At 31.7% G+C, this 72,089-nt stretch overlaps 1 protein-coding gene and 1 long non-coding RNA gene across 5 annotated transcripts; both read left to right on the top strand.

Annotated features, from left to right (window-relative positions):
- The first annotated feature begins 34,227 nt into the window (after positions 1-34,227).
- Positions 34,228-38,018, top strand: LOC134723702 (uncharacterized). The gene is made up of 3 exons (XR_010108163.1): positions 34,228-34,307; positions 36,532-36,639; positions 37,463-38,018. It is a non-coding gene; the product is annotated as an uncharacterized LOC134723702 (long non-coding RNA).
- Positions 38,019-42,622: 4,604 nt separating this feature from the next.
- LOC134721738 (zinc finger protein ush-like) lies at positions 42,623-67,931 on the top strand. 4 transcript variants are annotated; one of them, XM_063584924.1, is made up of 6 exons: positions 42,623-43,156; positions 55,801-56,171; positions 57,692-57,812; positions 62,694-62,918; positions 63,374-63,523; positions 64,023-67,931. In XM_063584924.1, the coding sequence occupies exons 2-6, from the start codon at positions 55,833-55,835 to the stop codon at positions 66,881-66,883; spliced, it is 3,696 nt and encodes a 1,231-aa protein (XP_063440994.1). In that variant the 5' UTR covers positions 42,623-43,156; positions 55,801-55,832; the 3' UTR covers positions 66,884-67,931. The 4 variants fall into 4 exon arrangements, with proteins under 4 accessions (XP_063440994.1, XP_063440993.1, XP_063440996.1 ...); XM_063584923.1 differs by having other exon boundaries at positions 42,624-43,152; XM_063584926.1 differs by lacking the exons at positions 42,623-43,156; positions 55,801-56,171 and adding an exon at positions 57,037-57,339.
- The last annotated feature ends 4,158 nt before the right edge of the window (positions 67,932-72,089 follow it).

The following is a 72,089-nucleotide window of genomic DNA, read 5'->3' as shown; positions in this document are numbered from 1 at the left end:
CTAAGAGTACTCGCAGTTATCTGACAGCTAGTTCAAAGCCACTAACAACTAATAAAAAATCATGCCTCTAAGACTGACCTATCAATCCGTACACATCCAACATACAGATTCATCATGGTCAGTTGACTACTCCCAGCTACACCTTACAATCATTACATACACCAAATATAGTTGTTAACAGTATAAGAAAACAGACTGAACCACAAAAACTTAACTATAACCACTGAACCATGGAAATAAAGTCAAGGCCAGTTTGACATGTACCCTTTCAGTCCTTCCATACACCGAATAAACAAGACCTATTACTTACAGTATCTGAGATATGAACTTGACCACCAAAACTTAACCTTGTTCACGGATTCAGGAAATCAGATCAAGGTCAAGCGAAAACTGTTTGACAGGCATGGTGACCATCCAAGGTACGCACATACCAAATATATTTATCCTTTAACTCATAAAAAGAGAGAAATAAACATTTCAAAAAATCTATAAAAAAATTTAAATAGTCACTGAACCATGAAAAAAGGGTCAAGGACAATAAACATGTGACAGATGGATCTTCGTAACAAAGGACATCTACATACAAAGTATGAAGCATCCAGGCACGATCAAAAACCTAAAGCTTTAAGGAAGTTAAACTAAATTTTACATCGCTACCGCCGCCGGATCACTATCCCTATTTTCTGCGACAAAAGTTGAAAGTTCAACAAAAACTTCAACTGGTCTTTTTAAGAAAGTTTCAAATAAAGATCGGTTAATTTTAGTCCAAGTGTAAACGGGGGACTTATTATAATTTTATTTTGACTTTTGGTGTTGTTTAAATGACGCTTTTTCGTGGCGGTCAGTTTTTATTGATAGAAGAAGCCGGAGTGCCCGGTAAAGAACACCGACCTTCGATAGGATAACTGGCAATCCTAGTCAATTAAGAGTGGAGTCGAGTGCACCGCACGAGCCGGGTTCGAACTCACAACTCCAGTATTGAATGGCTAGTGATTACTGTAGCATTTACTTAGACCACTGGGTCACCGAGGCCCCCCTGTGTCTTAATATAAGAATGAACGTCGCATGGATCTTTCATCGATTTCTCATTTTTATGTCAATATATCGATGGTTATAGAGTTAAGTTGTTCCCAATACATATTGTACGCATAACTTCAGACCTTTTACGGTATAAAATGTTATTATTCTTACATACTTATTACATCTACGGTGCAATGCAATGCACATAAGAAAATTTAATATCTTCTGCATAATAAACAGTGCAAATTAACAAATTGAATGCTATCTCTTTTTTTTCATAATCCTATGGTTAAAGAATTACGTATGGATGGCCACCAAGCTGCAATAGATTTCATGGAGTTGTTAAAATCAGCTTTAAACGCACTGAACTGTAAAATTAATGCTATATATGATGATTAAGCTCGGAAATTTAATACTGTATTAAAAGTTTACCGCAGTGCGTTGCTTATTCTACAATTTGTAGCACTTCACGGATAATAATGCCATTTCCATGATGATTATAAACTAAACCTCTTAGTTTTACATTCTCTTGTAACCAGTTCCTATGCATTTGCACTATAAATAATATACAAAACAACAAAATCATGTCATATGCTGTTTGAGTACAATGTATCTGTCTAAACTAAATACTGAATCACAGTTTGTTAAGCATTCTACATTGTTCCTATTTTGAGAAGCACCATCATGCTTTCAATGTTGATATTATATAAATTGCATGGATGATACTTCGCAACAAATCAAATGTATAACGACCGGGGATCTTAAAATAGGAGTTTATCACGACAAACCTTTATAGACTTCCATATTATGTTTTGGTATGTCAAGCGCACAATGCAATCTTTATTAAGCATGAAAGAAGAAGTGGTATGATTGACAAATTAAAGAGACAACTCTTTAAAAGAGACCGAAATGACACAAAAATTAACACAACTATAGTTCACCGTATGGCTTTCCACAATGAGCAAAGCCCATACTGCATAGTCAGCTATAAAAGGCCTCGAAATGACAATGTAAAACACTTCAAACTAGAAAACTAACGGCCTCATGTATGTACAAAAATTGAACGAAAAACAAATAAGTAACACATAAATAAACAACAACTACTGAATTACAGGCTCCTGACTTGGGACAGACACAAACATACAGCATGTCGTGGTGTTAAACATATAAGCGGGATTCCGACCCTCCCCTAACCTGAGACAGTGGAATAACAGTACAACATAAAAACGAACTATAAAATTTAGTTACCGAAGGCTAAACTCATCAGATGAGCAAAAATACAAGTGGACGAGACGCTTACCCTTGTAAGAAGGCACTATTAGTGCTAAATTCAATACTGGATAAAAACAATTAAATATCAGTGTGACTGCCTTGTTGCTTAATGAAGGTCAATGAAAAGTAGTTCATACATATTTAGAACGAAAAAATCTTACCGTTATATCTGTATTCTTTCGCTTGATCAGAACACGTGGCAAAAAGAGTCTTTAATTTCTTAAAGACTTACAAAAACCTTAAAACAAGGTCTCCACATTTGTGTTCTTTTATATCTTGCTATATAGTATGGTTTCTGTACATTACCGAAGGCTATCCGTATTGATATGATTTCCTAAATGCGTCCGACCAAACAAAAGTAAAATTATTATGTTAATAAAATAAGGAAAAGTTGAAAAAAAAAAAAAAAAAAAAATCCAAAAACAAAATTCAAAACTGGTATGCATCATTAAAGGGAGTTAAACGATACCCAATTGACATGCAATCTCGAGATTTCGCGCCAGGGAAAAGGAAAAACCAAAACAAATACAAAAATACAAAAACTCAATATGGAAAACTAAATCAGTTGTTCCACGTACGTATCACCCGTCGTGTTGCTTATACAAGGACAAGCCTGATTATGACTCTTATATGGTAGGTCACGTTCGAGGAAAGGGATAAGATGATTGTAGAAACAATAGTTGGAACATATATGACGTCATCTGTATAAACCATATTACATAACAGTCAATCAACTCGTGATGGCGTCCGTAAAATTTACGAAGAAATGATTCACCACTTGGAATTTTTGGTTAAATAGCTTCCCTGTGAAAGGTATGTTAAAGAAATCATGATAGGAGATACAAAACCTGGAATATCGTTTTATCTGGGAGATAAATTCTCCTTTTACATGCACTGCTGGAATGTTGCTATATAGAAATTGTAATATCACTAATTTAGAAGCTAAAATCATCTTTTTTGCCGTTAAATTTTGTTTTCAATCGACCATCATTTTTATTTTCTATATATTTAAGTCAAGATATGAGGCAGACATGGCTGAAAATCTTAATCTTTATAAGACATAAACCATATTACAAAAATGTGTGTAATGTCCATCTTGATACTGGGCGTGCCTGATCTCAGGTGCTCCGGAAGGGTCAGCAAATATTGCTCCACATGTGGCACCTATCGAGTTGCTCATGTTATTACCAACCCGGTTAATAGTCTACAATTCGGTAGGTCAAATTTGTGGTGAAAGGGGACGTGGATTGATGTTACGACATACATGTAAGGAATACATGTAGTAGTCCTTTGTAAATTTATGTTGCTCGTATTTATTTTTCTTATATTTTCCTTTGTCACCACTCATAAAATCGTAATCCGATCTCCTTTTAAGAACTGTGTTTACTGTGCGTATTGCCATGTGTTTGTTTATTAAACTTGTATACAGGTAAAGGGGAGGAGGGTTGAGGTCTCATTAAAAAATATTAAACCCAATCAATTTGTTTTTTGCGTCTGTTATTAAGCAGATATTTTTGCCTTTGTTAATCTTATGTGTTTTAGTTTTTGTTTTTAATTTTGGTTAAATGATATGTTCCGAGTGTAGTGTGACGAACATTTTTTTCAGGACTAGTATAATATATTAATGTTTATGGGCAAGCAGAACCCCGGCTCCGGGTGCGGGATTTTAAAGGTGGCTTTGTCCCATTTCCAGGTCTTTGGGCGGTTGTTTGTCTCTTGAACAGATTTCAAATTTCAATTTTCAATTTTATATAGGTATTTGAGAATAGCAATATTTTAGCATTATGCAGGACTACAACGGATCCACAGTTAAGAAAGAGAAAACTGTCGATAGCTATCGTACTTTCAATGAAACATCATTTTCCTCAAAATTAATTCGACCTCTTGACTGATGCAATAACACAATATTTTCTCACTTTCCACTTTGGTCAGATTCTTTTAATCTTATGCATTTAGGGGACGACCATTTGATATTCTGGGGGGGGGGGGGGGGGGGGGGGGGGGCAGGAGGATTTTGAAAATAAATCACTCAGCCTTGATAATCACAAAAACAAATGGATTGTTCTGTGGTAGTTAGAAAATAAATTACCTGACTTCCAATGTATTGAAAATAAATAACTCAGCAGGTCTATAGCTTCTTGGGCTTTCAGCGGTTCTAAAAACCCTTAAAAAAAATTTGCCTCGCTCCGCTCGGCGAAAATATGTTTGACAAACCTTTTGACAGAGGCTAGGTACAACCAAAAAAAAATTACTGTAATGTATGTATGCAATACGTGTATATTGCGTGGGAATATAAAGATTAATTTTGTGAAGAAACTTATAAAACACTTAATCTAATTATACCAATTGTCTTTTATAATATACTTATAACTATGTATTTGTGTTTCGTTTGTCCTGTCTCGCCATGTATAATCTTGAAATGTTTTTATATATTGTCATCTTGTACACATGCAAGTATGTGTCTGAGGTTATGAATGAAATCTTGAATCTTAAAATTTCTGCAGGGGATAGTGATCTATTCAGTATTCTGATTAAATGGCACAAAATGATTTGACTATACATGTATTAATGGTTTACCTTTTTTTTAAATTGTTATTTGGACGAAGAGTTGTCTCATTGGCACTCACACTACATCTTCCCATATCTAATTATTCATAATTAACAAATAAATTGTATGTTTTTGAATCTATCATAAATTTAGTGGTGAAAATGAATAATCAGTCCCTTGTTTTAATGAAAATGAAAAATCTTGCTTCAATAGTACAGAAAATGAATAATCTGTCCTCTCAGTTTACAAAAATAAATAACCGATCAAAAAAAAATCCTCCTGCCCCCCCCCCCCCCCCCCCCCCCAGAATATCAAATTGTCCACCCCTTACTTTGCAAATGAATGTTTTTATTGAAAAATATTACTGTTTTTATTATTTATCATATTTTATTCCTTTTCTAATCTGTTGATTGTTTCTAACTTATCAACGAGTGGTTTGTTTAAGGTGGCTCGGGCCTATTCGAAGTTTCTATCAGAAGTGCCGTTTTTTTGTTATTTTATTTTCTTTAAAGGAAATGAATCAAATTGGTCGAAAAAATAGGGGGTCACGGACCACGTAAGCTCAAAATTTTACTTTTAAACAGGTATGTAAAAGGGACCATTTATCAATGAAATGATAGGTGTTGACATATTTTTATCGGAATATCAAAAAAAACCTTCTATGACAATTGGTCCAAAACTAGTGTATGAAAAGCTGGAATATAGCTTCAAAGAATTAGCCATAAAAAAACATAGGTCACCGATAAGGGAAAAAAATATTTTGCCTTGAAACCAAAGTTTTGGCGGGAAAATGGTGAAAATGGGTGAAATGTCATTTTGACCCTTTAACAAATATGGATTAGAACGAAAATAGTCTATTACTCACATTACTACAATGATTTAACATTTCTAATCAATCAAAATATTTAAAAAAATATATATATCGAGTTTACGACAAATACTTTTGTAATTCTTGCGTGAAATTATGCGCAGTCGAATAGTCCCGAGCCATCTTAATCTCTGTTCTTCATTGGTAAAAATTCGATTATGACGTCGAAATTTCTAGCTTTCCTCTGAATTTTCTATTGTGACGACATGCGACCATGCCTGATGATGTCACATAGAAAGAACACATTTTTTGCAGATCATTTGAAAAGAACGAATAGTTTTGCCTGCATATTGTTTAAAAAATCATTAAAGGAAAGAAAATGTCGTGTAGTACGATATATATTTACTCTCGACAGTTTAATTGTAATATATATGACGATCACCGAGCCTTGCGTTTTAAGTTTGAAATTTTAACTGCATGTCTCGAGTGGATCAATATCATATTACACTCGGTGCAGTGGAAGAATCTATATATCAAACAATGGTCTAGGGAAAGTAACTCCTGGCCGATTAAAATCTGTAAAATTTCAGGAAAATTACTAGAGTTACACTTCTTGCGTTGTCATCATTTTGCTTTATTGGTAAAATGGTTATTTTTTACATAGAGCCAAAAAAATATATATGATTAGTAGTAGTGGAAAAAATAATTGAATTTCTAAATTTCGTATAATATTTTATACATATAAATAAATGAACAACTATTAAGGTATATAATGTCTAAGTGACTTTGAAAAATATTAAAACTTCAGTATTAGATTGAGCACTAAATGCTTCATCTTGGTAAAGTTTTACGCCCAGAGAAAATGTTTTCACAGGTGAACGGTTCTATTATAATGAATGTACTTATTATCATCACATTCCTTCATTTCAATAACTTATAAAACAATAAAACCTGTTTAGGTTATTAAGTGTAATAATTTAAGATAGTATAGCTACTTTATGTGTACCTGCTTTACTTACACCTAGGAATCGAGGGTCGACTGAGAACTAAACTCTACGACAAGAAAAATGTTTTCACCTTCTCTGGGTTTGAACTTATTATCCTAATGAATTGAAGATATAATTTATATGCATTTAGCATCTACATATTAAGTTTAGATACAACGGTATACGTTCCAGTGCTTATCTTGAATTTCATTGGTTTTAAAGGTTGTAGCTAACAAATAAAAAAAAATAAAAAAAACGAAATAGTAAAGATGGTGTTATTTCTTCTAAAACTTTGTGGACAGCATGCCTTGGTGAGCCATTACAAAATATATGTGTTACAGACGGCCTTATATAAAATTAACTTCTATTGTATTACTAGCTACAATCTCGTCTTCCATTTTTCCAAGTCCGACTCATTCCCCGATTTGTTTAGAAAGTACATTGCACGTATGTTTCATTAGGATACGTTATTTTGCTTAGCTAGCAGAAATATTGTGTCCTTCTGAAATAGACATTCATTGCACAATGAAATGTAACATGCATGATAACAGGAGGTCCTTCAATAAAGTGCAAATGTAAATTAAAGAAAAATTGATAGAATTGTGTCTTCATGATTCTAGCTAAAAATGTAATTAAGAAATAATTCCTTCATGTCATGTTCTATGCTCATTTTAAAATGGGTAGGCATAATATTTGTCGATAGTTTACACTGAGCGTTAATTATTTCGATTCTAATAGGACAAATACAGTATTTTTATAGGCCGAAGCGTACGAAAATACAGTAAAACTGTTTGGCTTTTCCCGTGTCCTCCCCGAGAAGTCTGTGCATTACATTTCATATTTGATAAGTTTAAAAACTACGAGCAGGGTAAATATATGTTATATAAAAATATATAATAAAAGTTTATGATACTAGCTGCTATTTATATATATAAATGTATATATTTTAAAGGATAACGATGGAAATAACGTAATATACACAGTAAGTTCGTGCGCATGTGTCAAATATATTTTGCTCATTAGAACACGGCTTTGTTTACAAAGCGTCAGAAGGACGTCATATTATAATTATAAATATTGAATGCTTCTTTTTGTAATTTAAAAGGGTTGTAAAAAGGTTGACCATGCGTCCGCGCTTCATACAAAATGTATTTGGTCAATGCTTTCCAACCCTAGATGAATTCAAAAAAAGAAGCATTTGGTTTTTAAGTGATCTATGTGTAATCTGTTTTCAAGGTATATATATATTACCTATAATGTTAATATTTAAGAACTTTTTCTTGTAGTGTCGTGTTACATCTTTGAAGATAACATGTTCACACTCAGGTCACCAAAAATGTTAGGTTTTGATAGAACAAGATATAATATTCCTAATTTGTATATTCAGCAATGTTTTTAGATTTAAATGTTCATCCAATTAATCATACCACAGTAATTTTCCTTATTGTTACATCATATTTACATTTGTATCTAATAACCTGAAATTGTCAACATATTAATATATAATTTATCTTAAAAGATACAACCAGGTTTTGTGTAAAGTTTGTCAGAATCTTTTACAAGATTTTAAAGAGAAACCTTTATGTATATGATACCATAAATACTTAATGTACTAAGAACTATATTACATAATTTACTATCAGTGCATGTGTGCAGCAATACAAAATGTATAATATTGCTTTGACAATCATGAATAATTGATTTGTATATAACCTTCGATGTCTATACGAGCTATAACTGCATGGCGAGAATACATGAAGTATAGAATTAATATTCAAATGCGAATAGAGAACACAATATCGAAAAAAATTCTGGTATTCAAAAGCAGTGGTTCACCCAAATTAAGATAAACATGAATATGTGTCAATACGACAAGATATCTCGCTCGCACCATTACATCTCAATGTTCTGTGTACCATAAAAATTTGGTCCAAACACTTATTTGCACATTATTATTTTTTTAATTTCACTCATAATGAACATGTGTACGAAAGTTCGAATAAATGTTACCGCAAAAATTTATATATACCATGATTAATCCAAAACTGTAATCTGTAACGTGAGGTGAGGAAAAAACAAACAGAAGAACGAACGAACGAACGAACGGACGGAAGCATATTTTGGCTTTATAATGTTTTTGATATGAGCGACACTGGTGAGTCTTATGTAGACGAAACGCGCATGCTAAATTATAAGTCTGGTACCTTTGATAAATATTTGAGTTTTATCGTAGGTAAAGCATACACACTGACATGTTAAGAATAAAAAAAAACACGTCTTTCTTCAACGAGATGACTGCATCTGAAATGTCTTATATGTTAAACACATTACGTTAACTGCGTTCTAAAATCACTAAAATCTTGAAACATTTGATCTTTTTCTTTAAATTACGCATATTTTGTAAAGCTAAATTTCAAATTATTTGTCAAAGGATTGTTCTGTTGATAACTATTGCAACACCCGTGTTCCTATTGATGAGCAAATTCTTCCATATAACTTAAAACAAACTTATCCGGTACAAATAGGACTAATCAAATAAAGAAATACACGCTCATGTAAACGCATTTAATTTATGAAAAGATGTGATGGGAAAACGGTACTATTTATTCTGCCATAGGCGACAATGTTAACATTTTCTGAATTAACCACTTTTTATGATAAAAACCTGGATAAAACAGTTATATGTGGTGTTAGTACTTTATTATTCTGTTTTGAAAATAAAAGCCAAACAGTATCATGACCAACATCCAACGGAGCTTGTTTATGTTTTTCATGCCCACCGTAATTTTGCACAAAATTTGGAAGTCTTTTCAAATAATTCTCTAGAAAATATTTCAATAGGTTTCAAAATGTATAGTGTAAATATACACACTGCAGTTATTCATAGATAAATAAAATATATATATATATATATTTGGTTATAAAACATAATTATTCTTTAGCTTAATTTTTGTATACTCGCTTATAAATTTGATTTTTGAATGTAGAACTATTAGAATCTTCTATTGGATATAATGATTATATATGATGGAAATAAGAGCAGCTTTCTAACCATGGTTAATACCACTTCTGAAAGTGGAAGAACTAAGGGCAGTTATATGTCGACATTTTAAATTAATTTTTAATTAAAATGTTATTTATATATGAAAAAGCTACATCGAAAAGCCGAGAAATGCATTTCTAATTCTCAATAAGTAGTTTCACAATAGTATTGATACGTAGAAAAGAGCCCTTAGATACTATATACAAGAATTATCTTACAAGGTAAACGGGGCATCTGATTTAACGTCATCATTTGCATTGATCGTATATTCGTATTTATACAGAACAGTGCAATAGTTAACTGTAATAGGAAATATTAAAACAAGAAGGTTCCAAATCTGTATGCTGGTAATTTAAACTTGACCTTAAATAGCTTTTCTTTCAATCAAGACCCTTTTGGTCACAAAGCTTTTTTCATTTTGAGGTATTCTAAAGTTTACAATTGTGCAACTAGTAATTTGGCCTTTCCTGATAGAGGTATATATAGAGAAGGGCTTTGGAAGTACAAACTTTAAAAAGTCTTTTTCTATTTTTTAAATGATGATACCGTTATGTCATAACCCATTGATTCCGAAAAGCAAGATGCTTACCGAACTGGTATTAAACAATCACGTTCCAGAGACACGGGACAATCCTGAGACCGTTTCAAATGTCTGAACGCTTATGTTATAATTGGTAAAAATTATACTGAGTAGCAATTTTCTAACAAAAAATCAGCAGCTAGAGACAAGTACATACTCGGTTTTAAAATATGGTGCTTTTAAGCCGTTTATGTTATCTAAAAATAATAAAGTTACAACTTATTTTTAAATCATTCACAAAGATCATTTGGTGATATCTAATCACCTCGATGTTTTACTTCCGGTCATAAGATATTTAAACTAACACTTCATAATACAACTAATATAATATCCAGGCAAATTGAAAGTGGGTATTTATTATAGTGTCTTTTGGAATATTTGAATATGTTCTTTAAGTATACTGTTGGTGGTTTATTTTTCACTGATAAATCCTTTATTGGGTATTTGAGAAACAAATCAAAAGTTTGGACCATCTCAAGAAGTTGACACTTGATGGTTTAGGGTTTTTAAACTAATTTTCTTTTAATGCTGAATCCACGATCACAAGTTAAATGTCGATATTGCTATTTTTCAGCAATTTTTTTGTAATATTCATTTGTCAATGTAAATGTCGTTTTTATTACTGGGTGTTTTTTTTTCGATTTTCCGTTGGCATGAAAAGCTTCTCGCTGGTTCATTCCATTTAAACCGCATCTAGTCTTGACAAAGGTTAATCCACACGACGGGTGCCACATGTGGAGCAGGATCTGCTTACTCTTCCGGAGCACGTGAGATCATTCCTAGTTTTTGGTGGGGTTCGTGTTGTTTATTCTTTAGTTTTCTATGTTGTGTCATGTGTACTATTGTTTTTCTGTTTGTCTTTTTCATTTTTAGCCATGGCGTTGTCAGTTTGTTTTAGATTTAAGAGTTTGGCTGTCCCTTTGGTATCTTTCGTCACTCTATTAATCGCCTAATGATGCGCGTCTTTTTATTTTGTACTAGTGTTTTCTGTTTTCGTATGACGTTTTGTGTCACCTGTTTGAAATTTATGTATCTTGTTTATATTTGGAACCTAGTTACTAAATGTAGGTAAAAATTGTGTTTTCTTTCATTATTAATCCTTATGATGAAAAGTATTTCGGAAGCATGAGTTCGTAATGAGATTTTTTATATTGACTGTTTTTCTAATTGTTTTTAGATTCTATCATTTCATTGTGGAACATGTTTTCAGTACAACAGACAAAAGTTTATTATCGGAGTATTCGATTACATATTTTATCAACTATGACAAAAACTTTAGATATACAATATAAGTAGTCAGAATTTTTTTAATTTTTTTGAATTTATTTTTTTTAGATAATCGATTTCTTACAAAAAGAGGAGAAAATTTGGGAAAAAAATCTGGTTCCTGGTACATGTAATTGTGCACCATGCCAGAAATTGAAAAATGCGACAACCAGAGGAACCAAAACCTGACACTTTATTTGAATGAAGCAATGCTGTTCCGGTCGTGCATTTAGAAGCGCATTCGAAATCGACGATGTACAATGGACATACGAAAAATGTCAAGTTTCTGTCCATTTCAAGAAGTCAGGTGGTGGATGCCTTATTCTCTTTTCAAGACAAACATGTTGTTGTTACAACCCACTAAAGAACTTGGTATTCAGGGGAAAACTGGAAATCACACATATTCTGATGTTTCACTCTCAAATGAAGAGATTTCAGAGAATCCCAAGACCATCCTTCTCTACTTGAGAATTAATTGGAAAAGGACTTTCAACTTCAATACTAAACAACTTTCTTACCACCATACTTTCAATAATAAAAGATTGATTTCAGATTTATTTTGATAAGATATTTTCAATCAGTAGTGTCAATAGGATGTGGATTCATAAAATCTATTTAATCTGTTTTTCAATTACCATCATAAGTTTTGAATCAAAATCCTACTATGTGAAGAAACTCACTTATTCCTACGACAAATTCAAAGAATATGATGTCATCAATATGCTTGACTTTTTAATTGACTTCATATTTATTGAGTTTAGTGGCCTGACATTTCAGTAGACATTCGGTATTCCAATGGGTACTAATTGTACACAACTCAAAGTTGACACTTGTTATGTTATCGTGTGAAACGGATCTCCTGAAAAATTTTACAAACAAAAAGAATCCTACAAGGCACATTTTTGCCATTCCGATTTATTGACGATGTTCGTAATATCCCAAATAGTGCTTACATTTATAACAAAATCCAAGTGAACTTGAAGTTCATGACAAGATAAAAAGGTCAGCTTCATATCTTGATCTCTGCCTCGATATTAACACAGGTAGACGAACGCACACATTTATTACACACGCAATGGCGTGTCTGGCGTACGGAATTATAATCCTGGTGTCTTTAACTATTTACAGACCTGGCTCGATGCCACTACTGGTGCCGTTTCGTCCCCGAGGGTATCACCAGCCCAGTAGTCAACACTTCGGTGTAGACATGAATATCAATAATGTGGTCATTTTTATAAATTTCCTGTTTACCAATCTTGAATTTTTCGAAAAACTAAGGATTTTCTTATCTCAGGCATAGATTACCTTAGCCGTATTTGACACAACTTTTTGGAATTTTGGATCCTCAATGCTCTTCAACTTTGTACTTATTTGGCTTTATAAATATTTTGATATGAGCCTCACTGATGAGTCTTTTGTAGACGAAACGCGCGTCTGGCGTACTAAATTATAATCTTGGCATCTTGATAACTATTAATAAGCAAAGTCAACAGTAGTATACCGCTGTTCGAATATTTTAAATCGATTGAGAGAAAACTAATCTGGGTTACAAAAATAAAACCGATGGAGACACATGAACGCTTTAACTTTCGAACTGTCAGCTCCCCATTTTGCATCAGCTACATATCATCGACTCAATTGCAAATTGTTTACATTTGTCGGTTAATACGCTCGTGCAGGTTCTTGCTATACGAGACTCGTTAAAAGGGTAATGGTCCTTAAACAAAAACGGCTTCTCCGCAAAACGAATGCAATTGACACTACATCCGATTTATGTTCACCATAACGAATTGGTTGACGATACAATTTGTTGGTGTGTTACCTCACTAGCGATATGTTTTCGCGGTCTTAGATTTCTGCATACTTATAAATTCATCTGTTATTAATTTACACGAATATATTGTATTTCAATATATGAGAACAGAAATGAGTGTAGTTGTAATGCGGGTGTTGCACGTATTGCAAAAGGCGCTATTTGATTTCGGACTTTCTGTTTTGAGTGTTCAGCAGAGTTCAGTACTTTTGTTAATTTTACTTTTAACATTGTCGACACATCCCATTCAGCTCCTATTGCAGTGTATGTGAATCCCTCCGTTTTTGTTTGTTACTCTGATTTGTGTCTTTTCGTCGATTTACGAGATTCGTACATCAGTAAACAACTGATGTCTTAAATTCTAAGTTTGCGATTATTTTTTATTCTATTTTAATTCGGTTACGCAGCACCAGTATATAATTTTTTTTTTAGAAAAGACGTAAAATTCGATGTGAGGTAATTGTTCTGCTATTATGTAAGGACTATCTGAGTTATTTTGTTTTTTACCGAGGCAATAGATATGATAGGCGTATCTTCAAATATTTAAAGTGCATTTGATTTGTTGATGTTCAACTTGATTAAAAAAGATAACAATACTTTATCAACTTTAATCAAAACATAAATATGTTAATTCAATCAAAGACCTGTTTTCTCAATACATATTTATATAATATTTATCTAAATGCGACATTTATAGGCCAGTATCTTTCTTAAAAAATTGATGATTCAATGTACACCAAGTGCATCCTAAACACTATCTGAAATCAAATTCAAATTAGAATAAAAGATTATCAATCTTATCAAAATCTTGGAACTAAAGCCAGAAATTGTCCATATATTTAGTGCTATCATAAAGATACAAGGTAAATATCTCACTCGGAGATATACATGAAAGCCGCCATTGTTGATAAGGGGAGATAACTATCTCCATTGCGCCTCTTCCCGCTGTCTTCCGTGATTTGTCTTATCGGTAGTTTCGGTTTTAAAATGTTGAAATTTTTGATACATTTTACATCATCTTTACAAATCAGGCGTGTATGATTTCGATAAGAACATCGTATATATTTGATGTAATCAGCTGGTTCCAGATCAGATAAATAACAAGGAATTCGTTTTTTGCACATGTTCAAACAAGAAATATCTTATGATGAACGTATACATTATGTCTTGGAATACTTGTAAACTCAGGTGATTCTTATTGTAGTTATTAAAAAGATATCAATTTCAATGAAAATGAACTGGAACTTTTCGAAATGTGTGTTTCTTTCTCAGAGTTAGGAATTAACAAAAAAGCGTTTGCCTTTGATTTCTTAATTCTAAAAACAATATGTTAGTACATGTATATGTCTAGTTTATATTTAACACAAAGTTTTCTTGCTTGTGTAAAACAATTTTGATATTTGAAGATTTTACTTTTTCAATGTTTCATAAAACAATCTGTTATAATCTATAATTCGTCATCCAAATGCGTATTCATAATGTCTATAAACGGGGAATAACGCAGACATGACAAATGAAAAAGAATCATGTTTTTAACGTTAAATCATGACGTAAAATTTGGTATAAATAATTGCACTCGATCAGATCTGTCTAATTATTCGTCATTCGCTGACTATGCTTCGTTAGTTTAATTCTCAAATTTGTCATTTCAAAAAATATTGTTTATATATGATCAATGCTATGAAAAATGTTTATCTATAAAATACATGGAGGAAAACATGCTAAACATCGTGAAGGCTATATTTATTTATCTATTGGTTTACCTGCGTCTCGCCAGTAAAGGATTATAAGACGAGAAAGTACCTCTTATGCATAAGAAAGGGTCGGAGAAGTCGTTCCAAAACATATTTTTTTTATTTTCTTTATAGCCTTATAGAATGTTAATAATACTTTGCTTTTACTGTTAAATAGAAGAGATTCATCTAGATTTTTCTTTGCCTTTGTGCAAAAATGCAATAATTTTTGCACACTAGATAATCCGCGAGATTTCTATGTTCCCCTTGGTATATGGTTAAACTGTTATCGTTCCCTGTAGACGCTAGTATCGTATTGGAGTACCGATTAAAAAAAAGGGTGAATCAGCCAAGAAATTAGCACTACTGTGCTGACATAATTGTCATTGATATTGAGTATCATAATTATAAGTTAACTGTTTACAAAACTTAGAAATTCTAAGGCTGTTCTACTTCAGAAATAGATTATCTTAGCTGTATTTGTTAAAACTTTTAGGAATTTTTGGTCCTCAACGCTCTTCAAGTTCGAACTTTATTTCGCCTATTTAACAATTTATGATACGATTGTCACCGATGAGTCTAGTGTAGACTAAATGCGCGTCTGACGCAAAAATAAAATTTCAATCCTGGTATCTATGATGAGTTAATTATAAGTAAGTATAATTTAAACTATATTTTTTTTCTTTTCACCTGGGTTTAATACCGAACAATTGATGTTTGTTTCTACAAGTTTACATGATGCGTTAAAATCAAAGAAACTCACCAATTAACCTAGTAAATCAGCAACGAACAATTGATATAACAATACAAACATTGATGTTTCCATGTTTACTTGTCTTTTCTTCCATGAACAGCTTCATCTTACACAATGACTATAATCAAAGCTCGAGACAATTTGATATCCAAGAAAGTTTAATTTTGTGCACAAACAAAATTCATAAAAAATACATCGCAAGAACAATTCAAAAATGATAAAAGCAATGGTCAGTAGTACTTATGAAAAACAAACATAATAGACAGCAACCACGAACAACCACCTGATTACATGTTCTGTACTTGTGGCACTCAATTAAGGTACTGGCGGAACTTAAACATGATTTTGATCACTAAACTCTCTGTCCTTCATATCTAATTTTGCATATGAAGGTTTTTCAAACTATAATTTGGAAGTAATGACAATGCACCTAAGTAATGTAATAATTTGTTAGAACATGTAAATGATTGGACGCATGTTATTTATAACGTGTGGGTTTTTTTTCTTTTACAGATGTATTAAAATAGGACAAGAAAAGCAAAGTTAAAACTGAGGAAACACATCAACTATGAAAAGAAAACAACGGAACACCAGAAACACTTACAACAACAAAAGCAAACGCCAACATTCATAGAAACGGACTGCAGATAACAACTGCCATATTCCTGACTTGGTAGGGGACTTTACAGAAAAATTGTGAAATAAGCTGGTTCATTTGGCTCTCAAAACCTCCTGCTTATATGGCTATGTTAAAACTAAATCTAAAATGAATGTCAACAATACCTGACAGAACTTCAGTACAAACTGACGCAAAAAAAGTCGACACAGAGATACATAAAAAAGTACAAAGTGTAAAATGTAGATGGACAACTCTCATTAATTTCCGACAGTACACATGGACACTACAAATGAAATAAAAATCTTCGCGTCACATGAAAGAATAACCGTCACAAAAAACGTTTTTAATATCACAGAAATTGATTAAGATAAAATAGATTTTTTTTATATATACATTACAAATCCGTCTGGTAAGTGTAGTGAGGCGTAATCATTGTTGTTGTATTGTCTCAATTCTAAAATAAAACTGATTATATTCAGTAGCTCTGGGGTTGAAGTCATAATACTTTGCTCAGTGCTCGGAGCACAACACTCATGCTCGAAACATGAAATTCAGCATTCTGATTGGTTGATTTTGGAGTATGAGTATAAAACACTGACTCAAAAGTTTAATGACTTCAAGCCCTGGTCTGTAATAATTTACTAATACAGCAACATGTACTTACCGATACAGGTTAATATAGTTTTGCCATAACAATTTAACAGACTAGTTTAGATCATTCTTAAAACGATATTTCAAAAGATTCAAATAAAATTATAATGATCAACAATTGTATTGATAAATACTTTGTGTTTGAATTACATCAATCTATAAATACTTAGGTCTCGCGATTTATAACAGCATATCAATATAAGATGGGGGTGGAGCAGGAAATGCAGAAACACGTTTGTGCTTTCAGTGAAATGAGATACTCCCGGCAAAATTTATTTTATAGTAACTGTAGCAAAAGGTTGTTGTTCCTCGGTTTTATTCTAACAGATGTATTGTTTTCCATGGCGGGTGAAGAGTGTAAAGCAAATAAGCTCATCATAGATATCTGGATTAAAATTGCATATTTTCGCTAGACGCCAGACGAGCGTTTTGTCAACAAAAGACTCAGTGACGCTCGAATAAAAAAATGTTAAAAAGACCAAAAAGGAAAATCATGTTATCCTTTTAGTTTGTGTTAGATTTTCATTTGTTTTGTGAATCGATTTATAAGATTTTACCATCGGTGACTTACTGTTATTTTTTTGTTCAATTAATTTTTGATTTTCACGATGTCAGTGAATGAGTATGAAATGGACGTCATTGTCTCCAAATTTATAGGACATAAGTAAACTCTTCCATATGTCTGCTTTGATATTACCACTCAGAGTTCCAATGTCCCAGCATAAAACAATTTTGTTCTGTCACAGGGCAATAAAATGAAATTAAAATTATATCTTCTTGGATTTTTTAAAATATTTTATAAAAAAAAGACTTGAGAGCAAACGCAATGCAACCGCTGAAATTATTTTAATTCTAAGAGGCATGATTCTGTCCGAAACATTTTTGATTTAATCCCTTGATAAAAATCTGTAATAAATCGTAGATCACTTAACATACATCTCACCTTATAACTGATATTCCAAAGGGGTATAATTTTCTTTGTTTTTAAATTATTGGCACTGATCCGAGACATTGCTGATATTAACCTATGATGAAAGATTCATTAAAATTTGACAAGAATTTTAAACATGAAGTGTCCATATAATTATCATTGCAAAGGGACATAACCCTTCCTAAGAGATTTGATTTGCACTGATTTTCCTTTATAGAAATTAATAAACATTACAGAGTCTAAGTGCACCTTTGTTGACCACAACATGGAAAAATTATGTGTGGCTTCAACAAAAATTTATCGTGACGTGTTTTTATTTCCTATTATTCATAAAAATGCGATATACGTACGAAAAGACAGTTTTGACTAAAGTTTCCAATATTTTTTTGTTACTAAAAAATATATCTGACGTTTATCAGCCCATCATATCACGGTTTCATATTGATTTTACCAATAAGGGAAAAAATTCTCCGTCAAGTTCATTACAAAATTATCTTTAGCATCTTTCATTTATGTACAATACCCTTATCAGAATCTCTCATGCCAACATGGACGACGTTATCTGATGTTTATCTTATCACATGATCACCAAGGCGCCCTCTATCAATATTCGATCTGGCTTATCTGTCCCGATAGAGCATTATTCGCTCTGTCACCTTAGAAACAAGATGGAGAAGATAAAAGATATGACAGACTACAAATGAATTCGGAACAATGAGATGGAGATTAGCATGAAGTAATAAATATATCTGACTTCAGCAGCCAATTCATAAAGGCTTTCCGTTGATAAATGATAAAGTAATATCGTTTATTTATAATTGAGAAACGATGCAGACATTTGTTACAACCTTGTTAAATAACTAATGATATTTATGCCTTCAAAAAGAAGTTGTACTTTTAATCATTTAGAACGACAAAACGAATTCTTTGTTCTTTGCTGTTTGAACAAAGGGTATTTGTACATGTACATTGAGAACGATAAAACTTGAAACAGCAAAGTATTTAAAAAGGAAGTTTGAAATTATAGTTTAAACATTTTATTTTACATCCGATTAGAGTTGGTCACGAGTATTGCTCCTAGAAAATAATTTCTTAGTATTGCATTACTATCTTATTTCTATCTGATCCAGCATAGCTGAAATCGGCACTTTCGTGAAATAAAGATATATAATGATACAGTATGATCATATCCATCTAATGTATTTAATCGTATATAATACTGATTTTCACTGCCTCATGAAAAAAATCAACTTTAGACAGCGATACACAATAAGGATTGTTACTTTTCAATTTGACCACCGCGATATGGATGTTGTTGCTATGAAATTAGTTTTAACGGAAATGTAAGAATTCACACATTTAAATGAATAACCCATTGTTTAAAGAATGAATGTGTGGTCCAGAAATTACCTTGATAGTATATCAGGATGTGGTCAATGTTTTGAAATGTTGCAAAGATAATCTGTGGGGATATGAAACTAAAAACTGAATATGTTCCCCCCTATTATTTGAGACGCTTGTTTACATGTACCAATGTGGAAGCAATGGATGTTAAGGTTAATGATATTTACAGCCTGAATGAGAGGGTCATAGTGCCATCATTAAAGAAGAAAGAAAAAGAAGTAAAAGAAGGAGAAGAAGAAATAAAACATATTCAAATTATTTTGAAGGTCACGGAAATTATTTAATTTCTTTGTTTTAATGCTTATGAGTCCGTTTCAGAAATTTTAAATAGTTATGTTTTCATCGTGTTCGCGACACCTTTAGAGATTTCGTTTAAGCTTCATGAACCAAAATTTGGTGGTTAAAAACAACCGAACCACCTCCGTAATGTATAATGTTAAACAAATTTCAGGCCATTATTGTTAGACTCATTCGTCCAATCTTTTTGCCTGAATACAAGTTATCATTTTTTTTTTTTTTTTTTACAAATCCATTTCAAAAGGAAATTAGTACTCATGCGATTGACAAGTGGTCATTAAGTATAATCGCTATGAAAGACCAAGCAATGATACCAGAAATTAGTTTTACCTTTCCTTAACTATCATGAATCTATGTGTTACGACATTCCCTTCATTTTGAATACATCAGACGTACAACTGATGAGTTTACAAAAATTTTAGATATTCACTAGACAAAACGTATTTGGATATCTGACTGAAAGGTGAAGATCGTGGTAGTTTCAGAATGTCAATTATCATGTTTCTTGCACATAATAAAATGAGTATACTATTCAAATCATATCAGTTATAGTTTGGCGCAATCGGATTATCTTGGTGGTTTCAAACTTATAATTATTTCCATGTTAAACTTGAACATTTAATGTCTTTGAATATTCCATGTATACGCTTTATTATGATTTAATTCATTTAAAAGTGAAATTGAAGATATATTTTGGTCCGACTTTTGTATCTGAAAAATATATATGTTTCCAAAGTAACAGAAAACTAATTAAAACTCCTTGCATTAATCATATCATATTTGAATTACCTCCCTTGTGCCAAATTTATTTCGGTCCAAAACTAGATTGTCATAACAAAATAGCAATTTTGTTAAGAAGATGTGATTTTATCAACTTTTATAATACCAGTGATGTATATATACAAAGAAATCAATACATCAGAAGATGCATTGCCTTTCCAATCATACATGTTTGTTAGTTACCGATAAGATATATATTTTGATAAGAAGATTTTTAATATTTGCCAACATGATAAAGTGTCTGCGTTGCTACAACGTAATTTTCGATGACTTATCTAAAATGTCATTTTGTAGTATTTCATTTCATAACGTTCGATTAGTTTTTCTTGAATTAAATTTTCAACAGGATTTGGTGTCCTGTTTTTAACACATATCAAATTTAGAATGTAAAAGATATGTCTTAAAAGAGAAAATAAGAAGAGGTGAAAAAACTTCAAAAATCTATTGTTATTCGTCTTGTTTGGAAAAAAATCTTTTGTCTTTTTTCCCTTTTTTAAGTGGAAAACATGAATTCCATTTATATGACTTGATGACACTTTTCATGGACAAGTTAAAAATATATGAAAAATGACTTTTTTGAGAAAAAGAATGCCAACTTAGTTCCTCTATTTGTGACATTTGTTCACGCATCGTTGTCAATATAATGGAGGTTGATGGAGTCCGGAATATGCTGTCCATTCGTTTGGTGTGTTTTATCATTTCATTTTGCCATTTGATGAGAGACTTTCCGTTTTGATTTTTCCTCGGAGTTCAGTATTTTTGTGATTTTGCCTTTTTCTGTGAGTGCAGGTTTTTGTTGTCAATGACAAAGTTGGGTTTTTTAAATGCTGGTACATTTCATCCCTGGTCCTTTAACTGACATGTTAAAAAAAAGTCCATTGTGTACACGTAATACAAATAACCAATAAAGAAAGACGATAAGATACAAAGTAATTTCGCTGTATTATATAACGATTATACTCGTTCTATTCCTCTTTTAATGTTATTGTAAGCGACTTTTAGTCGTTTTGGTGTTATTAGTACATTTTTTATCGTTTCAATGTAATTGGAAGAGACTTTTAGTTGTTGTTATATCATACACTTAGAATTCTCACATTATCACAACGAGAGTTGCATGATACTTTAGTATGTTAGAAACGTGCCGATAGAAATGCGCACACTATTAGTCAATAATTTTCATTTTTGTATTCCCAAAAAAATATATATGGTCCTTTCTACCTACCTATTTAGGAAAATTTTATTTTCAAACAAACTTCACTTTGTCTATCAATTTCTACAAACTCATCATAGTTACCATAATTGAAATCGTGTATTTGCGGCAGACACGCTATGCGACTACAAAAGACTCATCAGTGATGCTCGAATCAAACAAGTTAAAAAGGCCAAATACGAAGTACGACGTTGAAGAGCATTAAAGACCAAATATTCTTAAAAGTTTTGCCAAATACTGCTTCGGCATTCTGTAACTGAGATAGGAAGCTTTAGTTTTAAAAATTATTGTTTTGTAAACAGTTTACTTAAACAATAAATGATAATAATTCATGTCAACACATAATTGCTGACTACTGGTATGGTGATATCCTCGTGTGACTCAAGGTTTTAATTCACACAGTCATGACACGAGGTATTGTTTTATTTACTTTTAACTCATTTTACCAATTCAGCTTACTTGTTATAACGACTTAGTAACTCGTTATTCGACTTAAATCACTTGTTAAAACGAATATGATAACTCGTTATAATAACTTATCTAACTCGTTGTAACTACTTATAAAAAAGAAGATGTGGTATGATTGCCAATGAGACAACTATCCACAAAAGACTAAAATGACACAAACATTAACAACTACAGGTCAACTCGTTATTACTATTTACCTGAGTTTACTCGTTATAACGAACTAGCTAACTTAATATAGCTCTAAATCATATGGTTAAGATTCTTGGAAAGTTAAGATGAACTACGACGAGGTTTTAGAAAGAGTTGTAGATACAGCATTGCATGGTATTCACCTTACAAAAGAAGAAATGACAAAGTTTCTGCCCACGTCACCCAAATAAAACAGAAAAGAACAATTATGCAAATGACAGAATGAAATCGGATGTGCAACAGAACATGTGAGTATATAGCCTAAACTTATGACATCACCACCGACGTTCTTTCATATTGTGTGATGCTTGCAAATTATATTAATAATAATAAGGCGAAAACGATACAGTACCAAATGAACATAATTATATGATATGAAGATGGATAAATTTTGGATCACTATAAGTTCTGAACTATTTCAAGACAAATCTTCGAAAGTTATCATAACTATATAGCATTGTAGTAGTTTTTTGCTTCTATTTTTGGATAATATTAAAATTTTACAAGTCACCAGCACACGTGTTTATACGTAGATATACATAGCTACCAAATAGAAGAATATTGTATATGTCATAAAATATTTACGAACATTTGATATCTGAAATGAATGCCTTATATTTGTATCAATTGTAAGATGATCAATAGGTATAAAATATCAAAGCAGTATGTTAACGGATTCAGATTTATGTTGTAAAACAATAGTTTTCTCTTCTTTATACAAAGCCATTGATGACAGTTATTCTATAGGGTTTTTATGGAAATAATTAATGAGATATTAAACTATTGTTCATCTATATTTTTAAGCATTACTTTTTCTTCATTTTTTTTTTAATAGAAATTTTCATTTCAGTCAGTGTAAGAATTATACTATAACAAAACGAATTGAATAACGGTGCTTGTATTAAGTCAGAATGATATTGAATAATCAGTCAAAACTTGATTAAATATTATTTTTAACATGTTGTCGAACTTATAAATTTCCTGTTAAACTTTACAAAACTTTGAATTTTTCGAAAAACTAAGGATGATCTTATCCCAGACATAGATTATCATAGCCGTGTTTGGCAAAGCTTTTTGAAATATTGGGTCCTAAATGCTCTTCAACCTTGTACTTTTTGGGTTTTATAGCTTTTTTTATCTGAGCATTACTGATGAGTCTTATGTAGACAAAACGCGCCTCTGGCGTATAAATTATAATCCTGGTGCCTTTGATAAACCAGTGAAGTGAAATCCGAAATTGCGTGCACTTCTCTGTAATATATAAAAAATATAAAGTTATAAAAAATATTTGCATTTTTCATTTTTAAGATACCGTATCAGTAGAAAACATGTTTCATCCATTGCTTTAGAATCAAACCATATTCGTTAAAATAAATCATGTACGAGACAAAAAGATATAAAACGTACCGATACCAAGGCTTTTATTGTTCGTTTCATAATGCAGTCTGTATCGATGAGATTGTTGGGGAAAATTGCAATCTTAAAAGAATTTCGAAATAATACATATATCATCATAGTACAGCATGTAAATATAGTGAGAAATTCAGAGTTTGTTTAAACTCATCTTTTTGATCGGAAGGAAAAATGTTTAGCAAGATGTACATCATACATAGTATATATGAAGGACTCAAATCTATGGTGGGTTCCAAATCTATGGCAGATTCCTAATCTATGGTAAATGTGACATCATGCCATCCCAAATCTATGGCAGATTGTTTACAATCCTAATCTATGTCAAGTTTTGTAATTTCCTAATCTATGGCGGATTTTTTTTGTTCCCGAATCTATGGCGGATTTTTGTTGTTTCCAAGTCTATGGCAAATATTGGGAAAATGGAAAACAATGCATTACAAATACAACTAATGACTTGTCATAAACAGACAGGAGCATGTCTATAAACATTTGTAAAATAAACATTCCAGAATAGTCAACAAAATCGTGATGGCAACCAAAAAAAAGAAATTAATGATGAATTTATATACCTGAATACAGACTTCAAAATTGAAATGATGTGCCCTGTAAAAAAATAAACACCTAAATACATCTTTTTGTAAATTGATGACGATTTAAATCAAATTGGTATCTGGAAATTCTGTCTTTAACTTTATAAACTTTGCCAGACCTGTCAGAAACATATTTACTATAACTCCTTTTATAAGTATCCGGTACGTGACAAAACGGCGCCCTTATTCGTCGAGGGCTTTGTTCGGTACAGCACATTTTTTCACTTTTCCGGAAAATAGGTCATATCTTCTTTTAAACCACCCGCAAATTTTTGTCGCGGAAATACCTTTATCTTGAATGGTGATCAAATCTATGGTTTCAGCCATCGTTAGCGGCGGCGAAGATGTAATATGGCGTTATTCAATTGTGACGTTATATGTTATTCTCTACCCCAGATCTGCCATACAAAAATCTGTCATATATCTGAGTTGTTTGGCGTTTGTAACGTCACATTTACCATACTCTCGGTAGTAAGTCTCATTTTCGTCCATCCATGATTGTTCCCCTGTTTGTAGTGTATTATTATTGTTCATGTGGTCGTTCTCCTGGTACTAATGTCATATTTTAATTCAACTATCATTCCTATAGCTGTCTTTAATTTCTTAATTAATCTCGGTTTTGCAATGTTGCCTTGACTCAGGTTCATGTATCGGTCTCCTGGTTGTGATGTCTTATTCTCATTTATTAATCATTCTTCTGGTTCTTGATAATGTCTTATTCTCGTTCATGCACTATTCTCTGGTCTCTTTGCCCTTTTTGACGTATTCGTGTTCATGAATCTGTAGCCTACTTGTAATGTCTTATTCTTTTTCATGTATCGTACTCCTGGCTCTATTGACTTTTGGCGTATTGAATTTAAACCTGATGCTTTTTGTTATCTATTAATCATGTGTTTCTTTTGTCTAATATGTTCTCCTATTTATTTGTATTGTAGTCCTGTAATATTATGTTGTCATTTCAATGTTATATTTGACATGGCCATTAAAGTGCGAGGTTTGGCATGCCACAAAGCCAGGTTCAACCCACCATTTTTCCCCTTTAAAAATGTGCTGTACCAAGCCAGGAAGATGGCCATTGTTATATTATTGTTCGTTTCTGTGTGTGTTACATTTTGACGTTGAGTCGTTTGTTTTCTCTTATTTTTTAGTGTAAATTCACATTGCGATAAGACATGTCACGGTACTTGTCTATCCCATATTCATGTATTTGGTTTTGATGTTATATTTGTTATTCTCGTGGGATTTTGTCTGATGCTTGGTGCGTTTCCGTGTGTGTCACATTTCAGTGTTGTGTCGTTGTTCTCCTATTATATTTAATGCGTTTCCCTCGGTTTTAGTTTGTTACCCCGATTTTGTTTTTTGGCCATGGATTTATGAGTTTTGAACAGCGGTATACTACTGTTCCTTTATTTATGCTGGTTCATACACCGGCCTACTGCCTAAATGTAGTATTCGTGTTCATGTATCGTTCTCCTAGTTGTAATCTATTATTCGCGTTCATGCACTAATCTTCCTGGTCTGATGTCGTATTTCTTTTAATGTATCTTATTTCTGGCTTTAATATTATATTCTCGTATCGCTTGTTTTTGGTATAATGTCTTATTCTCGTTCATGTACCGTTCTTCTGGTTCTTATGTCATATTTTATTTCATATACCGTTCCTCTGTGTCTAATGGATTTTTCGTTCATGTATCGTTCTTCTTCGCCTTATGTCTCATTCTCGTTCAAATACCGTTCTCCTGACTCTTATGTCGTATTCTCGTTCCTGTCCCGTTCACCTTGATATGATATCGTAGGTTCATGTGCCGTTACATTGGCCCTTATGTCTTTTTCAAGTTCATTTACCATTCTTCACTATCTAATTTCGTATATGAGTTAGTCTTCATATTATCGTTCTACAGCTGGTTGTAATGTCATATCCTCGTTCACGTATCCTTCTTCTAGCTCAAATGTCCTGTTCATGATAATTTACCGTTCTCCTTGATCTGGTTATGGATACAAATAAGTGATGCGATGCTATATTCTTAAGTTTCGAAACTTATTGCTTGAAAATCATATAAATGAGAAAGAAATGCTCGTAGACTTATTGGAGAAGGATATCTAACTTGCATTATAATTACTTGTCTAGGAAAGCGTTGCAGAACTAAACGTTGTGACTGAACCTCACTGATACTAATTAAACCTGTAACGTTTAAGAATCACGTGTCTATAAATCCTGTTTTCTGTAAGATAGACGATAGTCACAATCGTTCGCAAGTCTTTTGAAGCACGAGAAATATTGATGATGTACACAAGCATGCTGTTAATGATAGAAGAAGGGTCGTGCATATTTACATTTTCCCAACACATTAACCAGCGATTGCTTATCTTTTTCTTAGTTTACGATCATATCATATTAAAATGATAAATACCAATTCCGAAATAATATTTTTCAACTAAAATTTTCATCGATCTCAATTAACACTTCTGTGGAAGGATAGAAGATAACACGTTTACCTATCAGATCGAGTCTGCAGCCTCGTGCTGAGATTAAAAACATTTGTTTGATACGGAGGTATGGACCTTTAATTTCATTACCTCATATTATAGATCTATATCATCTTCAGATTTATTTATTCGAACGTAACAAAAATATACTAAGGTGTCGCACTAACAGTAATCGGGCATCGGCTTTATGAGGTGAAATTGGAAATGTTTAGATAAAGCTTTGTAAAATATGAACTATTTTAAAATGATATTTTTGTAATAAAACATACGGCATTTCTGGCTTAAAATACGATTAAGAGGAAGTTATGTGTAATAAAGATTTTATCACAACTGTTAAACCGTACAATAAATTCAACTAATATTACATTCTACTTAAAAATAAGTTTCTCTTCCCATATTAATGCAATAATATTCACTAAGATATTGATAGATATAGCTGATAACTTCTAAGTGACAAAAATAAATCAAATAGACGCTGAAATATGTTTAAATTATCAAAATATATCTTTATTTATATTTTATTCTTAATGCATATAAATTGCTTGTGACAATTTAGAAAGAAAAAGGAAAAACGTAGCATCCAAATCTTTAATATTTGTAAAGTCAGTGATAAAATGATTCTTGAGATGCTAAAAAGGGAAAACTACAAAAATACTGAACTCCGAGACAGATTCTGAACAGAACGTCTCTAAGCAAATGACGGTGTTTCCTTTTCAACAATGACTTTTTAAATCGATCATATACTAGTATGGTACTGTATTATTTTAGATATATAAATCATACAAAGTAAGGAAATAGGGTATTATGAGACAATTTTCAAATTTAAAATCAAATCAGACATTTGAAGTGCATTATGCCATAGATCAATGCCTTTTTTACAGCAAATGTGAAAACCATGAATCTGTACTAGAACATATAAAACAAAGCCATTGTGTATAATATGTGTTAATCTGTTACGTATAGAACACGTTAACACAACAAACAAATTATACTTGATCAGTTATCTATAAAAACGATGATTAAGCGGACATGAGAAATATGTAAGATACAATCTGTTATATACACCTAATTAGTTTCTGTGTTATCTTCAACGGCTTAATCACTTATCAAAATCTTACATGTTTTGTTTGCGACACTGATTCGTGACATAGCTAAAGTTCATGCTCATGCCCCTAACACTAGTTTGGTTTTGGTATAATTTTGGCTCTTTCAAATAAGTCCTCATTTTTGCTAGTCATCTGCATTAAGAGCTTAATCAAGTTCTCTTATTGCATAGTGTATTGAAATAGAAGGGCATTATGCATGTTTACTTGAAATCGATAAATAAATGACTTTATATGTGCATATAGACAGTAGATATGCATACAGATGAAATAAGTATAGTACAGATGTACTTGCTATATGTTTACATGTATATATAAATAGATACCTGTGGCTTCATCCATTTTAAAGAGAAGAGGAATTTGTGTAAAAGACCTGTCACATGTTTTCCAATCCTTGTATTGTATTACTGTTCGTAATCATTTATTTTATTTGTTTTTAAGAGATTCTTTACACTTACTTGTAAAGCAGGAACTTACACTTTCGAAGTTTATCATCGGTTTTCTGTGGGTTTTGTATTCTTCAATCATTGGTATTCTTTATTACGTTTCGTCAGCATGTTTGTCATCAACTTCTATTTCTTCTTGGTCTCGATGCTGTCTGCATTTTTTCGATTTACAGTTTTTGAATTCTGCTTATATCTTCTTTTTTTCAATAAAAATACTATCACGATACTATTAAAATTTTGGATAACAATGATAAGGTCATGATAATATAAACACACCAGAAATAATAAAAACTGAGAAGTCTTTTTTATCCTTAATTTGAAATAATTTTTATTTCTTGGTATTAAATATATTTGAACATCTTTATATTACCCCTTACATATCCTCGACAAATACTAATCTGCTTTTTAACACTATGGGTTTTAGTAATCTATTTCATTCATAATTAATATATACAATACAAATAAATGATAAAATCTGTTTTGTTTGGGCTGATTAAAAGAATTTGACAAGTTATCGCCCCTGATATCATGAACATTGTACAATGAAGTCCATATCTTAGTTTGATATCAGAGTCCTGAATACGTTTTATATCTCTGGACATCTTTACTGACTGGCATAGCTTCAACTGAATTCAGATCAGGATTCATATCTTTTCGCACCCATATTGAAAAATGTTTTGCTTAGATTTGATAAAAATATCATTGGAAACTTAACTTTATTAAATTTAAATTATTTATTCCTGATATTGTCATTATCTCTGTTGATGTCGATCTTTAAGTATTTGATATTTTATGAGACATCCCAACAATAGATTACATGTGAGCATTTATATATTGGTTTGGTGCATATTAGTATTGTTTGATTTTTTTCTTTCTTAATTTTGATGTGAAACTTTAATATCCTTTTTACTTTATAGATTTTATCACAAGGCTATACTAAGATTAAATATAAAACGCAGATCAATAACAAATGATTCTGCATTTTGTAAATATACCAAAGAATTACTGGATCTTAAAATAGATATGCGTTCAACATTTACATAAAATAAGATTTATATCATTTATAATTTAAGTATAGAATTGTACTTTTGAAACTAATTATATAGATGTAGAATGAATGTTCAAATAATTAAATGTTCAATTTCTAGATCATGTTTTAATACTAAATGCACAAATTCTCTGTCTGTGAATAAAGAGATAGTATGCCGAAATTGTAAAAAAAAAGTTATCTCTAGAGGCTGTATCAAAATGTACGTATAATCTTATCAGTTCCGAAGTATTGATCGCTGTTGCACTATATCGTCGTAGTCTAACAGTTCACAGACAGTGTTATTAAACAATGGAAAAAGTTATTGTCTACATAGAAAATTGCCTTGATCCACATTCGACAAGCGTCCTCAACACCCCCTAGTAAATGAGTTTGTGTCTTAAATAACACTGATATATATAAGTATAATTAACTAAATGTTTTTATCATAGGGAATTCAGCATAGCCAGAAATTAGTAGTGCTTTTTTAATTAATAGTCATGTAAATGATAATTGTACCACGTGATAATAGTTTGAACTGGACTGGCTTGATATCATTAAAATATTTAAAACACGGATATTATAAGTTGCCCGTCACAGAGTCCTTGTTTATAATCACTTCGATATTTCCGTAAAGAAAGTTGTCAGGGGGTCAAGATCAAAACTATGAACGCGAATTTAGTGATTTTTTCGCTTTTTTGTGAGTTTATTCCTCTTGAAATAGGGGCATTTTCACTTAACGTGGGAACCTAGATTTCAACGACTACACATACAAGGTTTGGGCTTTCTTATTCTTTGGACATTCAAGTTTCAAATTTCACCCCGGCAACCTGTTTTTCTAATGAACTTGTTAGCCAATTTTCAACACGAAGTTTGCAAATTTGACGTTTCAGCCATTTTAGCCAGTATTTTGTACTGCAATGATAAACGCCTCTCGCTTCAATTTTTAAAATAGCTTAGGTACCTTAATTTTTGCAACAGCAGTCATTATGTTTTGTTCAAATGGTGTGTATTGCTGTGAATATTTATTTGTTTGTCCCGGCAACCTGTCTATCACTTAAATTAAAGTTGAAATAGACATTTTTTCAAAAATTCCCTATCATTTCAATATAATTTCCGTGACCCGTATCCGATTTCATTAGTATAATATTCAAATAAGCAAAGTGGCGTTGATTTCTGGATATGGGTTAAGTTGCTTTAAAAATATTATGTATTTATGTTATAATAGTATTTTTCATTTCACTTCCACGAGATAATTGTCATGATTTTAGCATAAGATCTTTATGTTTGTAGAATTGGATTGTTACATTTGAAGCATTGAATTGTTACATTTGTAGCATTGAATTGTCATATTTGTAGCATTGAATTTCGATGTATGTAACATTGCATCATTGTGTTTGTAGCATTGAATTGTTACATTTGTAGCATTGAATTTCTATGTTTGTAACATTGGATTATATGTTTGTTGCATTGCATTGTTATGTTTGTAGCATAAGATTGCTATGTTTGTAACATTGAATTGTTAAATTTGTAGCATTAAATTTCGATGTATGTAGCATTGCATTGTTGTGTTTGTAGCATTGAATTGTAATGTTTGTTGCATTGCATTTTTCTGTTTGTTGCGTTGCATTTTCTGTTTGTAGCATTGCACTGTTATGTTGGTTGTATTGCATTTTTCTGTTTGTAGCAGTGCATGGTCGTGCTTGTAGCATTGAGTTGTGGTGTTTGTAGCATTACATGGGTTGTGTTTGTAGCATTGCATGGTTGTGTTTGTAGTATTTAATTTTTCTTTTTGTTGCATTGGATTTTCTGTTTGTATCATTGAAATGCTATGTTTATACATGTAGCATTGCATTGTTCTGTTTGTAGCATTGAATTTTTATGTTTGTAACATTGCAATTTTCTGTTTATTGCATTGTAATTATCTATTTGTAGCTTTGAATTTCTATGTTGCATTGCATTGTTGTGTTTGTAACATTGCATTGTTGTGTTTGTAGTATTGAATTGTTGTGTTTGTAGCATTGCTTTTTTGTGTTTGTAGCATTGAATTGTAGTGTTTGTAGCATTGTTATTTTTAAAGCATTGGATTTCTATGTTTGTAACATTGAATTATTATGTTTGTAACATTGATTTGTTACAATTTTTGCATTGCATTGTTATGTTTGTAGCAATGAAATTTTTGGTTTGTAACATTGAATAATTATATTTGTAGCATTTAGCATTGGATTGTTATATTTGTAGAGCTGGATTGTTATATTTGAAGCATTAAATTGTTATATTTGTACATTGAGTTTTTATATTTGAAGCATTTGATTGTTCTATTTGTAGCATAGGATTGTTATATTTGTAGCATGTGATTGTTGTATTTATAGCATATGATTGTTATATTATTTGCATTTATTTGATATATTTGTAGCATTTTATTGTAGTATTTGTAGCAATAAATTGGTACATTATATTTGTAGCATTAATTGTTACATTTGTTGCATTACATTGTCATATATGTAGCATTATGTATTATTGTTATAAAGTGTTTTGGTCTCCTTTAAAAGGTTAACGTTAAAATTTGTTAATCTGCTTTCTTATATAATGATAATACACCTGGCATGTCAATCCATGAGTATGACTCACAAATTGGTCTTTCTTGATATCTTTTTCACTTAATACCGAAACGTTTGTAGACTATGTTGATTTACTTGATGTCGCAGATGTTAATACAGAAATAAATTAATATATTATACTTCACATCTTGGCTTACTACTAGAATTTCACATTCGGACAGGCTGAGAATTAAAATTTACTTAACAAGAGATTCATTCAACTTCCCCTTGTTAACTTTCCATTTCTGATAGCAATATTCTAGCATCGCGTATACGTCATTTTCTTGATGATCGTGACGTTTTCAGCAAAGGGTTTCAAGTTGTAAAGTTACAATCAATGATCCAGTAACTGTTATTAGAGGGGAGAACAAGACTATGCCTATGTAAATTTGAAAATTTAACCATGTTGGGCTAAATTTGTTACAAATCATGTATTATAAATACATATATTGTTGTTATTTATATTGTATACAGTAATTCATGCTCTCGATCGCCCTTGTGTGAATTAATTTCAACGAAACCAAAGACATGTTTAGTCACCAGACTCTCGCGTTTTCTTGGTTAAATGTCAAAGACTTGTTATTCTAATTCGAGAAATAATGAAAAGACTTGTAAAAATTATAATTTTATTGATAAACGAAATGCTATACCATAGATTAATTAGATATAGGAAGATGTGATGTGAGTGCCAATGAGACAACTCTCCATCCAAATAAAAAAAAAAAAAAAGTAAACCATTATAGGTCATTAACTCAATTCAGTAGCCTTTATAAAACGATTTTTTATATGTATAATGAAACTTAATTCCTGTTGACAAGAATTTTTTATATCATCAGATTATGTGTAATTTTATCCACTTATCTTGAATGATATCAATCAAGATTTTATGATATTATATCAGTTTAAATTAGAGATAAACTTTATATCTTTTAAAATATCTTTGTCCTCGTTTATTTAAGTATGGTGGTGTCTGGATATGAGAACTAAACGTCCGTTCTGATCTAAATTCTGTAGATGAAAATATGAGATTTCCCATGACTTTCGTTTAAATATAAAGCTTGAAATATTGTTTTGCCGATTAAATCGTGTTCGTTTATTTCAAATACAGTCAAGGAAGAAAATTCAGTACTCGTTGTCAAGCAGTGGTAAATAGCAGCTAAAAAAAACGGCCGATACTAAGGGATATTCAAAACGAAACAATATAGAAATAAGAAGATGTAGAATGATTGCCATCTCTTCACAACAACCAAATTAACTGTTAACAAAACTTTGATTTTTTTTTAAACTAAGGCTTTTCTACCTCAGGAATAGATACATGTAACCTTAGCTGTATTTGGCAAAACTTTTAGAAATTTTTGGTCCTCAATGTTCTTCAACTTCGTCCTTTTTTTGGCCTTTTATAACATTTTTTATTCGAGCGTCACTGATGAGCCTTTTGTAGACGAAACGCGCGTCTGGTGTTAATATTAAATCGTATTCCTTTTATCTATGATGAGTTTATTTACATAGAAATTAACAACTATAGGTCATCGTATAGCCTTCAACAATGAGAACAAGTCAAGATCAATTGCCGATGCCATTGAATAAAAAAAAACGGTAAGACAAACAAGTCTGCAAACACTACAAAGCAATTTTAAGTCTGAGTAAAACGGGTGATATCTTGTGCTCCGGAAGGGTAGGCCGATCTGTTCTACTACTGATACTATAGTTACCTTGTACGTTAAACTTTGATGATGAGTCTCATTCGACGATTTTACAACTGAGTAATAGAAGACGGGCTTGTTGTAAAAAATAAGAACTGTGTATTTATATGTATGTGGTCATCTGAGACACAGACGCCCGATAACGGTCAACCAACTCCTGAGGGCGTCCAAAAATATAAGGGATTAGTTCAAATTTACCACAGTTGAAATGTCAGAATTTTTCAGAAAACATTGTCTCTGACTTCTATGTTATTTCAAGTTTTGTGCATGGAAACTTAACTGAATAAACAATAGTTTCATATAAATCATGCATATTACAGGAAATGAAATTTGTCATGGTATTCCAATGGCGATTCATCAATGAACATGGACTCCCACAGTGGTTTCAATTGTTCAAACGCTAAATGATCTAATATTACTTTTTTAAAATACGCAGCGACATTAAGGTGGTTTTCCCGCAAAACAGAATAAAAAATAGTGCAGGAGTTATTTCCCCTATCTAGATCAGAATGTGTAATGGCGGGCGACTTTTGACGTTGCAGACACAGTAACAAATGTAGCAATAGGTAAGGTACGCGTATCGCATGAATGATGAAATATATGTCATATGGTGTCTTTTTTCATATTATAATGTATTATCACATCAAGCAATGGATATAATTTGAGTGAAAGCTGTATTTATCGAAAAAAAATATCAAGCGGAGTTTAAGCTCCGCCCACCTGTTTACCTTATTTGGAAATTCAATGTAGTTGCGAAGCTTGCAGTTTGCAAGTTGGTTAATTGAAAATAACTGAAGTAGCCGTGCACTTGTCAGTTGAGATTATAACGACCTGGTTGAAGAAACTGATGAGAACAAATGGAAAATTTATTCAATATGATCCAATGTCAGGACAAAACACGACTTAGGTGTAATTTATCGCTTTCAGGTATTACAATCTAGAGATATATATCTGATAATATGCCCTTTATGGGCCCTGTAATTTGGGAAATAAAAATATTCTATTCTATACTAAAATGCAGAGGGCATGGCTTGTGCACTAAGAGATCAGATTAAGGTTCCACTAAAGTCAAAATATAGGACACCTCATAAACATCTAATCTTTGCCTGTATTTTTCAACCTATAATGAATAAAGTCATAAACTATGAGAACATATTTACGGTGTCTTTCGTATTAAAATGATGAGAATTGAAATGGGAAATGTGTTAAAGAGACAGCAACCCAACTATAGAACAGACAATAGCAGAAGGTCACGAACTTGTTTTCAGACGTTTTATCTTCTATGTTTCGTGTTTAGTAGGATGTCTTGATGTGTGCTTCATGTTTCCCCTTATTTATTTTCCATGTTTCCTGTCATACTCTTTAATTTCTCGTGCTTTTGACATACATCATGTACATGACATATTATTTTTATATATATAATAATAATTATTAGTATTAAAATTAAATAGTCACTGCATTCACTTTCCCTCTAAAATTAGAGTACATGAATGATATCTAATATCTGAACTGTGTCCCTGTTCAGTGTTCAGCTATATATATCCCCAGTAAACAGAATCGAGCCATAATGGTATTTGTAAAATTTTCATTGCGAGACCTCATGTCCAAGAGGCAGGGAAAAAAACACTTGTAATAAAGCTGTGTATTCTGTTATAACAGACAATTGTGTACAAGCATGAACAGATGCAAATCATATCATTTATTAAATGGAAAAGGCCACAGCCTGTTTAGAAACGGTCAATTTTGACGGTATATTAAAGTCAGTCTGTCTGTCTGTTCCAGAATTGAATATTTTTCGTCGCATCTTTCTCAGGAAAATAACAAGGACTTCTAAAATTTGGTTTGAGGGTTTATATGAGTCAGCAATACCGTGTGATGCTTTTTCATATTCACCACTCAACAAATTCCTGTGTACCTTAAAATTCTTAAAGTGTATGGGGGTATCAAAAGTGATCAGTAGCTTACAGATTCACTTGTTTGCTTTATATTATTTTATATTTGTGTGGGGGAGGGGGCTGGCTATTGTGAGCAGTGTTCTCAGCACTTCTAGTTAATCATAAAAATTACATTTAGACGAGCAAAAATTAGCAACATGCATATCCTGGGTTCATTTAATTTGCATTAATATAAACATTAAAATGTTTAATCCCGCTGCAAATGTTTGCACCTGTTCTAAGTCAGGAATCTGATGTACAGTAGTTGTCGTTTGTTTATGTATAGTGTCTCTCGTTTCTTGTTTTTTATATAGATTAGACAGTTTGTTTTCCTGTTTGAATGGTTTTACACTTGTAATTTTGGGGCCCTACATTTGTATATAGCTTGTTTATTGATGTGAGCCAAGGCTCCGTGTTGAAGGCCATACATTGACCTACATGTATAATGGTTTACTTTTATAAATTGTTATTTGGATGGACATGATATAGAGTTGTCTCATTGGCACTCACACCACATCTTCCTACATTGTATTTCTATTGTATGGCAAAAGTGATTTCTTTATTTTAAAAAATATATGATTCATTATCATGATTATACATGTTACAATGTATACACAGGTTCATACTATTTTTGACATACATGACATATAGCTCTGTAATTTTTTTCACTACTTGTACATCTTTGGATTTTAAATGTTTGGCTTTGAGCGTTCCTGATGAAGGTAAATCCAGACTCGGCCAGAAAAGTGCTATGGACGCATGAAATTATTGAACGTGTTGTTTTCAAATTTTCATGCTCCTTTATTTTTAAAAAAAAGTATATAATTACATAATTACATTCTCTTTTTTTTTTTAGGTCACCTGACAATAACAGGATTGAGGTTACAGTATGCCATTCAAGCTGTGATGAAATATAAAGTAATGGTTTGAATTTGGAGAGCTGCATTACATATATTATAGACAGGTAAATTGTTTTATCCTGCAATTATCTAACTATTGTACATGTACAATGGGACGACTCCTGAAGGGTTCCAAGTTAAACAGAAATTAAAAACTATATGTCATCATTTAGGCCTTATGGCCTTCAACAATGAGAAAAACACATTCTGCCACATTGTCTTCTCTATAAGGGCGCCAAATCATAATATTAATAAACCTGTTGAAGGAGAAAACTGATGGCCTCATTTATGTGAGAAAAAAGTGAATGACCAAATCACTACTTTCCTTTAAAATTCTGGACCCAAATTTTTTTACAGTGTAATTTCATCCCCGACTTGCAATTTGAGGCATTAAACATGGAAAAATAAATTTGGAAGGGGTATAAAAATTAATGGCAAGAAACCCACTGTCAACACTAGGGACTATATTTGTGAACAACAAGGGACGACAATGGTTGTCTCGGACCATGTAGCTAAATTTTCTTGTGGATTACTGATATTGATCATGTTGATATTGAAGTATTCCTGTCATTGTTCACATTTGGAAAAGGAGATACGATACAAAATAATGAAGTTCAACATAATATTTAAATATTTATTACATAGTGCGCCTTATTAAAATGTGTTTGGAAAATTTATTTTTTGTTCAAATGTTGAATGAAGACATTACTACTGGTAAAAAAGGACGAGAATTATTCTTTTAGCATTTTAACAGTACTTTTTTGAAGAAGTATGTTTGCACTAATTTTGATTACTTTTCTTATATTGAAAATTTCATTTGATATATATACATTTGTTTGTACATTGTACTTGTATTACATGTATTATATTTGCATTTTCATATTTCAGGGATGAAGACTTGCAGTCAGACACCAGTTAAAAGTTACTTATAACTCATCATGGCCATTATGGAAGATCTGATTAAAATTTGTTTAGAAAGCCACCAAATATGTCCATGAAAAATAGAAAAATGACAGCAATTCTACATAATGCACCGTACTTAGTAGAAGCATTGACTGTTTCAAAACCAAATGAATTGGAATTTAGTGTATTGATGCTGAAAGAGAGAGGAATATTATTTATTGGACAATTTAACTTCTTTTTCATCATTATTGAAGTTGATGTATACCATCTTAAAGAGTTTTTACTTCAGTTAAAAGGAATACCAATATACATAATAAAGGCAGTTTGGAGATTTGTGAATATTCTTAAAATAGGAGTTTCAAAAAGGATTTCAGTTCAAATATTGTATTTCATGGATGTCAGAAATGTAATTTTATGTCTCTTTCATGAAATGTTTTTAAAAATCTGCAAGACGAGTGAGAGATCTACAGATAGACATGATATTCAGTTGAACTGTAAACATGGTAAAGGGGAATTTTGAAATATTCATTTATTAGACTTCTATGAGTGTTTTGTTATTTTTATGGCAATTACAGGAAACCGATGTAAAAAGTAATTCAATATAGATATTAATCCTACCAGAAAACCTACAGATATCAGATGTACATTTCAGACATATACAAATTACATCATGTACATTGTACATGTACAAATGTAAGCATGCAATTCACTGATGCACCACCTATGTAGTTACATGTACATGTAATTATAAAAGTAAGAATACGACATACACGACAGATGATTGCCGATGAAACAACTCTCAATCAGAGAACAACTAGTCCTATACATGTATTAGCCACCAGAGAACAAGAAAATCATATTTTGTCATGGTTTATATTTCAATCTCATTTCATAACACAGACTATACAGGTTAACAAAATGTTCAAAAGCATTATAAAGTGTTTTGATTGCAGTTGTTGGTCATATTGATGTTGGCCTTCAATACTGAGCAAGACCTCTGTACAAATGTACAAATGTAACATCCACAGAATGTTTGAACCAAAAATTGTTGGATATTTTTCTTTGCTTGCATTTATCATGTACAAATGTAGCTGCTCTTTTGTACATATGTACATTTACATACATGTTCATATGCATTTAATTTTCTACTGGTATACATGGTATACTTGGAAACTTGTGATTGAATATTTCCACAGTATAAAAAATTCTTATACATGTATCTAGCAAGATTAGCAAATGATGTTAGACATACATGTACCGCATTATATTACCATATGCATACATAAAACATTTTACATGTACATTTGTATGGCAATGAGACAGCATTCCCAACACACAGACAGAAGTTACTTTCTATATATTTTAAATTTGAATGTATCATACATGTAATTATGTAGTACAGCTAGAATTTGATTAAAAAAAAAGATGATGTGGTATAATTGCCAATGAAGTTTTGATTAACAATTAAGTTGTGTTATTTTTTGTGATTGGGTCAGGTAAAGATTAACCCATGATTTTTGGTAGGCAGTACATTGTAGTTCTATAAGCGTTAACATGGTTAACACGTACATACATTGTATCATTTTATGAGTTTCCGTCTGACTATTTTGTCCTTTCCCCTATATTATGGAAATCGATTCATTCTGATTGATCTGACACTTCGGGATTGTGGTTATGTATAAATTATATTAAGTTAGTTATTTCTGTATTTAGATGTATATTCTGGTACATAAAATTTCTTCTATTAGGCCAGTTATTATATTTTTAGTTTTACGAAATTTTTTCGACAAAACCAATGGGTAGGAGGACGAAAAAAAAAAAGAAAAAAAAACTGCTGCTGCTGATTTTTTTTTATACCAACCGTCAATATCAAATTTTTTTTTTTTATTTCACCAGGAGATTTTCTACTAGTGTAACAACTATTTTTTTTTTCTTGACAAGGTCTGAATTGAAAATCAATGTGCAACAACTTACTAAATCACCAAGAGCATAAATTTAGATTCTTTCATGCAGTTATGAACTAAAATTTGTTTTTTTTGCATGAAAAACACTGGGTCAGAGGAGAAAAAAAAATAAAAATCAACATTTTTTATTTTATTTTTTTTCCTATTTGGCAAAAATTAGGGTAGGAGGGTTCGTAAAACTAAAAATAAAAAAACTACGGCCTTAGAACAGAAAAGAAATACCTTTTCAGTTGACTCCAATCTCAGCAGGTGATAAGAAATCAGTTTTCTGATTTTAACATCTTTAAGATGAACATGATGAACCTGAATTAAAATATTATGGCACTTAATAATGAAAACACAATTGATTGATTGTGCTGAATGTCACATAAGCACATATGACTATTTCTTTGCTGTCCATTTGTATTGGTGGATACTTTGCACAGAAGGCAGGAATTTAATATGAAATGAGCGGCAGTAAAAAATAGGTCACTTTTTCCAACTTCATGATTGTATTCTTTGATGTCTTTTGAGGTTGAGAAATTAAGATGATATATTTACAAGGCTGCAGATTGAATCATAGCTATATATATAGGTACACTGTACATGTACCTAAATCTGAAACAAATCAGATGAGATTAAAATAAGTCATATACAATGTATGCATCTGAAATAATTTTTCAAACTGGTATTTCGCTTTATATATTTATATACATGTAGTGGAAGCATAAATTATAGAGTTTTTTTTTTAAATTTGGGGTACTCAATGTCTTATCTTTTAATCTTTACTCCAAAAGGTAGTTTCTGCAAATATTGAAACTCACACATTCTATGAAAAAAAGGAATTATATCCCCCATCTTAATGCTGGTGTACAAATTTTAAAATGTATGCCTTTGAATTACAAACATAATAAAATCAGTAAAAGTAGGGCAGAATAATTTTACCAAGTAACTGTAAGGATATTCGAATAAGTCAAATACTGCTCCAGATTGGTTGAAGGGAATATTCTGTGTAATAAGACGCAGGAAATAACTATGGAGTCTGACATAATAAAAAAAAAAGCAAGCCATACAAAAAAACTGGCATAGCAGCTGGTGAAAATAGATGCAAAAGATCACCAGAATGAATCTAAGTGACAAATCATGATTTACAATTGATACCAGTCACACTTGATAAGCAGGAGAAATTCAACAAATAAAATCTCGATCTATTGATGTGATGCAGGTAGGAGTTAAGTATATTTATAATTTAAACATTACCAATGACACACCCAACTTCTTTATAAATGCAGCTTTTCAAAGCTTAAAATGTTAATGCTTCACCATACACAAGCACAAGAAGAGACCTAGTAGGCTAATCTATTTAAATTTATAAAATGAACTTTTACTTGCAGAAGGAGAACTATACAAGCACACGAGATGCGATTCCGGATTTGAACAAAAAAAAAGGGGGGAAGGCTGCATGCCCCAACACTACATGCATGTAACCCACGTATGGGGTGTATAATAATGACATTGTAGGCTTATCTATTAGATTAATTTATATATTGAACTTTGACTTGTAGAGCAAGAACTATACAAGCACCCGAGATGCGATTCCGCATTTGAACAAAAAAGGGGGAAGTCTGCGTGCCAACACTTCATGCATGTAACCCACGTTTGGGGTGTATAATAATGACCTGAATAATTATGTTTTTTTGCCTTCAATAATTTAAATAGCAATAAGAGAATAGTTGTTTCAAACTTCGCACAAACATATTATTAAATGAAACGCCGGTGAAAACAAAGTATACACGTAGTTTTTCCGTCAGCCGATCCGACTACTAGAGGGTCTTTCAAACGCTTTTTTCGTGCATTTTAGGGCGATTATGCTACTACATGTTAGAATAATTGAAAAGTGCAGGTGCAAGAGCTATACCAACCCACTTCATTCTGGTATTGGTAGAAAGGCCACATTTCAAACTTTTCGAAAAGTGCTGCTACTAGTTATATAGCATTCGTGTAAAAGAAATTTCACAACCCGAAGTGCCAAAAAATCAATAAATCGATTAAATTCTCCATGTTTTATTGTTTTTTAATTACAAAACCTCTAATGAAAATTAAGTGGCAGCACTTTTCCAGTAAAACAAGTTATCCTGATTACAATGAGCCCAAAATCAGGGCGATCCGATTTCATCTTGCACCTGCACTTTTGACTTTTTTGGGAAATATCTTCACTTTCAGTTTGAAGTCACGTGACACTAGTGTATTTATATTTTTCTAAAAATAAAAGTTTGTAATATAAATAAGAATAGACCCTTTTCCCCCCGATTACTCATATGACGTGTATTTTGGCTTTTGGACAGAGAAAACTCACTCTGAGTTCAAAATGATTTTTCTTGTGTATAAAAATGGAAATTTTCTTGAAACGACCTTAACTACCCTGCGTAGTAAGTAACACACAACTTAAACCTGCTCAAATATTATTCTTCAATAGACAAATGTTGAAATTATGATGTACTTTCGTTTACTGTTTCTGTGAGTTGCTGTTTCATTAACGAACACTAACTCTTTTCAAACATTATAAGTCAGTCAGAAAATCGAAAACTTTTGTACTTTTTAATATGTTCCATTCGTACTCTAATTGGTTTTTTGGTTTCTAGAATGAATAAACAAATCACACAACATTAAACGAGAACTTGGCACACTTTATTAGAATAGGTTCATTTGAAAAAATACAATGTAAATGTAAACCGTAATTTTTATTATAGTGTAATGTGTATTGTCTAATATCGGCCACTGTATTTCTTAATAAATTTACAGATTCGTTATGGGATGACTTTTAAAAGAAATGTATGGAAACAGGATGTCACCTTAATTTTAATTGATTACTAGATAACGGCATATACTTAACAAGCTGGTATAGTTTCAATGTTGTCTTATATCTATTGTACAAATCAAATGTTTTACGACATAACAAATCAATAGTTTAATACTAGATAAAATAATGTGCTTATCCCATTATAACCCTCTTCATATTTTGTCGCCTGGTTGTAACATTCAACGAGTTGAGAGGCCATAAAATCTATATCAGATCCCTTATTGTAAATTACAATGCCACAATTCGATTGGCTTATTCTTTGCTTATCGTGGGATCTCATATGCGACGAGAAAACAATACATTCTTCATCGAGTATGATAAATAAAGAAGTTTCATATTGTTGTAGAATTTTATGTTGAAACCTCGATTGAAAGAAATATATCGAGCGAGGATTTTATCTTTTTCTTTTCCGTGACTAGCATACGATAAGTTAAAGATGAATAGCTTGATTGTTCAAATGATTAGATAAAATGAGCTGATAAAATAGAGATTATCTTATTTTCCTATCTTTGTAACCAACGTACTGTGCTTATCCTTAGGCAGTTTTTAAATTCAATTCGCCAGTTTGTATATGAGGACTATATTACACAGTTGACAATTTTCCAGCTCTTGTAAACCGATAGTATAAATGAAAAGTATTTGAATAGACAACAAACAACAACGTGTTTCTCATATTATTTGTGTATTAAAGTCACTTTTATTGAATATTCATGTTAACCTTAAGAGGTCATTGCGCAATTATTGTTATAGAGGTCACCGAGTCACTGCGCAATTTACATATGTCAGTTGACAAGAAACCGGGGAGTTTAAGTGATTAGCGAAACACTTTAAAATGTCACGGAGAAAACAGTCGAATCCTAAACCTTTCAAAAGTAAGTATGTTTTAGTTTGCATTACTTTTTATGTCTCATGTTATTATTTTCAATATGTATTTTTTATTTATTTAGTTCTTTAAAGTTTAAATATTTTATCTCTATCTTTTCTTTATTTATTTGCACATGTCTTTTGTAAAACACAATATTCAAATAGTTAATGTTTATGGATGATTGTCAAATTATCATATTTACAGAATTATAACAAAATAATTTTCATTTTAGTACTAATAAAAATTTTGTTTTCGAATACTAGGATTAAAGAAATTAACAAATTTAAAATTATATTTAATGGTGAACGCTTTCTATGTAATGTTAACATTATTTTTATTTCCTGGAAGTCATATCGATCAGCTAATTTCATCTGTAACATAGTTTTGAGTAATTATTTATTATCATAGAGATATTCAAATGTCATATAGATGGCACAGATATTAATTGTACAATATATGCAGCACATCAAATCATCTAGTATTTCTATATCAAATAAACAGTACTAATTAAATCATTGAATTGGTTTGAAATGTTTGAATAGCAAACACATATTTAAACATATTTAAAAGTGATTTTGTATAAATGATTAATTGAAGATGCTGAATAGCAATAAAATGAGTTTTCTTACTGTGGAGTTGTTAAAAGCTTACTTCTATTGCTTAATATACACTTTGGGTTTTTTATTAAATATATATCCATTGGCATATTCTGATTTGACCCGTTCGTGATCTAAGGTCAAATGCCTTCAGCTAATATCTTTACCTACATTGAGTCAGTTTGTATATATGGCGAGGAAGGGGGAGAATAGAGGTATTCTGTGGTCAGGGGGTAGAGGTATTCGGTGGGTAGAATAATAAGATAGAAAACCGAACATTTGAAATCTGGAAAATAATACCTTACAAAAGATAACATGTTAAAAATCGGATTAGTGAGGCTGACTTAATTAGGTATGATCTACCCCCTCCCCACACTCGTAGTAAGTCAAATTGTGTACATCATGGATATGTTGTATACACTTGAAATAACTGGAATACTATATTAGAGACAAACACAAAAGTGCATTTTGTAATATCATTTAATATCGTTATTAAAATAAATATAAAAAATAAGAAGAAGATTTGTACACTCTTTTTTCAAGCTTTGATGTTCTCAAATTATGTAACATTTATTGAAGTTTATACAATGGCTTCAATGTGACTATTTCTTTGTCAAAATATACCCAAAGGACTTATTACTGTATTATAATATAAACATATTGGTGTTTGTATTGTGTAGTCTGTTTATTTTAAACACAAAAAGGTTAACTCACAATTTAATCCATCTTTTCACTATATAAGGGTGATAGTGTAGTTGTAGTTTTTGTATCAGTTAACTATCCCACATCTACTTTTCTTCATATTAATGATTATAAGATCAACAATTTTTTTCCTTCGCCTGTTATAATAACAATATCTAGCTCTATACTAAATATCACATTGGAAAATTGAGGTCGACCCAACTTTAGTAACTAATTGATTTCGTCTAATATTTGTCACTGGACGATAAGCAACTAACTTACCTTTGATTTACCTCCGGATATATGTACAGTGGCGGACACAGGGGTGGGGGTTCCGGGGTTGGAATCCCCTCTTTTTTTACGATAAATGCATTTGAATGGGAACATATAGTTTCCCTTTTAGAAATGTTGGATCCGTCCCTCAGATGTATCTAATTTAATCGAATGGAAAGTAAATCGTTCTGGTGCAAACAATGGCATGCATGTTTAGACACTTCTGACATTATCACTTTTTCTAATATGTGTCAAAGCTTGATTTTTTTATTTACTTAAAAAAAAAAGAGTGTGTGTCTTAATTTGGTTTACAGAAATTGCCCCTGGGTTGCATACAGGCACCGTTAGATTATTTTTTAATCTTTTAAAATTTATACAGCCACAAAACTCTTTAAACATATTATTCCAAATTTTATAAACGTTTTCAATATGTAAGATATTATTTATATGAATTAGAAATTCTGGCGCCAATATTTTCGAACAACAAATGTCACTATCTGCATATATTATTATAAAGAGATATGTATCTCTTAATCTTGATTGTTACATATATATATGAGATCTGTGTTTGATATGCTAACATATTTAGATATTATATTAGTCATGCTTGTAATTGCAAAAATGTAGGGACATTTTACTTATATGTATTAGGACGATGCTTTATCGGATTTTATCTGAAATAATACAATGAAAGATACATTTGAAGTTTGAATTTCAGATGCCTAATTGAAAGGGCTATATACAGTTCTCACCCATATGCATAGTAATGATTATCAGGACTAGTCTTCGGATAAATAATTACAAAAAAAACGACCCTAGCGGCTTTCTCTGGATAGGTATCAATTGTACATACAGACATACCTAGTTAAAACCAATATATAATTTTACTTGCATAGAATTCGGACTCCTTTACAATATACGTAGTAAAACTTGTGTACGAAAATGGCAGTGAAAATCCCAACTGATCTAGTCAGTGTGTTTGCTTCTCAATGTTTAGTGGCCTGTTGTTAAACCAGCTCTTTTTAAGTCTTTTGAAAATTTGATTAAAAATTGTATTAAATTGGCAAGTTTCAGAACTTTTAAAATGTATTGTACAAAAACTCTCAATGTTGACCTTATTGTCATTGTTTTTCTTGTTAAATTGTTGAATTGCTGTATTAGTGGTGTACTCTCTACATCTGCTTCTAACAAAACTTTATGTTAAGGAGAAAAATGTTGGTTATATTTACTGCAAGCATGCATGCATATGAATTCATTTTGCAGAATCTGAGTGTTTGCACAGTGGAAATAAATGTTGACATTATATTGTGTATATAGATATAGGAAGATGTGGTGTGAGTGCCAATGAGACGGCCTTCAACACGGAGCTTGGCTCACACCGAACAACAAGCTGAAAAGGGCCCCAAAATTACTAGTGTAAAACCATTCAAACGGAAAAACCAACGGTCTAATCTATATAAACAAAACGAGAAACGAGAAACACGTATATATTACATAAACAAACGACAACTACTGTACATCAGATTCGTTCATTATTTTTTTAGTGAGTATAATATCTATCCTATATATATAGCTACTTTGGACACTATAAGACCATAAGAGCAAACGTATTCAAAATTAACTATCCAATCAAATCATTCAATTATTTAGTGAACCAATGTTTAATTAGGCATTCTTGCTTGGTTTATCAATGGTTGGTTGATAATTGTCCAGTGGCAAATAGTTCAGGAATGTAAAGAAAAAGATATAAATATTTCAGGATCATAGTGTGTTATAAAAGTTTCTAGCTTTATTCTAAGCGACATTTCTTAAAAATGATTAAAACTTAAAAAGTACTACATATTAATTGAAATTTTATAGCGTTTAATAAATCTTTGGAAATACAATGATTGAATATTGACTAAAATATTTATAAGAAAGAACATGTATTTCGTCTTTATTTATATCGCTTAAGACAAATCAACAAATCATACTTTAGATAGAGAAATAAAGCTCTGGAAGATAAATAAACTACTTTGAATGTGAATAGAGTGTGTGCATATAAGAAATTGTTCTACAGTTTGTTTAGATCTGCTTGAAGCTGGTACTGTCTTCTAGAGTAGCACAAAGACCACTTCAAAATCGAAATTAACCTTTCATTCTCTAATGTGAAAATAATCAAAAAAGCGAACTCGTTGTACACATTTCTTTTTTAAATGAGTATTTATGATTTCAGTGAAGCACGAAATGAAAATTAAACTTTTTTTTTATATAAGAATTGAACTTATTACCGGTCAAAGTATAGGAAATGCCATACGTGACCTAATCGTGTTCTCTAAAATGAAACCCTGTTAGAATATACAATTTGAAACATATCTTAACGTTAAAATGTTTTTTCTTTAGTATTTCTATCAATATATTCTTTTTCAACATGGATCTTGTGTTAGTTTCAAACAACAATCTCGTAGTGATTAGAATAGATGTCGCTATGAACCACATTTTATGCTTTCAAGCAATTTGTGTCCGTTGAGTAATTACTTGATCGTGATAAGATGCAAGTTATTCTGGTGCCTCCTTTAATCAGAGGTATGATAAAGTTTATCTGTAAAGAAAGTCATGTTCATGGACTAATCGTACATTTATTATATGCTCAATATAACAATTTTACGTCCTTATCACAATACCTGATAAATTTCAAGTTATAAAATTTATGAGATAACCAGTCTTATCGTTTTCTTTGGGTGGGACGAATGTCTGTCCACTTGTTTATCGGAGTTTATCACCCTCGATTTAGACAACTCCGTGCAAAATATAAGTTTTCAATATCAATTTCTCCGTTTTATCAATTTTTATCTAAAACTTATCAGCTAAAAACAATGCATGCATTTTTCTGCACCGAAGTCACAACCGTATTTTTGACGCACTTTCCCAGTCGTATCGATAGCGTAATTATATCCGGTATGGGATAATGATGTGTCTTATCGACTTCATTGTATTCATACGCCAAAAGATAAGAGATAACGGAGATCTCGTGTTTTCCATTTCTTTTATGGGTATACCGATAACTGCTTACTTCCATCCATTTTTGATAAATCTTGTTTGAATTAATCCATTAGGATAGATGTTAATTCCGATATGTAAGATAAATGTCTGAGATAGCACTATTTTCTTATCACATTCTCGCAAGAAATCATAATTAGAGTTGCAAGCATACAATCTGGAAGTCAAGATAATGCGCGTGATTGAGGTTAAAATATGATCGATATTGGAAAATTGTAAAGGCCGCTTCTGTTTCAGTCTAGATAATGCTGAATAGATCAAAAAACTATTTTGTCGTTTTGGGACAGAATGTTTGAAAACGATAAGAGATAAGCTTGTTTTGTGAAAAATGGATGTATTATGAGTCCGTATCTAATCTGTCGATCATTTCAGCCGCGTAAAGCCTTTCCTATTTTTCTTATCTAACTCCGTCCAATGCGTTTCAAATGTAAATTCAGCAATATAATTGATCAATATTTGTGATATTAAATGTAGCAGTATAAAAGATATCTTATATCTTTCATTTTCTGCAGCACAAAAGCTTAAAAGATATTTATTTTATTTTTTATCGGTTTTTGTAATGAGTCAATCAGCAAAGAGGCAAGGGCAATAACTCCGACACGCCAAGTTAGACTTGATGCAAAACGTTTTAAGGTTCTATTCAAGATCAAATTTCCATATGATTGAAATTACTATGGCGCATTGTATTTTATTCGAGTCGTGAAAATATTGAATAAAAGAGATTGAATTTCAAATTTTGTATAAAATCCTTAAGAATGATAAACCATCATCATCTGTCAGTTGTAAAGACATCAGAAACAAAAATGATTTAGTGATTTATCTGAAGAAGGTCTTAAACATCGACCTTTCGTTTTAACGAAATAATAAAATAAATTCAAATAGCTACCTTTCAAAAAAATTCTAAAAGTTCATCTCATTAGTTAAAATTACTGACAGTCAAATTCGATACGATTTCTACTCTTATCTTGTCAAAATATTTTGTCAAGCTTAACAAAAGGAGTCTCTCCTTCATAGGTGTTAAATACCAGATGGCGTTAAAAATATTCTATTGCATAAAAAGGTGTTGAATACAGATTGTGTGATAAGTCTTATCTTTTAAATCTTTGTAATAGGTTACCTTCGTTGACCGTGACAATTCCTCATTGCATACTTCTAACTAATATCGCGTCTTGTTCTATTCCGTTAATTTGTCAAGATCAATATCAGACACATGATCGCTTGCTCAGTAAGGTTAAAATTAAAGGTTTGAATTAATTAAAATATTTGATATTCGACAGAAGTAAGTGTTCCTAATTTTACATTTTCTTAAATGTACTATACTGAATTTATTCTTTTTAAATTTTGTTTTAAATTTTTTTTTTGCGAATAATATTATTCATTATTGATTTATTTTTTATTGTTTATTAGAAAGGGCGGAAGTTCATAACAAATAACATATATATCGAAAAACAACACATGAATACATGTATCAATCTTTTCTGTAGAAAGTCGTCCAGGAAATAATATTATTTGTTTCAACCTCCTGCACTGACCCCCTCGTAGTTGGCTCTGATTTTAATTGTGTATTTTAAAGATAATTATCTCCGATGAAGCGCCTTATTATGTTTATAAAATCTCTGGCAGATAATTATTAATGATTTTATCAACACCCCAATTTCAGGACGATTAGATCAAATCCTTTGTGGAGTAGATTTAAGCACGACATAGTGATATATTGAAAATTCTTGTACATGTATGAGAAGTGTATATCCCATTTTTATGTTATGCATGATCTTAGATATGTTGCTCTTCCTCGTGCACGCGTATGGTGCATGCAATAGCGGTCCCTTTTTGTAATGATCCATTTAAGAATGATATGTTTGTTTTCTATTTTCTTTACTTGTGATTACAATATGCATTTATGGGGAATTACATCTCAGTTTTATATTGCTGTATATTCTCAAATATTTTGATTCCTTTTTGCTTATTTGTAACTTCATTTTAACATACATTCTTTATTGGCTTGTCACAAAAATTGCACCCCGGCTATTTGAGATTTTGACTCATGTTTTTAATGCATGTACATTCCCATTATTTGTCTATTTTTTCTCTTAGACCATATTCACGTTTGAATCAATTGATATTAGGTTGAAGAATGAATAGTACATTTTAAACAAATTGGGCAGATTCATATTAAACATCACCCGTAGTGTTTTCTGCTGTTCAATTAAACCGCTCTCTCAATTAATAGCGATCGGTAATTCTTTTTCATTATAACCGATTACCTTTATGATCGATTGATATCGATCGTTATCGTTAGCGGTACATACACCGATCATGGACAATCAAATCATTCACTTTCCAAAGCCAGTCGTCTTATGTCAGATTGGTCTTGTGGGGCCATTTCTGTCGATTTAAAAGACAAATCGAATTGACTTTTCCATCTTAGGAGCAAATAAACCCGTATTGACTTGAATGTGCTCAATCCAAATTTGGTAGTATGAGTCTTAACTAAGTTCACATTGTTTCCATTTTTAAATTAACAATTTGCGAGTTCCTGTTCAATTTTCCTCTATGCAAAACTTCCAAAAAGACAATAAAGCGGATACATTAGCATGGAGATTTTATTGAAAGTCCTTTCGATAAATCGATAAATCGATAAATTTATATAGACTAAAACGCATCATGACCTGATTGAATAATCAAAGCTATGTCGGGACAGTCTGAACAAGAAATACGAAGAATCATTTCATTGTATTATTCGTATAAAAATCATTTATCAGAACTACATACAAAGCTGTGATTTTAACATACAACATGCACGTATATATGTATACAACAATGCTTGCATGTTTAAATTTACTGGCATGATTATAAATATGTTCAGCGAATAATCTGCGATGATAAAATTGAGAATGGAAATGGGGAATGTGTCAAAGAGACAACAACCCGACCAAATAAAAAAAACCACAGCAGAAGGTCATCAACAGGTCTTCAATGTAGAAATTCCCGCACCCGGAGGCGTCCTTCAGCTGGCTTCAGATAGTCTTTTGATAGATTTTGGGCTTTTGTGGATAGTTGTCTCATTGGCAATCATACCACATCTTCTTTTTTTATTTTTCTTGTTAATCTGGTCAACACACAATCTCGATGTTCCAGTTAGAATCACACTTTATCAGTTGAAAGTAAGTGGTCGTATAGGTTTCACGTTATCTTATCAGTGTTTTATTACAGCATATAAATATTTTATAGACTTCTTCAAAAGGTAAAAATATTCTTGACCTCGTTACAAGATACGAGTGTCGCAAACTTTTATCTGATAACAAATGATATGGGAATCAGTGAAAGTGTATCATATCGATCGAGGTCATAAGCCCCAATGTCATGAAAGTGCGCTAATTGTACAGACAGACAGCGTTTATAACAACACAAAACACAACGATGGTCATATCTAGTGTTTTCAAGAACTTACGGTTTCATCTGTCAGTGTTCCATGGTAAAAGTATACAACCTCACAATAATCGTTCAGAAAATATAATAACAACCAAAAAAGTTGGACTTTCATAGGTTTGATTTTAAGTTAGAGCAAGTTCTCAGACTCAGTTAGAAAAAAAGTGTTATGTTTTTGAATTTAAACAAATAATGTTTGGAAAATTGTGAAGTCACAGAGAATATCATTCAGCACTCGCTTTGCTCAACTTTTATACTCAAACAGTGCAAGACGTTTTATTTTTCTCACGACACTTATATATCTGTTTTATCAGACGTCTACTTGTCCATAAGTGAAAGTTAGAGTAAATAGACTGATCTTAATCACATTGGTGCCTCGTTTAGAAAGGATTTTACAATTTTAAAAATTTTAACATGTTTTTCAAATTTTACACGTATAAAGATCATCTCCCAAAGTCATAAATGATATAGTTAGCTAAGTGCTTCAATTTTATATCGTTTTTAAGATAACATCTAATTGCAAGGTGTTCAAAAGGTATTTCCCTTTGTGTTAACACGTACTGGGGCTGATCAATACCGATACGAAAGCCGACCTGATTGAAAACACTGATAAATTCTTGTCCAGTAATATTTAATGTTGATGAGAGTGTTGATTGCGGACTTCAAAGAAGACACCCATCTGATGTAGAAACGATTTTTATTCATTTGGGCTTGTTACGGATTGTGATCAGCAGTAATCATTTTTCTTTTTTCATCCATTTAACATCCTTTTTTGTCCTTATCATAATCAATACTCGGGTAGTATGAAGTTTTATCAAATTCAATATCTATTTCGTGATATAGCAAATTTCCAATTACATTAGGACTTATTTTATCTACATCAGTAACCATTAGGCAAGGCAGATGGGAGACAGGCAAAGAGTTGGTACGCGATAAAAATATTACCATTTATTGGAGATATATCTATTCAATTATATCTACCATTCAACTAGAACAGTAAATGGCTTAATTTGTCATCGGGAAAAAGTAAACATTTTCTTAATTCTTCATTCACATTTATTTTTTACTTTTTTCATTTATCTTTTTCATTTAAGAATTTCTACTTTAAAAAGTTAAAAGTAAACATAATTTTTTAGATATTAACTGATATGAGTGAAATAAACATCTTTATTTGAGCCATATATGTATAAATTAGAGAAAGATCTTATCTGAGTAAGTTTTATCTAAATTGAATGCAATTTATAAATTGAATCCGGCTGTCAAATTTTAGTTATTTTAACGAAATCATCATTGAGCAATGTGGCAATATACGTAAATGGTATCATATAGGGATATATTCTTAGAGATACATTTATACAAATACATTCATAAAAGATACATTCAAAGAGATACATTCGTAGAGATATATTATAGAGATACATTATCGAGATACATTCATAGAGAAACATTATAGAGATACATTCGTAGAGATACATTAAAGAGATACATTCATAGAGATACATTTTAAAGATACATTATCGAGATACATTTATAAAGATACATTCATAGAGATAAATTCAAAGAGATACATTCATAGAGATAAATGCAAAGAGATACATTCAAAGAGATACATCCCAAGAGAGATACATTCAAAAAGATATATTTGTAGAGATACATTCAAAGAGATACATTCATAGAGATACTTTCATAGAGATACATTCATATAGCTCATTATCGAGATACATTCATAAAGATACATTATAGAGATAAATTCAAAGCGATACATTCATAGAGATAAATTCAAAGAGATACATTCAAAGAGATACATTCAAAAAGATACATTCGTAGAGATACATTCAAAGAGATACATTCATAGAGATACATTCGTAGAGATACATTCATAAAGATACCTTCATAGAGATACATTCATAAAGATACTTTCAAAGAGATACATTCAAAGAGAAACATTCAAAGAGATACATTCAAAAAAATACATTCGTAGAGATGCATTCAAAGAGATACATTGATAGAGATACATTCGTAGGGATACATTCATAGAGATACATTATAGAGATACATTCATAGAGATACATTATAGAGATGCATTCATAGAGATACATTCATAGAGATACATTCATAGAGATACACCATTAGAGATACATTCATAGAGATACATTCATAGAGATATATTAATTGAGATACATTCATAGAGATACATTGATAAAGATACATTCAAAGAGACACATTGAAAAAGATACATTCGTAGAGATTCATTCAAAGAGATACATTCATAGAGATAAATTCAAATAGATACACACAAAGAGATACATTATATAGATACATTATATAGATACATTCATAGAGATACATTCATAGAGATACTTTCATAGAGATACATCATTAGAGATACATTCATAGAGATACATTCATAGAGATATATTCATAGAGATATATTCATAGAGATACTTTGATAGAAATACATTCATCCGATGTGGTCTTTAGATTAAAGTTCGATATGCGCCAGCGCTCGCAAGACTGAGAAAACATGCCTGTATTGATGGTTTTGTCCTCATTGTTCGTTGTTCATGCTCGTACCGATGAAAGTCTAATGCGAACTGCGCGAGACTTTTCCTTAAATAGAATAAATGCTTCACATATGAACGAATGAAATTAGACCAAAAAACTTTCACCTACACGTATAGATTTTAAGGAAAATAAAAGGTTTTCCTGTTAAAACATGATCACATACAAAGAGATCTCAATAAAAACCAGTGATTTTAATCTTAAAGAAAATTCTTTGATGTAAAATTTAAAAATAAGATAATTTCAATATTTTATTTGCCAAAAAAAGACAACACACGTCAAAAGAAAGAGGAAAACTAGCTGCGTAATGATTTGTGCGTCAACAGGCGAGTTGATTATTGAAGGCTTTTTGAGATAAATGTAGAGATAACAAAAATTATTGAATTGAACATCAATGACAATTATGAATGGGAATATTCAATATTCACATAATTTAATGGGTCCTAATACATTGGAAGAGTAATTAGAAAAATTATTTTAAAAAAGATAAAGCTAATTAGACGTAATTTACACTCCAAGTCGTTGATAGTGCCCTTGCAGATCGTTCGAGATTACGTTCTCACTATGTTTATTTCATATCCTATTGATTTTGTGGAAATTATCTTTTATTTATGACTCTAGCAGTGCACTCACTGTTACCCCGTAAAGATATGGAACTATACATCACTAAATAAAATTTGAGGGAATTTGAAAAGTTCTTTTATGATAGAGTGCCTTGTAAAAGTAGAAAGAGGTACTTTCTCCGCCATTTTAATGTTAATGAACTATATATTGAAGTTTTTAACATGCAACACACTACACCCAGCCAAGTTGGTCTTGAAATAACATCCATGCATTCTTGAGTAACACATTTGTCATCTCGAAGCAGCTACATGTAGTAGGTCCATCGAAATTAAATAGTTCATTGATATCACTGAAGAAGCACACATATGTGTTAAGGAAGCAGCTGACCGGCCCACACTCTTGTGCGGGATTATTTATTTTTTTTTAGCTTTGTTGAATTCTTGATCTTCTTCTGCTTTTCGGTCGGGTTGTTGTCACTTTGACAAATTCCCTATTTCCATTCTCAATTCTATACATAACTTTTGCTTTTAAGTTTCAAAAAATAATCATTTAAACAAAGATTGTCTTCATCAGAATTTGTAGAACTTAGTACAAGGTATATTTGAAATTTTATTTAAAAGTCTCACTATCAAAAAATTCCTAATGTTTCAATAACAAATTTATGTGAATCAATTACTGGAAAATCGCTTATCCCACCCACTAAAAGTGATAAATATCAAATTGTTGTATGTAAAAAGAGCAAATCTATCTAAATTATGTTTTATTATCACCGAATTATCCGCAGTACATCGCCTAGATATAATGTATATATATATATATACATGGCATTAGAAATAACGACAATTTCCTGATAGGTCTTAGATTTTGTTCGGAAACTAAATATCCTATTGTATAGATGAATTCGTTATCAATCAGGAAATATATATTTCCATATTTGTTTTTACAAAACATCCGAATGTGTCAGGAAATTCATCATTAAGTCCATAATAAATTAAACTAGATAGTGAAGGACAACGTGTTGCAAATGAGATAAGTATGTGATTGATCTTTCCGTTTATTGTCGCAATCAGTTAGAAAAACAAGTCAGTTCGGGAAATAAAATGTTGTTCTCAATAAATAAAATATTTAAGACCAAAGTGTTTTACAAAAATATGTAATTTCCTGCTAAAAAAAGCAAAACGTTAAATGGCAAAATGCTCTGTCTACACCAAATACCGCATTTATAAGGTGCTGGTATTGTCTTTCACTTAAAGGCTGAATATACTCAATAAGTCCTCTTTACGTAATACACATAAGATAGGAACTTCCTATCGACTTCTTCTATCGAAATGACATATAGTCCTATATTATAAAATATCAAGCCCCGCTCGCGGAGGAGGTAAAGAATTATATACTCTCACATCATTTTGTTGATTTTCTAGGCACTTAATATAAAGAATCAAATATATATTTATGGTAAACAATAGAAAAAGTAAAAGCAAAAAAATAATTTGTCTTTCTATTTATTTCAGGACTATCCGATGATGAAGATGATGAAGCAGACATGAAATCAACCGAGTCTAGCAAGTCGGACACAGAGTCTGTTTCTCCATGTCCTGCAATAGATGACTCCATTGTACATTCCAATCCTACCATCAAATCCGAACCAACAAGTCCGGACGTTCCGAATGATAGAGTGTCAACTCAAGACGACAAAGCTCCTGTGATATTTCTAAATGATGTTTTACTACTGAAGAAAGTAGACAAAGACGAAGCCCACCTAACGGGCCGATCTTTCTTAGTTTGTGCAGCCATTCCACTACCTAAAGGTTCATGTATTGGACCATTTGATGCAGAAATTGTGTCCCTGAGCTCTATCCGCCAAGGGGATATGGTCTTACAGGTAATTGTAAATGCAACTTTAAAATATTTTTTTATATACATAAGACTACTATACTATACCGTAAGCTATCAAATGTTTGCTGGTTTGGCTCGATGGATTAAATTGTAATTTTAATTGTTCTATTAGTTTTGAGCATACCCACGGACATGCACAAGTAGCAGTAAGGGCTTGAAATCATTTTAGATAACCACAATTGCAATATTCACAGAATGCATATTAAAATGCATATAACAAATAATCCATAAATGATTAAATGGGTGTGAAGACACCAACAAGCGTTATTATAGATACTTTTTACATAGTTATGTGCTGATCTCAATAGCAACTTAATTAGAACATGCAATCTGATTCGAATTCTGGATTTAATCTGCACTTCAGATGTACTCACATAAACAAAATATATCTTTATGATAAGAAACTGAAAATTTATTTAAAGTTGAACTTGATACTGAGAGGCAATTATGTGATCTAATTCAGATTCTAGCCACCTGTTTCTGGCAACAATGGTTTATTTCTGACCAATTTCAAATAATTAAATTCTCATCAGATTTTTTCAACCCTTGGGGTCGCGAGCAACCCTAAATAATCTGATAATTTTCTTTTATTTTCGAAACTATCACGTCATTTTTTCAAAGTGCATGACTTCGAATTTATTTATCAGTATATCTGACAAAAACATGTTGATAAGAATATCACTAAGATGATAAAACCATATCAAAAATGAAATGTTATTCATTTATCTAAGTTCACAACTCATGTGAAATTTTATCACAAAGACTTTGTTAGATAAGCCCTTCTTCTATCAATAAGAATTCTAGTCTAATGATAAGTCCGCAGATGCGAGTTATCGGGTTTGGCTGACAATCTTCAATCTTGGAGGAGAATTGGGACGCACTAAAGCACTGCACGAAGTCTCCGATCAAGAGATGGGAAAGATATTCGTGTTGATAAACGACCGTTTTGACAGTTTAGACAGATGGTTTCTGATCAAAAATATTGATAGATTATCTGTACCGACCACCTTTTGATTAAATAGATACAGAAATGTTTACATGACTCAAAATACTTCAAAACTGACAGCATAGTAACTTAGGTTATCGTTTACAACGAATATGTATTTTCTAAGAACCATACTAGATTTGTCGACGACAGATTCGAGTTGAAAAAGGTTAAACTTCAATTTGTTCCATGTCGAGTGAAGTACTTCTTCACTCTATGTATGTAAGTCTGTTAATATTTGACATCAAATTGCAGATAATTAGATTATAAAGCGTGGATTATATTTCAATCTTAATTTGAATTGAAGTGTTTCGAATCTATTTACAATATTTCTGGTTTGACTTTATGTGGACATTTACTTATAACAGTTTATAGGTGTATGGCATCTTACAAAAAGTTTTGTTCAACTACTATTGAATCAATGTGATAAACATGTACATCTGTAAGTACTTTATTTTATCTACTTAAACCTGTATTGATCTTAATTTGTAAATTCTAATTTAATATCTTGTCTATTTCAGGCCCAGGAAGAAAATGGAGAGACAAGCTTTGTGCGAGTAGAAGACCCAAATGCTACTTGGTTGACTATGTTACGACCGGCACCGAGTGAATCTGTCCGAAATACATCTGTTTTTTATAAAGGTAGGTCAAATACTTCTAGTATTATTTATGTATTCAAACGAATCGTTCCGTTTGCTTGCTGCATGCACAGTGCAGCCTACGTGTAGTCTATGGTTATGGGTATACTATTGTTATGGGATATTTTCATCTCATAAATAAGGAGATGCATATTGGTTTTCTAATCAACTTCGTCCTGTTTCTTGTTTTATCGCGCTATATACGCGTAAAATATTTGCCACTGGACATTAAGCTAGTATAACATTTAATTAGTTGATATTTGTCTTTCACACTATTTTGAAAAGGGAACGGTGTCTACGATAAAAAAAAATAATTGCAATGTTTCATTTCGTTGTTGTATATTTTAATATTTTGCCATTTAAAGAATCAGTGGCTGATATTAGACAACCATAATCAATCAAAAGTAAAATATATTTTCAGCTTGCTTCCTGTACCAGCTAGCATTCCTTTAGGCTATTGTTTTTTTTTTATTTTCTCGAGGTTATTTCTGTGGTAATTTACAACATTCAATTAAAAAAATTTACCAGGTTTGAGTTAAAATCCATTTTGTCTTTGGTGCATGTTTATTTGTATCTTGTGCAGAATTTATCTTTTCGTATCAATTTTAGTTTGATATTGCTTAGATTGTTCATTTGTGTTAAATTTTAGTCCTGTTATCTATGAAGAGGTTTCTTTGTACGTCGTTTTATTAAGACCTGAGTAGATTCTAGGACTACACATGCATGAAGTCGGCTATGAGTTGGTATTGGGTCTTTGGAATATTGTTAGGATTCGAGAGGGCTGTTACTTTGTAAACAAACAAGTCCAATGAATATTTCACTCCGCTTGACGATATCTAAAAAAACTGGTTATTTGGATATTCTTTATAAAAAATTCTATATTTTGCCGCCGAAAATGTTCATGTAATATTTGCTGCGGGACTTTATATTTATATACCTGGATCTAGTTCATTAATTTTGATTTTATGGTTTTTTATTAAACAATTTTAAACCTGTCAGACGGTAGCTTGTAGACCTAATTTCATTGAACTGATTGCAATATCATTGCAATCACACTAAGAATCGTTTTGTGAAAAGAGTCATATTTGCTAGAAACATAGTTTATCAAGGATAGTCTAACGAGCATAATGTTTACACCCATTTAAAATTGATGCTCTTGTGGATTATTTTTTTTCTATAATTAGATCATTACGACTATTATGCATGCAAGCATTTTTAAGATGGTTTTCACTTTACGGCTTGTTTTATGAGAATAGGGATTCAAATGCTGGTACTGATCGCTAACAGTTCAGTTCTGAGTTTAGGTAAAATATATGAAAGCTTCATCGCCGACTCTTGAGACTGTTACAAAATGACGAGACATAACAATCTTATTTTATTTTATTTCAGTATTTTTGTTATAATATTTTTGACAGACAGACCTGATCTTAGATTCATTGATTTTTATGATCCTATGTATACTTTTGTTTGAAGCAAGTCGATCTTATATATATATGCATAAAATGCTGAATGACGTGTTGCTGACATTTTCTGGCCTACACTCCAGTCTATGTATGCTTATGTATGCTTTAAAAAGATTAGTCATAATTGTTCATTTTTCTTCTTCTTATCCATCCCAAGTTAGATCATGATGTTGTTAACTCATGTTGTCCCTTTCATTGCTTAGTCGAAATTTGGCCCGCGGGAGTGCAATAGAGCACACTCAAGTTGTGGGGGTACTTCAAATATTAAATTACATTGTAAAGACAATAATAACACAAAACAAAAAATACACAGGGAAACAATGTACTAGATTTATTTTCGCCTGCATCTACCTATACTGTATTTTCGCCATAGAATATTCACCCAGTTATCCCTCAGAGAATTCCGAATCGATTACAGATCAAGATAAAAGAATGATAACGTACGGGACTGGCGCAGTATAGATCAAATCTGAGATAACATACACATAGTGATTTTATCGTTAATTAATAGAGGGAAAAAGAATATTATATGTTAATTCCCATTCTTTAGACTATCAAACAGCAGGGCAGATGTTTTATACGTGAATATTGGTGTAAACTTTCATTGTTGAATGCATTTTATTATCGTCTGCCTAATCAATGAAGTATCCTTGTTTGTCAAAAAAGATGGATGACAGACCCGATCTCAGATTCCTATCATCTCTCCACAACAAAGGCAGACGAAGGTGTTATTAGATAAAATCCTTTGATAACATACAGCACTTGCGTAGGAGATTATCATACTATCTCGTTTGTTAGAATTCTTGTCTTTGTGGTACTTTTATCCAACAATTAATGGAATAGAATTTCCCGAATAGGGTTCGAATTCGTCATGAATATTTCATACTTAAAGTTGCATAATTTTGTCGTTAACGGACTGACGTTTTTTAATCTCTAATCTTATCTACACATATGATCGATCTATTGTCGCGTAATTTTACACTTATCTTGATTAAATTCCCTAAAGAAATAATACTAAATCATAAAGCATACCTCGTTTTGAGATATAATTTTTCTTCTCTATTCGCTTGTTGAAAGAATATAATCACATATAAGGAAAAATTTGACAGACACTATCTTGCCCATAAGAAAGTGATGACCTCTTTTATCTAAACTATTTGGTCATCAAAGACGCTACTGGTGGTCGGTGTTAAGAATCTAGACTTTGGATTAGAGAAATATGAAACTCTAAAGAAACAAAAAACTACGCGTGTCTTTATAATATGATAAGATTTCAATAAGATATGATAATAAAATATGTAAGAAATATATAAGATTTTGTATACTGTCTGCATATATGATTTTTAATAGTCAAGATAAGTAAAATATGACCGACTTATTTTTCCTATCCACAAAATAAACAGTGTTGTTAAAAAAAATCAAGGGAAATGATTCGTATTGTAACAAAATATGCACTTTTTTCATGTGTACTAAAAGATTGATTGATTGTTGGTGGCCTAACGTCCTCTATTCGAAACATACATGCTACATATACATGTACTAAAATGTGCAAAAATATCACAAAAAGATTAGTTAATCATAACAAACGTTACAATTAATTTACATTAACATATTTCAATAAAACACTATGGTAAGAGTTCTCATTTTAAAATAAAATAAAAACTTGAGAGTTCACGAAAGAAAAAAACATTGTAAAAATCAATTTAATCAAAGAAAATAGATATTGTATCCGATATTCATTAATATAATGTGCTATAATTTCAATCAGTCAAAACCATCAAATGTCATTAAAAACTACTTTAAAACAAGGAATAGAATCTAAAAATTATTGCATCAAATTTCACCATATATTATAAAATATTCATATTAATTTATTCATAAGCGTTATCCTATAATTTAAAGAAATTAAAATTTCCTGTGTTTTGATGATAACATATTATCAAACATCCTCGTCCGCCACACTGAGCCCCTGATCATAGTAGATTATGATCATGATTCATAAAACCTTCGACAGCTTGTCCTGATGAAGAAACGCGATAAAAATTACAATGTTTGCTGTTTTCCGTGATAACAAATTATTTATTCATTTTTCAATTTTATCTCGGAAGGCTGGGGGTTGTGATTAAATAATTAATATTTATTTTTAAGTTTTTACAAAATATTCATAAATTATTACCACAAATTACAAGAAATTAAATGCTTGATAAACAGTTTATAAAAAATTTCATCTTGAAACTTTTACTTTTTTAAATTTCTGTTACTATTGATAATTTATTTTAATATGTCAATTTCCTTGATAATTTTAACTCGTTTTTATTATCAGCAATTTTGTATTTATCAGGTTGGGGACAACCCGACAAATGGGGAACTATAATTCCCCAAACGAGTAATCGTCCCTGAATTAGGTTATCATTTGATGGTTCTAAAAATGAAACTCTTGGCTGAGTATTTTTACTTAAAAATGCAACTAATTTATTGACACTGGAACAACATTTTTCAAAAATTATTGTTATTTTGAGTTTAGAAAAGTTAGTAACCTTGAAAAATGTTAAATTGTATAAGTTTTCATAGGCTTAAAACTTCTCAGAAATCTGATAATGCCTATTTATTTTTTGCACAATTTGTGGCATTTTGCATAAATATCTACCATTTCAAGTATAACATGTGAATAAAGAAAAAACAAAAATAGAAAGCTGTCTCTTATTTGAGGTACATTTCGGCAGGGACAGTCTACTATACTACAAAACTGAAAAATTAGTATATCATTACACATTTGGCGCCTTATCCCTAACCTGTTTTACATTTTAAATAACGTCTTCAAAGACTGTGTATATACCCGTGTAAGATTGGTAAACTTAGATAAATTTCAAACATACAATCAAGTAAGATATTGCATTTTCATTTCAAATACTTGCACGGTGATAAGTCGTAAAGTTTTTAGATAAGATATGAATACACAAATATTTATTATCTTCAAATGTTTATGACACTTGATATTCTAATACTTATCATTTATGAATATTTGCCATTTTCTTATGTAATTCTTTTTTGAAGTCCATACATGTACCACTGGCTTAATTTTTTGTTGTATTTTGTACTTTTTGACAATTTTTGACTTCAGAATTTGTATGGAAAAAGTTTGCATTATCTTGAGATTGTTTATCAGAGAATCGCAAACGTTTAATCTTCTTTCTTCTGTCTATCTTATATTTTATGGCCGGACCTTGGTCTATCGATTTTAGGCTTCTAGAATCAACATTTCGTATAGATAAAACTGCATACACACGTTGTCTAGAAGACATATCAAACCCGTTATCAGATAAACTTTATCCACAAAACGAACTGCAGAAATTATGTGACATGTTGAAGATTGCAAAAGTGTTCATTGCCAGGACTAAAACAGTTGTATTTTCTTTTTTTAGGAGGCCAGATTTGGTGTGAAATAATATCTGAGCTTAAATTTGGAGCAGAATTATTATCATCGTTCACAATTCAGGACGCACCAAAATCTGAACCGTGTAGTCCCGATTCAACAGATTATAAAGAAAAAGAAGATGAAATTGATATGGACATAAAAACGGAAGTGCAAAGTTCGCCATCTGTAGAACAGGCATCGTCTGTTGCCAAGAACGACGTCATTAACCACGGTAATATTGTATATTAATGTTGTATATGCGTTAGTAAATCATGTTGACTAATTTGTATACTAGTATGTAAATATATATAATTCAAATTAAAAAAAAATGTTTTGCATTAACAAATTTATACTACATTGTACAATGTATAATTACAAATCTGAAAAACTTCTTTCGTACGCGTGTCAACTGTTCAGTGTCATGCAGTAAGCTTTTTAAAATATGATCAACATACTATATAAACGTTGCAATAAAAGTCCTTGATTGTCATGATGAAAATTAATATTTTAAGAATTTATTCAGAATCAATAAAAAAAAAACATTGATTCCTTAAAAAATTCAACTTTACGTGATGATGTAATACCAGTAATGATGCTGGTGTGAATAAATCACAAAGAAAACGAAGATATATAGACTTGACAACCATTGAAACAATCGTAATGCTTATTTTTTGTTTTCTGTTTTAGCTGCCCTCTTGTACGGTTGTCCATTCTGTGGAGTTCGATTCAGTAGTGCTAGAACATTGGAGGGCCATCTTACTTACTACTGCTCAAAGAAACCAAGTAACTCTGAAAAAGAAATGATAAAAGAAGAACCAAAGGATAAAGAAAGTTCAGGTAATCATTAGAGTATGTCTATGAAAATAAAATTGAGAGTTAAAACTAGGAATGTGTCAAAGAGAGAACAATCGGACCAACAGCAGAAAACAGCCCAAAGGGCACCAGAAGGTCTTCAACACAGCGAGAAAATCACGCACACTGGGGCTTTTTCAGCTGGCAAGTTCAGCTAAAATTGACGTCACACTAAATCCGTATAATATAAATGATCCAAAATTTAAAGAAAAACATAAAAGATTATCGATCCTGTCAGTTCAGAACACTAATAACAGTTCTAGGGTAAAACCGTTCTTTGTAAAACTTTTCTAGGACAGTTTAGAACTGTTCTATGAAAGATTATTCTGACGAGAAGTTAGAAGTGATCTCCACTGTATTGTTTGTCAAAAATATTCTCCATGGCCCATGAGAAAAAAATCAAGATAATGACCTTGTGTTGTTCAATCGTATTCCCTTTGCGGCTTCAAAAATCGAGTAACACAATTATTTTTTATTATTGTAGATACAGAGAGATCTCCAGAGAGTGCGAAATCTCATGATGAAGAGACTGAAAAACCAAACGAGGCCTCAAATGAAGAGCGCACTGAATCTGAATCCAACGAAACGAAACTGTTAAAAAATGGCGAATTATTTCATTGCCCATTCTGTTGTTACACATCTGATAAATTATCAAGTTTGAATAGACATAAAAGAATCCATTGCAGAGGTAGTACATCGCCGACGTCCAGTTCGTCAAGTTTATCACCGGTATCCAAGCAAGACTCGTATTGTGCCGAGTGTAATATACAGTTCTCGTCTTTTTCTACGTTCAAATGCCATAAAGAATACTATTGTTCAAAACGCCCCGATGCAATGGGAATGCGAACACCCGAAGATGAACATGGCATGCAAAACGGTTTTCCAAATATGCAATTCCAAGAACAAATGTCACCAGTCGCCTCGAAGAATCTCAAACACCTGATGAATGTGTCGTCTGCTTCACTGATGTCCGGCCAGACCAATGTTATACTGGGACCTCCTATCGTAGCACGTGGTATGCTTAACATACCATTTGGAATGCCCACCGTTATAGTCCAGCCTGTTGTCCCACAATCACCGAATAACATTTCTCATAGAAATGTCTCGCATATGAAATTGAAACAAAAGCCTGAAGTAACTTCTGATCAGCCGCTAGATTTATCCATAACTAAAAAATCTACGTCAAGTGATGATAGCGATAAGGAAAACAGTATAAGTCCAAAATCTTTCATCTCGCCTGATGGAAAGAGAAGGGCATCAATAAAGAGGGATGAAGTCTCAAACCTATCATGTTCAACATCTTCATCGCCCGTACAGTCGCCCATACAACGATCAAGTTCAGTTCAATCAGATCAGACTACATCACCTATTCCATCTAATAGGATATCTCCATTTGTAACAGTTCCGCCTGTACAGTTTATTAGTGGAAAACCAATACCACCGGTCCCGCATTCTGTTAGTAAATGTGTGGATTGTAACATTGTATTTTACAAACATGAAAATTATATAATACATAAAAAGCACTACTGTTCCTCGCGACAAACACGTTCTAATTCCGTGGATGATGTTGACGAAACCAGTAAAGATTCCGAAGAAATGTCAATGACGAACGCAAAATCTCAAGCTACCAAGGAATTTGGATCTCCAACGACTGTTCAGTCAGAGCCAGAGATATCTTCATCCGTTCCAAAAGAATCGACGGAATCATCTGCTACACAATCCAGGGAAATGATAGAACCTGAACCAAAACAGTCCAACAGTAGATCACCTGTAAGAAGCCCAGTAGAAGAACAAACTTGTCAATACGTATGTGATCCATGCAAAATTCGATTTAGCTCAACAAGTACATTATCAGCGCACAAGGAATTTTACTGCCCATTTGCACAAGAGAGTAGGAATCCAAGCGGAAACATGCCACGTGACAATGATGAAGACAAAAATAGTCATGATGAATCTATGGTGAAATGCAGTCGATGTGGAGCCTCGTTCCCATCTGCTAAAATTTTGAGACTTCATTATTGTACTGGCGTTACAACACATGTCCCACTGTTGCGCTGTCCATACTGTGATTATGTAACACAAACAGAAAACAGAATATCAGAACATCTGAAAGTTCATATGCCAAGCAAAGCCTATCGTTGCACACTTTGTGGATACAGAGGGAACACTGTAAGAGGAATGCGCATGCATGGCAAAATGCATATTGACAATGGCGAGGATTTTTCAGATGAACACATGGTGGAAATAGAAGAGCCACCACTAGTGCCTATAATATTTAACAATCCAAATGAAGCTATTTCAACAAATGTTGAAGCAGAACTTATAAGACTTAAAAACGAACCTTACAAAAGACGACGTTCTCGAAAGTCTTACGAGAAAAGCGAACATATGACGAGTATACGTGAACCTTCTCCTAAGAATGTGTGTGTTTTCTGTGGGCAACCATTTAACGACAACACTAGTTTAGCAATGCATATGAGAATACACGAGATGGTAGCGTATCATGCTGCATCTTCTAGAAATTTAAAATGCCACTTCTGTGAATATGTAGCTGAAACCTTTCCTAGTCTTATGATTCATGTAGAACATAAACATTTAAAAGACGTTAAGTTAGATGATGAAAAAGGTCAGAGACGAGAACAAACAACTCCAGCTAATTCTATGTCTCCTGTTGATAACAGACAAGATAGGGAAGAGGACAGTTCATCACCCAAACAATTGAAGAATGGAAGTAAAAGCCCAGGAAAAGAGGAAAAACTATCTCCCTCTCCTAGTGAAACGAAGGAGAGGTCGCTATCAAAGGAACTAGCACAAGATAAGGAAAGGGAACGTACATTGAATTTACTAAATCTCCCTCTCAAAATTAAGAAAGAGCCCGAGGAAAGCGATAACAACGAAGACGAAAACAAAGAAAAACATATTTCAAATCTAAATAACAATGAAACAAATCGAAAACGGAAGAGATCGTCATCTGCAGACTCGGATTTGAACAACAGTTCTTGTAGCGATAGCCCACCGGAAAAGAAATCAAACAATCATATAAAATCTGAGCGTACCTATTCGTCCGATGAGCCGCCATCGCCATTAAGGTCACCCGTTCTTAACCCAGAACTAGCACGCTATTATCAACTAGCAATGCAGGTCATGCCTCCGTTGGTTGTTCCAAGAGTATCGTTAAGGACATCACCACCGACTGATCGAACGACCGAAAAGTTACCAACAAATGCAAAGTATTGTAAATATTGTGACATTTCTTTCACGTATTTGGCGACATATGTTGCACACAAAAAATACTACTGCACAGCCAGACCACCAGAAGAAATGGCGTCACCAGCGAAAGCATAAATGATAGATTCCTGATTTATATGTTTGATTTTAATTGTCATACAATTGAACTATACTTGGTAGAATTACCTTCAATTGGTACATACTTTTTGATATAAGTCGTGTATATTTAAAAATTGCATATTTTATAAAGTGTTTCCATTTCTTTTCTTTTTACGAAATGTATTCCCCCGACGATATATTGTGTGCTGTTTTGATTGTCCACTCAACTCTGCCTGCATTTTTAAAGCTAAACAAACTCATTTTTGAGGAGTGTATGACTGCATACTGCATATGCATATTACTTAAATAATTAATAATTCCATGAATTATTTATAGAAAGAAAATTTAATATCTGATCAATTTTAAAGCAATATTTGCTGAAATTATTATAATTTATAATGTGTATGCTTTATCTGTTCGACTGTAACAGTTTTGAAGTGTGTGAATTATATTCAATTTGTAAGACAATAATCACAGTTGTGTTTAATTATAATTTGATATTCTTAAAGAGGGATTGTAATTGTCCCTTGTTTAATTTTTGCGTAAAAACTTGTAATTGCCTACTGCAAATAAAAGATTTTTTGTGCCATTATGATGAAAACTCCAGATTTTAAGTTGTGCTATTTTTACACATTCCGTTTTATATTGTGATGCTTCAGTATAGTGCTATTAATGTTATGTTTGATACTTAGTAAATATTTATTATTTAGAAATGTCGAGGAATAATACGAGACCTTGAACAAATACATTTGATTGATCTAAGGTAGACAACTCTTAAATATTTTGCTCGTCGATTTACCATATATATATATATATAAGGAAAGGCAAAAATTTAAATGCACACGAATAATGTTTGTAAAAATCTTTCAATAAAAGAAAATTATTTTTTCTTATATGTTATGCTGTTTATTAGGGCTAGTTTTGTTATTTACATTATATGTAAGCCACTGGTTTTCTGTTGCTATTTTTCTAGTCGTTGTATACTGATCTTTGTTGAATTTCTACACCTAGAATGTATGATTATATGTGGTTATTACCTTTGTTAAGAAATAAATATAAAGAAACATGTATTAAACTTATTATTTGTAAAGGAAAACCTTTTTACACCTAGTATAACTTAACAACATCAACAACAATTTTCATTTGTCAATCAAGACGCCCCGAGGAGCAGTACAATTAGGTACAAATAATTGTGATGATTTTTTTCCTTGAAATTACAATACATGACAATAAAACTAAAACTATATAAGAGAAGGGAGACAACAAACATAGTATATAAGAAGATACAATTTGAAAACAAACAGAATGCATACACTAATTATATTAGGTCATCCAGAATGGGTTAGCAAAAGTATCCTGCATCAATAAAACAAACTGTTTACATGGGTGCCGATGAGATGAAATAAGTAGTTTGAAGCATACATGTATGTGCCTGTCGCAATTCAGAAGCCTGTAATTGAGTGGTTGAAGTTTGTAGCATTAAAAAACATTTCTTTTCGGTTTCTTTGTTGTAAAGTTCGTTTTGTGCTGGGTTGAGCGCCTGCTAAAATGTTTAACCCCGACACACTATGTGTTTTCCTGTCCCAAGTAATAAGCTTGTAATTCTCCGATTGTTGCTCGCTGTAAACAGTTTTGTCTTGCTCGATGTCATAATTTTTGTGTTTCATATGTTTGATAATCTGGATTTTTTTTTTTTTTTATTTATTATTATTTTGTTATGACGGGAACTTTGATAGCTTGCTATGTGGTATGAGTTTTGATTATTCTTGACGGTCGTACGTACACATGGTACAGTGGCATAAAGTTTCTAACAGGTTTTTGGCATGGATGTTCTCTTCCTTTATAAAGGTTTACACATAAGTACTTCTGGCAATGACTGGAGCGGGCTCCCTCTAAGGCAGACAGTTGGTCCCCAAAAATTCTGGATCCGCCGCTGGCTGGTATATTGATATAATATATAAATAATATGAATGATCCTATTTGGGTTACCTCTAATCAATATGTTATGATAGCTCGAAAATATACAGCTATTGCTTTTTTTCCTTTGAAATATCTGAATAGGTAGGAATTTAAGCGTAAATTGATATACGCATAAGAGTGTTTTTAAAACCTAACCGGACGTCTGTGCCTAAATTTGTATGTTGAGACCCAGTGGTTTCTAATGACTTTATGTATCATTGGCAAGCATACATCGTTTGTATTAACTGACCGCACGCAAGTTTATGTTTCTATTGTTGCTTTAAGATTTTTTTAAACGAACAATCGAAACATTTGCATTTCATATTTTTTTCAAATCTTCTATACTTAGTATTCTCAAATTTGGATACTTTTAAAATAAATAGACAAATAGACGTAAATATGCATGGCCTTTCTTTGTTTTCGTTATCGTTATTATATAAACCGATAAACGACATTTTGATTTGATTTTTTTTTCGATTGAAATTAATAAGTTATTGTGATTTAGCCTTATTATGATAATTCAAAGGATTTATCTTGAAATAGAGAGCAAACAATCTTGTCGTATTTTATCAAACGTATAAGTGTCAATGCTTCTCGGATTTTTACGTCAGCATTTATACTTTTTCCCACTAAAACTTTTTGCAAATTTTTGATGCAGTATTTGTTTACTTCAGTGTGGCTTGTTCAATACTCAGAAGAATATACTAGTAACTCAATATGCATGCATGCATATTCAGGACGAATACAAAATATCAGAATATATAAAACTCAATAATGATAACTATACTAATGATGATAATAATAAGTACAAGTAGAAAGTCAGCCAACCATGCAAACACTACGTGCACATTGATTGATAGCACCCTGTCACACACATCAGTACTGAAAAAACAGTCATCTAGAGAAAAATAACAGGTTAAAATTAATCATTTGTTTCACAGATGGTGTATACTCAAATATCCTTGTAGAACATTTGGATAGGGATTCCTTTGGCCTAGCTAACTCGCTAGTCATTGGATGAACATGTCTACTGTATAGTTTCCTAAAAGAAATACCAAGAGATCTAGAACATACAGATACTAGTATACAAATGTGGTGTTATTGCAAACGAGGCAACTATACGCACCAGAGAAACAAATGAACGTTAATGCAAGTAACTGTATAGTTCCTCGTATGGCATTCGACAATTGTAAACCCAATGCAATATATTGTTCTTTCTACAGGTTAATGTACAAAACAATCAACGAAAACTAATATGATAGACAACAGCCAACTAAAACCACTAACAAGCTCTTGACTTGGAAAGGGCACGCACATTTAATGCATATTTATTGACACATGAACAAAAAAAAAACACCAAAGAACCTAAAGACACAAAGTACCATTTTATAAGATTTACTAAAGTTACGGCAAACCAATTAAAATCTAATTCATAAATCATGTTTTCCGGACGGCAGAGGTATCAGCAATGTATACGTAAGTGATGAATCAGTTTAAAGGGAACCACTGCATTAGTGATGGGTCAATCATAATTATTTCGGTTTGCAGTTGTATTAGCAGTGACACATTTCAGTCATGATCTATTGGCCTTGACTTTTTTTCGTGGTTTTCGTGTTAAAAGTTGGCGCTTCCTTGTGACTTTCTGTCTTCCACAAGTCCTAGCTGCCGATAATATTTTATGTTTGCATACAATATTGTGTAATATTTATTTAAGAATTGAATGCTTCTTTTTGTAAATTTATTGGGGTGTAAAAGCGTTGACCGAAGTACATTTTGTATGAAGCGCGGAAGCGCTTCATTCTAAAAATGTACGCACGGTCAACGCTTTTACAACCCTATAAAGTTACAAAAAGAAGCATTCAATACTTATAATTACATTTTTTAGCTAGGATTATAAAAACACGATTTTCATGAAGTTAAATTTTTATATTCACCTGTGCACTTTATTGTGGGGCATCGTGTCATCATGAATGAAATGTTATTGTCTCATACAACTGCTTACGAAATAACATGTGATGTGCAATTAGCCAATCAGAATAACGTATTATAATGAAACATACATCTAATGTAATTATAAAATAATAATAAGAAGAAAACAGATGTTCACACATATTTATTTTACATTCACAGTAATAATAAACCAGTTAAATTGGTTCATGTGCTAATAAGAATATATCATAAATATATAAAAGATCAATTTTGTGAATTTTTTGTTACCATTATTTAAAAGCTTATTAGGACTGTGTCGAATACTTCTAAATACTCGTTTTAGACGTAAAATTATTTAGCGTTTGGCTTCCTTGCAGCTTAGTTTATGGTTTAGGAACTATCAAATTACCTTTGGTAACACTTCCAAGAGTGTAAAGACTATCATCTAATGTCTGTTTAAAGTTTAATCCAGGTGTTGTCTTGAATTGTCTATCCAATGCACTGCAATTCAATACAATGCAATGATTTACTGCAAATTAATAGTCACTGAAATGCAATGCACTATACAGGAAAAAAAGCAAAAATTTTTTAAAATTGAATAAAATTTATTAGCGTCTCCCTTTTTCAAAAACCATTATCACTGGATCCGCGGTTGTTTAGCATAGTAATTTCAAATATTCTGATAAAATTCTAAATATAAAGGAATTAAGTTTAACGTTTGAATATATTTTAAACTATTTTAAAGTCATTGTAATTGAAAATTGCCAGACATAAAAAAGTAGAATGTAATGTAACGCATTGGACTAAAAATAATTATTTTGCTGTAAAATAGTTTAACACTCGTTATTACGTTTGTGTATAAAGTCAGTAACCATGCACACAGGTTTTTTCCAACTGTTTTGTTTTAAAGTGCTTACGTTTTTATGTAACACATCCGGGTTAGGAGGATGTAAGGCCTCGCAAACATGATTGATTAATCCCGCTGCATTCAGAATGTGCTTGTGTCAAGTCCGCTTGGAGCCTGTAATTAAGTAGAGTCGCTTGTTCATGTTGTTGTTGTGTATCATTTTTTTCGGTCATTGTTTTGTATATAAATCAGGTCGTTAGTTTACTCGTGTGGATTGTTTTGCATTTGTCATGTCAATAGATATAGGAAGATGTGGTGTGAGAGCCAATGAGACAACTCTCCATCCAAATAACATTTTTTTTTAAAAGTTAACCATTATAGGTCAATGTACGGCCTTCAACACGGAGCCTTGGCTCACTATGAACAACAAGCTATAATGGGCCCCAAAATTACTAGTGTAAAACCATTCAAACGGGAAAACCAACGGTC

The sequence above is a fragment of the Mytilus trossulus genome, chromosome 6 (assembly GCF_036588685.1).
Source record: "Mytilus trossulus isolate FHL-02 chromosome 6, PNRI_Mtr1.1.1.hap1, whole genome shotgun sequence".
Lineage (NCBI taxonomy): Eukaryota > Metazoa > Mollusca > Bivalvia > Mytilida > Mytilidae > Mytilus > Mytilus trossulus.
This window is presented reverse-complemented; position numbering and strand designations above follow the sequence as displayed.

Bases quoted from the DNA above. Each gene is read 5' to 3' on its own strand.
- LOC134721738 (XM_063584923.1), top strand. From the start codon at position 43,113: ATGTCACGGAGAAAACAGTCGAATCCTAAACCTTTCAAAA. The intron at 56,172-57,691 runs GTAATTGTAAAT...TGTCTATTTCAG, and splicing joins AAGGGGATATGGTCTTACAG to GCCCAGGAAGAAAATGGAGA. The intron at 63,524-64,022 runs GTAATCATTAGA...TTATTATTGTAG, and splicing joins AAAGGATAAAGAAAGTTCAG to ATACAGAGAGATCTCCAGAG.